Source organism: Coenobita brevimanus, unplaced genomic scaffold, assembly GCF_032717465.1.
Source record: "Coenobita brevimanus isolate Jiangsu-jjx unplaced genomic scaffold, ASM3271746v2 jjx.HiC_scaffold_2773, whole genome shotgun sequence".
NCBI lineage: Eukaryota > Metazoa > Arthropoda > Malacostraca > Decapoda > Coenobitidae > Coenobita > Coenobita brevimanus.
In genome coordinates this window covers 216,429-288,517 of record NW_027643734.1, presented here as the reverse complement: position 1 = coordinate 288,517, position 72,089 = coordinate 216,429, and the positions used below count along the sequence as shown (strand labels likewise).

The 72,089-nt window shown below is 43.5% G+C and overlaps 1 long non-coding RNA gene across 1 annotated transcript; it reads right to left on the bottom strand.

Annotated features, from left to right (window-relative positions):
* Positions 1 to 22,090: 22,090 nt before the first annotated feature.
* LOC145390048 (uncharacterized) lies at positions 22,091 to 41,885 on the bottom strand. Its single transcript, XR_013895565.1, has 4 exons — positions 41,735 to 41,885; positions 39,990 to 40,403; positions 33,075 to 33,123; positions 22,091 to 22,239 (listed from the first exon to the last, which is right to left on the bottom strand). It is a non-coding gene; the product is annotated as an uncharacterized LOC145390048 (long non-coding RNA).
* Between the last annotated feature and the right edge of the window lie 30,204 nt (positions 41,886 to 72,089).

The window sequence follows — 72,089 nt, the reverse complement described above, 5'->3', positions numbered from 1 at the left end:
ACTCTGCTGCCTCACGGATCCGATCGACGACGCTGATACACTGCCTCTCGTCTATCAGACTTTGTATCAGAAGATCCATGAGGCATACATTTCCAACTCCCTCTCTCCATCTGAGGAAGCCGCCATCCGTGAGGGCATCGAGTTAGATCCACCACGTGCTGCCCTCGTCAACTACATCGCCACCAGACTGCTCTCTTAACTGCTGAGCCACGCCTGATCCTGTCCTGCCTTGCTGCTTCGTCTTGCAGTTTTTTGTCACCGCTATGCTCTCGTTTGAGAGCTTTTTTTTGCCATTCCTCTGACGGGCTCTCTGTTTGCCCGTGTCCTCACCTTATTGTGAGGCAAATATCAAAAAAAAAAAAAGATCCACCTTAGATATAACCATATCTCCATACACACACACACACACACACACACACACACACACACACCTGCACATAGCTGCACTTCCACATATCCACACCTCACAATGTCTCCAAAGTCACATGCAGTAGAATATGGCATAGAAGACCCTGGTTGTGATATGATTACCCCAGTGAATCCTGGATCATACGTCTTTTGTTTTATTCTTACTATCTCAAGACGGTTTTATTTAATACGATAAATCAGTGGCAGTGACGGTTAACTAAGATATTAATCCATGCGCAGGGATGACGAACGGCCAGTAACAGGAGTAGCCAACAGAGAGCTATATGGCATTTCTTTACTGCAGTGTGTCACCATATCCCGCCCCACACCACCACACATCCCCGCCAGTCCCTCTCTACTCACCAGCCTTCGAAACTACCTAACATTGTCTTTCCAAAGCCACGAAGTGTAGATGTTGATATAAATAAACGTGAAATACAATTATGTCTGAGTTTCTCTCCTCATCTGAGCATGACATCAAATAACTGGTATTTTGTGTAATTACCCTTTTTAATATTAACTAACAGTAAACTCCCAGCCCAAAAGCAGTCAAGATAGAGAGTTCCCAGCTCCTACATCACTTCAAAATCTCTTTACCTAAAATCTCGTGGCCAGTGACATGCAAGATTTTCGCATAATACTCTGTACGTAGAGCGAATAACATGCTAGTTTATGGAATACAGGAGTCTGCCACAACTCTCCATTTGGGGAGAAGAATGGTTAAAGGAAAAAACGTAGACAGAGGCGAATGGGAGAAGGCTGTGGTATTAGACTTCGGGGGTACTATCGATGTTTTCATTGCCTTTTTTTCTCATATACAGAGTGAAACTAAAGCTTTATTAATCCTCAGATACGCACATCATTGTTAACTGACGTGATCTGGTACGAGTATGGCTGAAAACAAAATATGTAATCAGAAAAGCGGCCAGAAAAAAAAAAAAATCGTTCTTTCTGCTACTAGTGGATGTTATTAAAGTCAACCGAGAAAGCCCGATGAAGCTATGTGTTTGGCCAGGTTTATATATCTATCTATCAGTCTGTCTACCTGACCGCCTGCCTGTCTGCCTTTTCTGCCTCCCTGACTGCCAGCCTGTCTGCCTTTGTCTGCCAGCCTGTCTGTTAGCAAGATTATAAGGAAAAGTCAGCAGATTATCTTATTTCTTTATTTAGATTTTGAATTTACCATTCTAAACAAACCCTTACGAACTCGGGAACGTTGTCGCTGGAATCCAAGCAGGAAGAGTCAGCGGACAGTGACTAATTGTTCGCAGTTACCCATCCATTTTACTGCTTTCTCTGAATAGGAAGCCCACCCCGACTTAATCTGTTGCGTCACAAAACGTGCGCGGGGAAGTCAAGCGAGCAGATTATCGCTGTCATTAGACTTTGAGTTAGGTTTGGATGAAGTAATTTGTTTTTTTTTTAATAGCATTCAGTAAAAGGTCAGGGGTACAAGACAAAGATAAAGGTTCAGTCAGCCGTCATGTCCGAGCGAGAGGCTCATCAATTTCGAAGCATTGTGATGAGCAAGTAATAAACAGTAGCTCAGAGATAGACTCCGTGGAGAGAGTGCATCAGTACAACACGTCTACACGATTATTTGATTTTCTCTTACAATACTCTAGAATCACAGGTGTTTATTGATTAAGTGGACTGGCGTTTGAACCAACTGTGAGGCACGAGAGTTGCTGGCGTCACTTCATAAGCTGGTGGATAGATTTTGCTGGATTTTCTCGCCATTGTCCTCATGCCTGTGATCTCGCCTTGTTCCCGCTGCACCCTCCAAAGGTATGCTGTTTGGCTTTTTCTATACTCGCGGCTCACGACCCTGAGGTTGTCATTATCGTACCCTGGCAACTTACCATTCATAAGCGCGACCGATTTCGTATCATATTATGCACGAATCAATATAATAAGCACGAATATATTATACACGAATGTTATTATACACGAACATATTATACACGAATCACATGCGTCTCATATAATATCAACCTCAGAGGCGTGCCCCACGACTATAATTCTGTACTCGTTTTACTCTAACTTGGCTCAAATTTTCCATCCCTCCAACTTGAATGCTGAGTTGTAGCAATAGATTAATGCTAGAAAACGTAAGTCACAAAAAAGTGGTATGGAAAGGAAGCCGTAGCGTTGTCCGTCTCTTCCAATGATCCATGTGAAGTAAGCTGCAAAAGGACGAAAATTTGGGCCGCTTAACAATGAAAAAATAATATACTACGTGTTACAATGATAATCTAGGACGTTGTGGACAGTTGAGAAGTTTGCGGTTTGCAATAGAGGGACAGGAAGACAGAGAGACAGACAGGCAGAAGACAGACAGATACAAGGCAAGGAGACACAAAGGGGAGACGAAGCGTGGCATTATTATTAATGTAGATGACTACACAGCACATTGCATTTGTGCCCTAACTTTAAAAGCATGTCTTCTCATGCAGAGGTTCTTTGACGAGTAGTGAACTAACAGACAGACAGAAACACACACACACACACACACACACACAAATACTCTCTAATGGAACATATTGGTTGGGAAATGTGTTTATGTAACTTTGGTGTGGGACGTTGCCATCGGAACACACAGGCACCTCCTGCCAGACAAGCAAAGATTTTCTTAACGAAATATATTTGCATAAAGCTAGTTAATATCCTTTTGTACACACACACACACACACACACACACACACACACACACACACACACACAAATACTCTCTAATGGATCATGTTGGTTGGGAAATGTGTTATGTAACTTTGACGTGGGAGGTTGCCATGGTAACACACAGGCACCTCACACCAGTCATGCAAAGATTTTCTTAACGATATATTTTTGCATAAAGCTGGTTAATGTCCTTTTGTACACACACACACACACACACACACACACACACACACACACACACATTTACTAATATGCATACCCAAACCACCATTCACACAGGCTCGATATGAACTCGGCCATCCTTCCACACGCAGTATGCCTCCCTGACGGACACACAGGGGCCCGGATTCACAAACGGTCGCACGCTCTTCGCGCCTCCCTTACCGGTCGCGCCGCTCCCTTTCGGCGTTACACCGGCATGCACGAACTGTGTCGGCCGCCATTTTTTGTCGTAGCATCTCCCTTTCGCTAAGGGTCCTCCAGACCACCCTTACAGGATCGTGATTCGGAAATAGAGGCACATTGTATCGATTACATGACCCCCGACCAAAACAACTGAGATGTGCGACATGGAGGGAATGTACACGTACCTATGTACGTACTTACATACGCACCTGTGTACATACGTCTGGATCTACGTACGTACTTACGAACACATCCACGTACGTAATTACGTACGCATGTATTTATCTGTGAATGTGCGTGCCTACCTATGCACCCGTATACGTACCTACGTACACGCCCCATGCACGTATTTACATGGCACCTATGTACAGTACGTACTAACGCATCTATGTACTTACCTATGTACATACATACGTACGCCCTTATGTACGTGCTTATGGAAGTACGTACATACGTACGTCGTTGCGTATGTATTCACGTACGTAAGTACGTACGCATGTATTTAGGTATGAACGTGTGTACACGCCTACGTATTCACCCATGTACGTACGTACATGTATACGTACTTATGTACACAACTATGCAAGTATTTACGTACGGGCCTATGTATGTACTAACGCATTCATGTACGTACTCACGTACGCAAGCATGTACGTACTTACGGAAGTATGTACACACGTAAGTACTTGCGTAAGCATTCACGTACGTACTTCCTTAAGTATTCGTGTACGTCCTTACATGAGTTTGCGTACGTACATAATACGTACTTATGTAAGTATTCATGTACGTACGTATGTAGGTGAATACCTATATTCATATGTATCTAAATATCTTAGTCCGCCTTGGGATACATTTGTCCTTAAGTACGTACGTGATTACGTGCATAAATGCATATGTACGTATTTGTGTACAGTATGTACTTGTTTTGGGGGGAGAGGGAGGGAGAGAAGGAGGGGAAAGGGAGGAGAAAAAAGGAGGGTGTGGTCTGTTTAAATTCAGTCACGTGATAGATCGGTGGCTGCTCATTGGTCGAGTAAATTTTCCCCAGAAATATCCCTGCTCGCTACGGAAGAGACTTGGAAGGGAGCCAAATACAGCGTTTGTGAATCGCCCTTGAGGGGTGATCGTTGACCCTCGTACGACGTCGTGCGGCGCTGTTGCCCAGCAGCCGTTTGTGAATCCCGGGCAGGATCTCCTCCGTACAGACAACTCAACACACACACACACACACACACACACACACACACACACAGTAAGTAAGTATTTATTGACCACAATATCCAGTTACACATACATTTCAAGCAACAATAAACCTTAACATGATAAACAGTACATCAGATATTAGCAAACAATTATGGTCCACAAAACAAGCGAAGTATTAAAGGGTTGATCAGTGCATCTATATAGCCTTAATGAAAGATGGAAATCATTACACTTCTGATTAGAAATGTAACTACAATTTCACCAATCACGTTTTTTACGAAAAAAATTTCCCAGTGATATATCATGGTTAGAATAAGAGCATACAAAATGAATTAAATACACTTTAAATAACAAAGGTTATGGTAAACATTATAGTACACACTAGCCAAAACAGGGAAGGACCTTATACACTATCTCCTCAATAGGAAACTGAGCATCGTCACCAATGATTTGACTCCAGGAAGTAAAGTTATATCTTGTACGTATGTGCTGAGTCAGTGGACACACCTCCAGTACATGCAACTCTGCACAGCACCACATGGACAGAGCCGCTCTGCTACCGGGAGACGTCCCCGTCCACGCCGATTCCAACGGCCCGTCTCAATAGCCAGATTATGACTACCCGCAGCCGACTAAATGCCATTCTGTGTACCTCACTAGTTTTACCACGACATTTATAAATCTCGTGAACTGTTAAGGTAGGGTTCAACACATTATAAATTAGGCTTCTAGAAGATGTAGAGTTAGAAATTGATTGCTTGAAAGATTCAATGCCGACTTTAACATCATCAACAGAATTATTAATTAAACTCTTAATGTGTTTACTTGTTGGTGTGTTAGCCGCCATGGTCAGCCTGACGGCGTGCACCCACGGATCATCAGGCATACTGCGCCTCTACCCCCACAGTCGCTGGCAAAGCTTCCTCTGCCTTGCTAGTACTAAAGATATCAGTGGCGGGCACCCGAGTTCCACGTAACAAACGTCCGTGCACGCCGTCATACGAGCTCCCAGCAACTGTTTAATACCCCAATACAATTTTTCCACTGGCCTCAAGTTCCCATTGAACCAGGACTCACAGCCATATAGGATGGTTGACATTAAGGCTGCTTCAAACATTTTCTTTTTAACATAAAATGATATGTCTATATTCTTTTCCAAAAATGACACAAATTTCAGAATGTGGCACATTTTTGCTTGTGCGTGGGCGGTAATGGCGGACGACAGGGTCCCGTCGCTTGTGAACAGACTGCCTAGATACACATACCTGTCACACCACTGCACGACCATATCACCAACGCAGAATGGCCCACGATCGCTCACTGACGCATGGATTGCAAAGAACTTGGTCTTAATATTATTCACAACCATGCCATTATTTACATAAAACTGATTCAGAAATGTAAGTTTATGTTCCGTCCCGCGTCGCGTTGTCGAGAGAAGAACAGTATCGTCCATAAGGACAAGGAGATAAAGCCACTGTAAAAAACCATCTGGCCCACAATTGGGACTTTATCAACATAATCATGCTGTTTACAAAAATGATGAACAATAAACAAGATGCTGGGGACCCCTGTCTGACGCCGACCCTGGATGTTACAATGGCTGTCCCAGTAATGCTCACACACACACACACACACACACACACACACACACACACACACACACATGCACTGCAACCACATCAAACTATACCCCCCACTCCCCTCACACAGACAACACAGCCACCTTCACACACACACACACACACACACACACACACACATATACACTGCAACCACATCAAACCGTACACCCCCACCCCTAACACACACACACACACACACACACACACACACACACACACACACACACACACACACACACACACACACACACACACACACACACACACACACACACACTGCAACCACATCAAACCCTACACCCCCACCCCTAACACACACACACACACACACACACACACACACACACACACACACACATACACTGCAACCACATCAAACCGTACACCCCCACCCCTAACACACACACACACACACACACACACACACACACACACACATACACTGCAACCACATCAAACCGTACACCCCCACCCCTAACACACACACACACACACACACAAACGCACACTGCAACCACATCAAACCATACACCCCCACCCACCACACACACACACACACACACAAAACACATCCACATACGTACAAACACAAACACACACACACACACACACACACAGCAACCATATCAAACCATTCACCCCCCCCCACACTCCACACACAACACATCCATCCCCCCCCCCACACACACATAGTACTCTCTCTAGTGGAACTTGCTGGTGAGGAAATGTGTGTATGTAACTGTGATGGTGGCGGGAGGTTGCCATGGTAACACACAGGCACCTCGCACCACACACACACAACACATCCACACACACACACACACACACACACACACACACACACACACACACACAATTTATTTTTGGGTAGGGCTGGTAAAGAGACCTGTATGATCATGAGAGTTAATAGAGACAGTATTAACACTCTTATGACTCACTATCAGCTGAATGCTATCGCCCAGCAGTACCTGGAATAAAATACTAGAGTTGCCCCTACTATGAGAGGGCCCGGGTACCATCTAGTGGTTGTGAAAGTAGCTGGACACGTTTCTCGTCTTGGTAGGCGTCGCTACTTGGCTACTTTTGCTAGTGGCCGTATGACAGTGGAAGGACGAGGGTGTGTGTGTGTTGCTGTAGCATCAGTCCCCTGAGGTAAGTGTTGGATATTTGCTGTTCTTAGCCATTAAGGTGACTACATTAGGACACAAGGATATCGCACTGACAGCCAGGAAGTATCATGGCCCAAAGAAATATTACCTATGAGGCTACTAGACGTAATTCTGATGAGACAAGGGGGCTGTTGGTGTGAGAGAGATGAGGAGGCCTTGTACCGCCTCAATCTCGGTGTCTCGGCACGAGTGGAATAGCAGTGTGAGTGTCGTTATGTAGATTTTCGTGCCGATCAGACTGATGGACTAGGCTTGCCTGCCTCCTTGTCCCTGTCCACCCAACAGTATAGTTTGGGACCTGAATGTATACTGATAAGTGCGATTCAGATATGAGAGGGACAATGTGATGGAAAAAATTATTGTATGTAAATTATTTTGTCCTGAAGCGCATGCACACACACACACACACACACACACACACAGACACAGACACACACACACACACACACACACACACACACACACACACACACACACACACACACACACACACACAAAGTATATTATGGTGCTGTTCCTTCATTTGCCTAGGCCGAGATCGTCGTTTTTTTGCAGCTGATTTCCCGTAGTGCAGTGGTAAATTTGGACAAATATACAGCTCTGCATCATTTCCACGTCCCTTCTTCGTGACTAGCATCAATCTAGTGTTAACCCCTTGTCACAACACAAAATTTAAGAAAGAGATTGCAATTTTACGCCAAGTTAGATTGAACAGGGGTCCTTATCCTGCAGCGGTGTGTCACAGGCTGATGATGATGATAATAGGGTTGTCGGAGATGATGTTGATAATGATGATAGTGATGCTGCTGATGATAGTGATGTTGAAACTCCTGAACCAACTAACTGGACCGAGATTATGGTGATTGTAATGATGATGAAGCAGTTGGGATAATGATGATGATGATGATGACGGTGATGGAACTTATGTAGTAACTCTTTAACAGGGTTGTGATGATTGCTGTGCTTGACGCTGTTGCTCCTGGCGATGATGATGATGATGATGACGATGATAATGATGATGATGATGATGACGGTGATGGAACTTATGTAGTAACTCTTTAACAGGGTTGTGATGATTGCTGTGCTTGACGCTGTTGCTCCTGGCGATGATGATGATGATGATGACGATGATGATGATGATGATGACGACTACGACAACGATGATGATGGTGATGACGATGATGATGGTGACGGCGACGATCTTCGTGTCTATGGCTGAGTCACCTCTTGTTTTTCGTTTCTCTTCAAATGTAGTCGGTGACTGTGTGTAGGAGGGAGAGAGAGAGAGAGACAGAGAGAATGTGTTTGTGTGTGTGTGTGTGTGTGTGTGTGTGTGTGTGTCCGCGCATGCTTGTGTGTATTTGCGTGCGTGCGTGCTTGTGTACAGCATTTCCCTCACACTCGAACTATTTATATCATAAGAGTGCAAATGAGGTCAGGGATATTGCTCTTCTTGGCCATACAAATACTAAACATTTACACTATATTCTGAAAAAACATACTGGATTCCTAAGGTCACTCAATGGGTTTCAAAAATCATTGTTCACTGTCTCTTTATTTATCGCAAGGAAAGGGATGGATGTGTGTCCGAAATAGTAGCTCAGTTTTGGTCTTTCTCTGGACCGTGAATGATTTAAATGGAATAATTATCCTTATTTACATTGGTTTAGTTGTGAGGATGCAACACACGTTTTGTTTACGTTTTATCAGGGCACATCAAAGAGCGGCCATGTCCATCTGCTTCTCACTAATGATTTTCGAACGAGGTTCTACATTCCTCTAGATTTTAGGGACAGTGAAGCCGCACAGCACCACAACACGCCATACCATACCATACCATACCATACCATACCATACCACACCACAAAACCCAACACCACAAAACCCCACACCACAAAACCCAACACCACACAACCCCACACCACACAACCCCACACCACACAACCCCACACCACACAACCCCACACCACACAACCCCACACCACACCACCCAACACCACACCACCCAACACCACACCACCCACACCACACCACCCCAAACTTTACCACACCAACCACCCTTCCACACCACACCACACCAAGGGGATTAACCAAAGGGGCTTGAAGCTCCCGCATCTAGTAATTCTGAGCTTGTTTCCAGGTAACTCCACACACACACCTCAGGTCACGTCTTTCACAGAAGAGACAACAGAAGGACAGCGAGCGTAACTGAATGGCAAGCCAGAGATGGAGTGAGAAGAAGAGGTGCACAGAGAACAAGATGGAGAGATCATGTGATGCAGATCTACCGAGCAAGGACGGAACAGGCTAAGAATCAATGGATCAGAGTGGAGAGAGGTGAGAGGGTCCTTATCATGCAGTGGTGTGTCACAGGCTGATGGTGATGATATTGATGGTGATAATGATGTAGATGCTGATGGTGGTGATGCTTTAACATCTCAACGTATGAGGTTACAGAATGCACAGTGAGGCTGCATAGTCAGGAAATGGAAGAATATGAGTGCATTTAAGTATTTATGTAATGTGATGAATAAGGATGGAAGATTAGAGGATGAAGTGACTGAAATGACACGTCAGGGAAGGAGGGTTGCTTGTTCTCTAAAAAGCAGTGATTAGGAAGAGGGAACTGAGGATGAAAGTATGAAAAAAAAGGGCACTGCATGCTGTGATTCCCACTTTAAAGTATGGAAGTGAAGCTTGGATCTTGCTGGAAGGACACAAGTCAAGAGTGAGAGCGGTGGAAATGAGCTACTTGAAAGGAGCATGTGGAATTTCATAGAGAGACAGACAGACAAATGGGCAGATGAAGGAGCGTTGTGATGCTGATGTGGATGAGACTGAAAGCGCTAAGAGAAATACTTCGAGGTGGTTTGGCCATGTGGAGAGGATGGCGTATAAGAAAATGACTAGAAGAGTGCACATGAGTTAGCTGGAAGGATAGAGGGGGAGGGGGAAACCGACGATGAGATGGAGGGAAAGAGAAGAAACATATGACTGGGATACTTGAGCTAAATGGTAGAGGACAGTACATCATGAAGGCGATTTGCTTGTGGTCACCCCTTACGGGATTAAGGCGTCTGGCTATAGATAAACAGATATAGATAAATAGATAGATAGGTAGGTGATGATGATAATATGATATTGATGATAATGATGATGATGAGAATGGTAATGATAATGAGAATGACGGTGTAAATAATGATGATGATGATGGTGGTAATGAGGACGACAACTACGATGATGATGATGATGATGATGATTATGATGATGATTATATTGATGATGATATTGATGATGATTTTTGTCGGCAGGTGGAAGGACGAAACAGCAGGAACTCTACCATCGGTCCAAGTATCCACGATTCCACATCCACCCATCCGTCCATCCATCCATCCATCTCGCTTGATGTTAACTCTCTCGCACACGATAAGTTTTAGTAAGTTATCTGGCTCACGATTTTATACGACCAAGCCGCCCGGCCGGGGAGCGCGTGCGCGGCAAATTTGAGCGAATGAAACACATTCTTGCCTTATTTTCGCCACCCAAAAATCCATGTACTCCCATGAAACCTTTCTCAAGGTAGGCATCGATGTTTGTTCTATCTGATAAACAGGACCAAAACACAGGAAAACACCAGCAAAAAAAGTTATTAGCCCTGGAAGCATGGTCGAGTAAACTGTTTTCACTTCCCAACATTGCCGTTTGAATGTTTTCCATCAAACAGGAAAATGATCTAATAAGTTTTTATAGAGAATTTCATCAGCTTTCTAACGAAACAAATCCGGTTGAGATATGATGTATACTTTTCGAGAAAATGGCCAAAAACTGAAAGCCATTTTCGGAAAAAATTCACTGACCTCTGATAGCTAAATTTTCCTAGACACCTTATGTTTTTATTACATAATAATATGCCCAAATTCACCAGCTTTCCCCATCCCAAAGAAGAACCCCATACGCCTCATGGTTCTCGAGTAAATCGAAAGAAAGTACTAGGCAGTCCGTCCGTGATTGACTTTCGTGATGCGCGCACGGCGTACGCAATGTTCCCGCCTACGTAACAACGAATTCTTATCATAAATATTACATAGTTATGTATTGTACATACGTAGAATTTACTGCTCTTTATCATGGTTCAAACGTGAAATCGATACGTCCAATAGTTTTCGAGTAATTGGCCGACAAAGTGAGAGTATTACTACGAGCGTTAATCAATGGTAACAGCCGCGAAGAGACACTCATTTCCATCGCCTTTTCTCGCACAAAACGTAACATAATGCTTACATTTTGGTATTGATCATACGTAGAATTTAATGGTATCGATCATGGTTGTTACAGAAAATCGATAAGTCTAATAGTTTTCGAGTAATTGGCCGACAAAGTGAGGTTAGTACTCCGAGCGAATGTCACTGATAACAAACGCGAGGAAAAGAAAAAAAAAAAAAACTCGCCTTTTACCCCCCAAAACGCTACCAAAGGCTTACATTCTGGTATTAATTATACGTAGAATTTAGTGGTATTGATGATGGTTGTAACAGAAAATCGATGTCTAATAGTTTTCGAGTAACTGGCCGACAAAATGATGTTATTACTCCGAGCGCTTGTCACACAACAACCGCTAGGAACAAAAACATTTCTCTCGCCTTTTACCCCCCAAAACGCTACCAAAGGCTTACATTCTGGTATTGATCTTACGTAGAATTTAGTGGTATTGATGATGGTTGTAACAGGAAATCGATAAGTCTAATAGTTTTCGAGTAATTGACCGACAAAGTGAGGTTACTCTTCCGATCGCTACCAACTTTTACACACACAGTTTTTTCCTTGCACACCTGCCTGAAGACTATGCTACCAACTTTTGTCCCCCTATCTGTACAGACTGTTACATCTTCCATGGATGTTTTCCTATTGTTATAACCTACTACACATAAACATAACTCTTCTGTAGTTACTGCTGTGGAGATTTACTTTCATATGTGTAATCTGTAGGAGAAAATGGTTATTTGTCTGAAAGTTGGAGAGGTAATGGTAATAGATTATTATATATATATATATCAACAAAATTTGCAGAACTCGCTTCCTCCAGGGGTGTTGTCCAGTTAGACCAGGGATTTGAAGATGAGGAGTTATGTAGTGTGTGTGTGAGTCAGCTTCTCCCTGAGAGTATGAGGCAACGCTATTTTTAGCACACACCACACTCGTTCACGGAAACTCGCAGCTTGTTTGTCGTATATTTCATACAATTCCATACGCATTTACACTATCAGAATCACAATAATTCCAGCCCTAAAACACCGGTAATTCTCCCCTCCCGACTTCAGGTTTGCCTCTTCACAACACTCTGTTTCATGCCGTACGTAACGCTTGCTGGCTCCATAATTTCACCAAGCCATCCACAGTATCTTTCACACAATATATATTTATGCCTTGGCTTCATTTATATACGTATTTCCACTCATGCCATACGGCCTAGGGGGGGGGGCGGATCGGCGAAACCCCGCTACACTGACCATGCGTCTATTTAACTTTAGTACCAATTGCTTCTTCATATGCTTTCCAGCTGTCTGAACAGATCTGCAGTAGCTTTTAACTTCTAGAATAACTCGGTTCTGGTGCTCAGTTTGGTACTTTTATTTTCCTTTTATCAGAACTGCCACGGCAGATTTTGAGAAAAGTCCCTCAAGTAACTCCTATTATTTTTTTACTAGGTTTCTAATGCTGTCCATAGATCCGTTGTTGCTTTAATAGTTTCCTAGACAACGCAGTCTTGGCGCATTTCTCTGCCACCCTATTATACCATGTCATATAGTGTTCTCGCTTGCTTGCTCCCTACGCTCGCTCGGTTGAACAATAAATCACTGAAGAAAAGGTGGTATAAAGCCCCCTAAGCCGCCGTAGTATTACACCCTCGGTATGCAGTTCGTTCCCTGTGGCCTTGTAACTTTGTGTACCGGAAGCGCTTACAAAATAACTTGAAATAATTTTCCTTTCGTAACTATACTCGTTTCGCTTTAACTTGGCCTGAGTTGTTGTTGTTCTTGTTACATCTTAGGCTCCACTGGATGTGAACCCAGTGCTATGTTGAAGGACTGTCTGTGTTGTGGTGGTGTGGTGCAGGAAGTGAGTGGGTGTGCTGTGGTGTGGGGGTGCCACTTTGCAGTATGAGCACAGGGGATTGTATGTGTGTTATATTTTGTGTTAGTATTGTAGCAGGGAAGGTTGGTGTACTCGTGTCTCTGGGTTCGGTAGTGTCTGAAGGGTGTATGGCTGGTGGTGGCACATGAAGGATGCTGTTTGGTAGAATGTTTTGGCTGGCTGGGGTGTCTGTGTGTTTATGTATGTGTTTGGTATAGAAAGTTTTGTCTGGCTGGGGTGTCTGTGTGTTTATGTATGTGTTTGGTATAGAAAGTTTTGTCTGGCTGGGGTGTCTGTGTGTTTATGTATGTGTTTGGTATAGAAAGTTTTGTCTGGCTGGGGTGTCTGTGTGTTTATGTATGTGTTTGGCAGAAAGTTTTGGCTGACTGGGGTGGTTGTGAGTTTATGTATGTGTCTGGGAAGTGTAGGGTCGGGTGGAGGAGGGGATATGTTGCTAAGATAATCTGTGTAGTGTTGGGCGGTTGTTCGATTTTGTTTCTTTGTGGAGAGGATGATGCAACATAAGGTTACAAAGGTGGGACGGATCTTGAGCTGAAGTGATGAACTGTGTGCCTCTCATATTCACTTGGTCTCTGACTGAAATTAGTTATGTTTCTTGGTGTAGGCTGTCAGTACTTGTGGTCTTAGTGTCTTCTGCTATCAAGGTATTGTTTTCTGTTCTTTAAAGCTCCTTCGTGTTTGTGTTGGATATAATTACGGCTCAGCTTGTGCGGCAGTAATTCACGGTTGTTTTAATGTATTACTTATAAGTGGAGGATGGAGTTGGGATGTATATGAGAGAGGGTGTGAATTAGGGGGAGTGATGCATAATGACGGGGGACAGGGTGGCATAGAGGCGACTTGTTTCTGGCCACCTCTTATTAAGTCGTCTGGCTATAGATAGATGGATAGACAGATAGCTTATAGTTTCCATACAGTTTGCCGAGTAGTAGCGATAGTTATCACTAGAATATGATATTAGTCGCGAATGAGTGCTGTGGAAAGAATGTAGGGCTGTAGTATTGTCTACTTCTGCTACTGATCTGCCTGACATTCTGGTATGCTTTAAATAAAACTCTGTGTCAAGTTAAAGTGAAAGGCGTGTATGTTTGTGTAGGAGGAACAAGAGACAAGGAGGTATTCTGTGGCCTGTTTTCTTTGTGCTTCCTACAAGACACAGTAATAGTTATGACGGGACATTGATGGCAAGTTTGTGGATCAGCCACACTTACGGCCTCTCATTATACAAGGTGGTCCATATATTACGCCACCCAGTTCTTGTGTGTTGCGGTCACGGCTCAGTGAACATTACCAGTGTCTACCCTGCATCATTATCTATTTCCCACAACCCTCTTCAGGCTTAGCTTTATAATATAGGCTTTAATTTAGGTCCATTGATTGCATGGTGGAGAATTCCCATAACCTTTTTTATGCTTAGCTGTATATCATCGTATTGTATAATCTTTTATGTCCACGATCACACGGCTGAGTAGTAATTTGGTGAAGCGATCAGAATGTCTTAGCTCATCACAAAAGCCGTCCCCAGAACACACAAGACTGCAGAGCGCAATATACTTATCACCTATATTAAGTCAAAGCCACAGTTAAAAAGGTAATGAAACAAGACAGAAAATTTAAGTTTTCATTATTAACACTTCAGTATAGAATACATTAACAGAGACAGCAATATAAAATATGCATTCAAAAGTAGCATTTGTCCACAGAACATCCTGGACTTGCAAGGCAGATCACACCATCACCACCAGGCTTCTCTCGGCAGGTCAGGGCAGATCACCAGCAGCAGCAGCAAGTCATCTCACGGCTGGGGAAGACACGACACCCTGCCGCCGCCGCCGCCGCCACCACCACCACCACCACCACCACCACACCACCAGGCATCTCAGAGTAGGGGAAGACACCACACCACCGTCAGGCTTCTCACGGCAGGGCAGACCAAACTTCAGCAGGGTATGACCAGTGTGGCAAGGAAGCAGCAACAAGGCAGCAGACTCCAGCACGACATGTGGACCAGATGTGTATTAGTTCAAATCAGTGTTAGCTTTAGTTATTTAATCTTCTATCTATCTCTGTCTATTACCAGACGCCTCAATCCCGTTTGGGGTAGCCACAAACAAATCGCCTCCAAGTCGCCCTGTCCCCCGCCATTTCACTGCCCTGCTCCCAACTCACACACCCCTCTCTCATATACCTCTCCACCCCATCCCTTCATCTCATCCTCGGCCTCCCCCTCCCTCTTCCCCCCTCCACCTCACTCACATACATTCTCTTCGTCAGTCTTTCACCCTCCATCCTCTCCACATAGCCAAACCACCTCAGTGTGTTCTCATAACGCTTCCTATCACATCCACATCCACACCACAACGCTCCTTTATATCCTCATTCGTCAGCCTGTCTCTCCATGTGACTCCACAGGCTCCTCTTAAATAACTTATTTCCACTGCTCTCACTCTTGACTTGTGTCCTTCCAACAACATCCAAGCTTCACTTGCATACGTTAGAGGTGGTATCACAATACTGGCATGTAGTAACTTTTTCACCTCCATGCTCACTTCCCTGTTTCTTATCACTGCTTTCAAAGAACCAGCAACCTTTCTTCCCTGCTGTACCCTTTCAAGCACTTCACCCTCCAAACCTCCATCCTTACTCATCACACTACCCAAGTACTTAAACGTACTCACATTTTCCAATTCCTCACCATCTAACCTCGCTGTACATTCACTGACTTCACCTCTCTCAAAGACCATCACTTTACTCTTCCCTACATTCACCTTTAGATTCCGTTTCTTACACACTCTCCCAGACTCATCCACCAAGCCTTGCAGCTCCCCTTCGTCTTCACCCAACAACACAGTATCTTCTGCAAACAACAGTACAGGGAGTTTCCAGACACTATCCTCTTTCACCAGGGCCACTCCAACATCCACTACCCTACCTTGTACCTCTTTTATTACCCCATCCATGTACAGATTGAACAACCATGGAGACATGACACATCCCTGTTTCAACCCAACTTTCAAAGAGAAAAATTCACTTAGTTCACCATCCACACGCACTGCAGCCTTTGCACCATCGTACATGCTCTTCACAGCATTCAACAACTTCCCATCTACTCCATATATTCTTAACACTTTCCACAATCCTTGTCTATCCACCCTGTCATATGCTTTCTCCAAATCTATGAAAGCCGCATACAACTTCTTTCCCTTCTCTAGAAACTTTTCCACTAAAGATCTAAGAATGAATATCTGATCTACACAACCTCTTCCCATCCTAAAGCCTCCCTGTTCTTCTCCAACTAATTTCTCTGTTCTTTCTCTAACTCTGTCAATAAGTATCCTACCATACTCTTTTCCTATTATACTAAGAAGACAAATGCCCCTATGATTACCACACACTTCTTTTTCCCCTTTTCCTTTGTACAAGGGAATAATTATACCTGACTTCCAATCCTCCGGGACTCTACCTTCCTCCCAGGCCAATCTGAACATCTTCCACATCCATTCTACTACTATCTCTCCCCCATGCTTCAGCATTTCACCACACACTCCATCAATTCCTGGGGCTTTCCCCGATTTAACTTTCTTCATTGCTTCCACAACTTCTATACTACTGATTTCTTCCTGTCTTCTCACCTCCCTCCTTCTCCCAGCCATTCCCCAGCCACTTATACTCTCATTACTTCCATCCTCTACGTTCAACAATTCCTTAAAGTGTTCTCTCCATCTGCTCACTTTTTCTCCCTTCTCCACTAGTAATCTACCATTTTTATCTTTCACTCCCCTGCTAACTTAACTTCCACCCTGTCTTACTCTTTTTACCTCTCTCCAGAACATTTTCTTACGGTCCCTCCACTTTACACTCAGATTCCTTCCAAATTCCTCATCCACTCTCTTCTTCCTCTCTTGTACTAATCTTTTCACCTCTCTCTTCCTTTCTACATATAACTCCCTCTTCCGCCTCTCAACTTCTTCCACGCCCCTATTTCTCATCCATTCATTGTATGCTTTCTTCCCAGATGACGATGTAGGGAATTGTAGCTTTGGCCAGGCAACTGAGTTGGTAGGGTGTGCTGTGGGTAACCCAGGGATTCAGGTTCAGACAGGCCCAAAATGGGCACAAAACAGGAGGGTTTGGCTCTTCTGTCAGTGTTCAGGTTTGGAATTTTCATCATTTTGTTCCCTCTCCAAATAATTGCAGCCAAACCTAGATCTAGGTATAGCATGGTTAAGGATAGCATAAAATTTCTGAGTGCTAGTGATATCCATGCTGCTAGATCTTTGGCAACTTCCCTATGCAGTCCCCTATCCCTGAGGTCACACTCTTTGACCTCATCCCAGCTCTTCTTTGGTCTGCCTCTCGCAACCCTACCCCCAACGTTTACACATCCCTTTCTGCGCCCAGTTGTCAGCTCCTATCCTTTCCACATGTCCAGACAATCTCAGTCAGCACCTCCTCATCACAACAACACACTCCAGTCCCATCCTTGCTCTCAACTCTTCAGTCATAAACCTAGCCCCCCAAGGCCTCGCGTTCAAGGACGCACTGCACATCCACCCACTCATTGTCATTTCTGTATGTTTAAGCCTGCAAATATCCTCTTCCTTTGCTGCCGAAGTGTCACTACCATACAGTATTGCACTCCTGGCACATGACACATACAGAGGTCCTTAGCACAGAGGGAAAGCTCTCTCAGTGTCAGGAGAGGCAACAGCTCACTGAATTTCTTCCAACAACTCCTCACTCTAGCCACAGAGCTAGCTTCAGCCCCACCTCCAGCACATAACATGTCTTCCAAATAACAAAACTCTTCCACATACTCGAGAGACTCACCAACAAGGTCAGTCCTTCCATGCCTGACAATCTTCACCTGCTCTCCCTGACACGTGGCACACATGAAATCAGCATTATCTTGCAGTCTACCTCTAGTACCACTACATATCTTATGCACTCACTTATCACAGACTGCACAAGATGGAATTACTTTCCACGCCCTTGTGGCAGATCTCACATGGCCACTCTCCCTCTTCTTTGACAGTACTGCCACCAGCCCTATACACCATCACTTTAGTAATATCTGCATTTACTTTGAGCCCTTGTGTTTCATACCATCTCTGCACTTCCCAAATCTTTCCTCCGCCTTCCTTTCATTCTCTGTAATCAACACCAGATCATTAGCATACATCATCTCCCACGGGATGGCCATAACCACCCTAACCAGCCACTCCTTGATCCCAAGCTTTCTCATTGCCCACTTCACCACCTCTCTAGGGACTCTGTCAAAGGTCTTCTCCAAATCAACAAAAACAAAGTACAATTCCCTTTTCTTTCCTATATATTTTTTCCTGAAACTGTCGAACAATGAATATGGCATCTGTGGTCCCTTTGCCTGACATAAACCCAAACTGTATCTCATCAATATTCACATTTTCTCTTAACATACCTTCTAGAATTAGGAGAGAGGTTTCATAAGTTGATTGGAAGTCAGGAGACAGCAGGAATATACCATTACTGTTGAGGGGGATGAATTTGTGTGTAGGCTATGATATAGGAAGCATATCTCAGAATATGGATGTACAAGGTTAATCATATCTTGTATAGTACTTACACTTTCAGATTTGATAGCTTTTCCTTTTGTAATCTTTACTGAATGATGCAATCAGTTCATGATTACACATTATATAATCTCAGACTTCATCTGTGTCATTGTAGTTGGCTCACCTTGACAAATTTTAGTCCTTCTGCTGCTTAGTTCCTGTATCTAAGTGGCAGAATAAGACAGTATTATGGTTTTGCATCCTCCCCATAGATCTTCATTGTGATTTGCATGATAATCTAGTCTTCATCTCTAGAAACAGCTCAGCATTCAAGGTGGAGAGATGCCAGGTTTTTGTCAGTTTAGGGTGGACATGTAGTCTATATGGTTTGTCTTTATTGTTTTATGTATTCATTATTATTATTATTATTATTATTATTATTTTTTACTGTGGATCAAATTTAGCGATTCATCTCTTCCGTTTATAAATCGGTACAACAGATAGGCTTTCATTCTCAAGGTATGACCACTGAGTACTGTACTGTCTTCCTGTGCAGTGTATATTTTGTCATTTGTACTCTCATTATACGTTTCATTAAAGAATTTGTATCATATGTTTAGTTTCTGTGTCACTCAGTGTGTTAAGTTTATGTAATATATGGTTAATCGTTTAAGTCCTGCCGTTGGATAGCAGACGTAAGTTCCAGTTTTTACTTTCTCCCTTTATATAAGTAGCAACTGCTCTATATTCTTTCCATAGCACTTGTTCATGATTAGCATTAAACTGCAGGCTTAGGTATTCCAAGTAGCTCAGGAAATTTCGAGATATCTCCTCCTAAAGCGACATTAATAGGTACATGACAATTTAGTTTAGTCTGTGCATGATAGTCCAATTTCCCATTTTTTTGTAACATGTAAAGAAATAAAATACAGTGGAAGTTTTAGCCGCTACCCTAATGGGGGCGCGGTAGCATGGTCAGTATAGTACTGGCCTGCTGATCAGGAGGACCCGGGTTCAAGTCCCGGTGTGATAGAGGTTTCTTTAAAATGTGGCTGAGGGAAGTTTGCGTAGCAGGCTTTCCTTAAAACCACAAGGCCCCCTTACACTTCACCTCACACACACCAAGACACACACACTACTACATACATACACACACACACACACACTACTACATAGATACACACATCAAGACTCACACACACACACTACTACATACATACATACACACATCAAGACACACACACACGACACGTACACAGCCACCTTCACACAGTAGACACACCACACACACACAAGACACGTACACAGCCACCTTCACACAGTAGACACACCACACACACACAAGACACGTACACAGCCACCTTCACACAGTAGACACACCACACACACACAAGACACGTACACAGCCACCTTCACACAGTAGACACACCACACACACACACAGGGTGGGACAGACACACCACAGGCAGACAGAGAGGGACATATACAAAACACAGGGAGTGAGAGAGGAGGGGGTTTTATTAAAAAGTCCAATTTTGGTATACCTCCTGTGGCAAAAATTGATATAGCCCCCCCTTCAATATTTTTTGGATATTTTCATTTAGTGCCCCCCAGGCCCCAGACCCACTCGGCTGAACCAAATTCTCTGGCGTCAGCTGGAACATGATATACCAGAGTTATGCCGGTCATGTGGGGGTTAATGGTGACAGTGTAGTAACTGTCAGGCTCCTATGACTCACTCAGCCGAACAAAATCGTCTGTCAGCTGGAATGGAATACTAGAGTTGTCCCAAGCACCAGAGGGTTAAGAATCTTAACCCTCTGGTGCTTGGGACAACTCTAGTACCCCATTTCAGCTGACTCAGACGATTTTATTCGACTGAGTGAGTCATAGGAGCCTGACAGACAGTGTCAATACCGTCACCATTAACCCACTCACGACCGACATAACTCTAGCATCATGTTCCAGCTGACGCCAGACAATTTGGTTCAGCCGAGAGAGGATCCTAGGATCCTGAGAGACACTATAACATCACAAACAAAATACAAAATGCCTTCCCTCCATCTTGAACGTACTATAATTCATTTACATTAAGTAAGCTCGTATTTTCGTATTTTTGCAGCTTATTTCATGTATCTTAGTTAAAAGAAAAAATACTACGAGCCGGTGAATAAAACCAACACTTGTAGACGAAGACTATAATTACCAAACCGTTTCGGTGGACACTGCCACCATCTTCAGTGGTCAAGATAGTGAGAGGGAGTGACATAATGACCATACAAGGGTTCCTTTTTATGCGTGTGTGTGTGAAAGGGTTGGGTAAAGGTGAGGTGGGGTGGGGTAGATTGTAAGCGGGGATTAACCCAAGGGGGATTTTGGGGGGGACATTACCGGACAGGTCAGGTGTAATTCCTATCTGACCTTACCTGTGTCGTAGCAGGAGTCTCTTCCTGCTACGACACAGGTAAGGTCAGATAGGAATTACATCTGACCTGTCCGGTAATGTCCCCCCCAAAATCCCCCTTGGGTTAATCCCCGCTTACAATCTACCCCACCCCACCTCACCTTTACCCCACCCTTCCACACACACACGCATAAAAAGGAACCCTCGTATAGTCATTATGTCACTCCCTCTCACTATCTTGACCACTGAAGATGGTGGCAGTGTCCACCGAAACTGTTTGGTAATTATATTCTTCGTCTACAAGTGTGGGTTTTATTCACCGTCTTTGATTATCACGCAAGAGTGATTCATCCAGCCAATACTACGAGCTCTGTATCTTTTCATAGCCCTTCTTCGTGACTAGCATCGTATTCTAGTTATCTATAGTTACAACTGAGCATTCAAGTTGGAGGGATCACAACTTTAAGCAATTACAGTAAACAAACAAACAAAAAGCAAGTGTCGTCCTCTTGACCTCTCGTCTTCGCAGGAATGCAGCGGTGGCGCCATCTTGTGCGTGGAATGCGTGAAGTGCAGGCTCTTGAGTGGAAGGAGCACGGAGCCACGGGAGACTTAATAATATTCGCTAGTCAGCCAGTCTAGAAGCCTGGGACATTTGCCTGAAATAATAATAATAATAGTAATAATAATAATAATAAAAATAACAACAAAACCACTCATATACATAATTCAATACCTTAGTCACTCGATCTGTCCATTCCGCCTCTTCTGTACGAGGACGCATTTCTGTAAGCTATTTTTTCTAACATGGGAGGTTCGATACGTTTGACTGAGCCTATCCATAAGACTCCTAAAGCTGAGTAAATGCCTCTGAAAGTTGCAAAATATAAAATATAAAACGTCTATATGATATAAAAACCTTTGTTCACCTTTGCGACTCGATCTGTGGCGCCTAGAACAAGTGCTGACGTCATATTTACACTTTCCTACCTTTAGACGATTTCCTGGAGCTTAAAGAAACCCTCTCGGGATGATGGGACAGACACAATAACCCCTTCAGACAGAGAATGACTTAGTTACTTTGTTCTAGGTAACCGGACGATTTTATTCAGCTTAGGAGATCCCCTCGTAGTGAAGGGATTGATGGTGACTGTATCTAACCCCTCCAGTACGAAATTTCTCTCCAGAGTTGAAGAAAATCGTCTGGAGGAAGAAAGATGAATATGGAAAAAAGAGTTAATGTGGACAATGAGTTAGATAAGACTGATTTAGTTAAGGTAGGGTAGGGATGGGACGGTTGTGGCAGGGTGGGGTAAGGTTGGGTTAGTTTTGGCAGGACGGCGTAGGGGTGGGCCGATTTTGGCAGGGTGGGGTAGGACTGGGTCGGTTTTGGCAGGGTGGGGTAGGATTGGGTCAGTTTTGGCAGGGTGGGGAAGGGTTGGTCGGGTTTGGCAGGGTGGAGTAGGACAGGGTTGGTTTTGGCAGGGTGGGGTAGGATCGGGTCGGTTTTGACAGAGTGAGGTTAGATTGGGCTGATTATGCCGAGGTAGGGTAGGGATGGGTCGGTTATGGCAGGGTTGAATAGAGGTGGGTCGATTAGGGCAGGCGAGGGTAAGCATGGGTAGGTTATGGTTGCATTGGGGAGGGTAGGATAGGTTATGGCAGCGTAGGATAGGGCTGGGTGGTGGTGGGCTCGGTAGGGTAGGGCTGGGTAGGGTAAGGTAGGCTGAATCAGGGTAGTGTAGGGTACAGAAGAGAGGTGGGTATAACTGCCGTTTAGTTCCGTCATATCCAACGCCTATTTCACTCAGTTATACTACAGTGTCTCATCAAATTTGGGGCGATCTTCTCTAAGATTTTTGTTCTTCTCCGCTTAGTTCAGTCCTTTAGTTCATTCATGACCCTTGGCTTTCCTTTTTATTTATCTTTTTTTTATGAGGTGGAGCGCAGGGGCACGAGGCTAGACCACCATTAGTCCAGAATGTTAAAGGGTAGGCCACCAAGCTACGCCCTGGTAACGTCTACACGTCAAAACATCTGTCCACCTCTGGGACTTGAACCGCGGAGCGCTGGACGCAGAGCTCTCGGTTTGCGGATGTCACTTTTACTCTTTGCTAGCTTCTGACGATATCCTACAGCTTCAGAAAACCCTCTTAGGATGACGGGACAGAATCATTTAATCTTTCAAGCCGAGAACAACTTATTTACATTGTCCTAGCTGACCGCATGATTTTATTCAGCTTAGGAGATCCCCTGATAGAGATGGGGTTGATGATGGCAGTATTTAACCCTTCCAGTTCGAAATTTCTCTCTACTGTAGAGGTGAAGAAAATCATCCGAAGGTAGAGAGAAGAAAACAGGAAAAGTAATGTAGTGGTGAAAGGGCTGTACAGGGGAGGGTAGGTTAAAGTAGGGTAGAGTTGGGTCGGCAATGGCAGGGTAGGGTAGGGTAGGCTGAGGTAGGCTAGTGTAGGGTTGAGAAGAGTAGGGTAGGGTAAATTGAACTGAATAAGTATATACAATAAAATCTGGCGATACAACAACCAGGGTCATATGCCGCCGGACGACAACGAGAATAAAAGCACTCGAAAAGATGAACTACACACACACACACACACACACGCACACGCACACACACACACACACACACACACACACACAATACAATTCATAATTAAAACAAGAAAAACACTAAAACACTAAGAACACTAAAACCACTGTATACTAAATTTTACACGGTAGTGCAGCTGCCTACACCAAGCAAAGGTTTCCCTCTCCACCACAACAAGCATCCTCTCCAAGTACCAACAGAAGACTACAATCCCTCTCCTGCCCGGTGCTCAGAGAGGTAACGAGAATCGAGACACTGTGAGAGGAAGCATGTTCTAAAAAAATAGCAAAGAGCCGCCTGTGAGGACAGAAAGGCCCCTCTCTCAGGAAAGTAAACACACGGTTGCACCCCTGAGAGGAGCCAGGGAGCCATCCTTGGTACACGCACAGGACAAACAAGAAAGGTTGGAAAATCCACATCCCCCATGGCAGCCTTCACCCTGTACCCAAACGGATGTGGATAGCGAGGATACGGCGAGGCAGACACTCCCTCCGGAACAGAGCCAACAAAATCTTCCTGAACTTTAGCAAAGACGGTGACACTAAGGACACTAGTTTGAGGCACTCCCTCCTCTTGAGGATATGAGGGAAACAAGGTGGCACCAATACGGAAAAATTCCATAATCAGTAAAGGCAACCTACCACGCAAACCAAGATGGTGACCTGCAATACCTGGCTTGTGAAACGGTAGGACAACAGCCCCGCGCCAAGAAGCAGGAGTGGACGAATCTCTCCAAATTCTATTTATAAGACTCAGGAGGAAGGACACTGCTTCATCATCCAGGTACCTCAGCACTGCATGGGGAATATTATCGACTCCGGAGAAGTGTCATGACAGGGAAAGGGTAGACCAAAGTTTACAACAAGACAAAGGGATGTTGTAAGTCTCTCCGCCCCCAGAACGGATGTCCAACACCTTAATCTCCTCCACCTCCCTAAGCCTGGCAAAAACCGAAGAACGAGTATCCCTACAGGAGACCTCAGCGGTAGGATAGGGTAGGGAACGCTAGGGAAGGGTAGGCTGGGGTAGGGTAGTGTAGGGCAGAGAAAAGTAGGTTAGGATGGGTTGGTTTAGGCTAAAGTAGGACAGAATAGGAGAGGGGTAAAATGTGCCTAGTCCAGGAACGAAAAATATATCAGTTATCCATGTAACTAGCGTTTTCTATTTCGGTAGATTATTTTCTTGTCTGCCTAAAGTATCGTGATGTACGAACAATGAGATTAGATATCGAAACTGTAAGATGCGAATTAGTTACAAAGACGGTATTTTGTTTTGGCTAAAGTTACATCGATACGTTCAGCTAAGAGCAACTCGGCAGAACTGAACAGTATATGACGTGCTAGATGAACGCTGTGACCGGAAAATAAATATATATGTATAAATACTTCAGCATACAGTAAGCGATTTTATGTTAACTGAAGAGAAGCCACCACAGCTAATGGGTTAAGTTTACACACACACACACACACACACACACACACACACACACACACACACACACACACACACGTTGCGAAAAGTTTCACTGACGAAGTGGGTGGTTACTGTCCCCCTCGAGCAAGGGGACTGGTGTGTGCGTGTGTGGTCACAGCCTTGCCCTTAGATCGGACTATATGAGCTCTCAGCTCCCTTCCGGGAGGGTAAAAGCTGACGATCACGACCATCAAGTGATCCTGACCGACCCGGTGAATTACACACACACACACACACACACACACACACACACACACCATTACTTGCAACTGGCTGGCCTATCATACAGCCATATCCTATATTCATGAAGTACAACACATCTTACATTTATGTCAATCAATCAATCAATCGACTCCAGTTAATCTAGTTTCTGTCAGAGCACAAATATCAAGTCCGTAATTTTGAAAAACCTTCACTAACTCATCGATTTTACCGTCATGATTTAGCGTTCTCACATTCCAGTTACCAATTTTAATTGTATTTTTTGCATTAACAAAGGAATTAGATTGTAATTGGGGCAACCGTGAGATTCTTAGCACCCCCTGCCCATTTAAGGGCTGCACGGGACTGGGGGCCATTATTGTTCTTTCAGAGTCCATCAAGGTTTCTTTGGCTAACTTCCTGAACACCTCGCCACTGTGTTGCAGTCGCAGTAGGCAGCTAACTTGCCTGATTGCCCACACCCGAAAGACCCAGCCAGTCACGTGCCGGCATGCTTCCCAGCCATTTCACTCTCAAGGAGTTCCTCTGCCTGGATGTGAGAGGGATGTTTGTAGAGCAAGGAAGAGTGGCTGTGCGTGATAGAAATGAATGGAGAGAAATTGTGAATGAATAAATGATTACGCAGCCTTGGGGGGATATTCTCCTACATTTGTCTGATCAGCTGATCAGGCAGATGAGGGTAAAGGGATGGGTCTATTATGATGTGGCAGGTGTAAACCAGCTCTGCTGTAGGGCCTTGCTGTGGATGTCACTGATTGCACGGCGCAATTGTCCCTCGTGCGGTCAGGAATTGTCCCTTCTCCCCCTTGGGGCTAAGATGCGAATGACCGTGTTAGAGTGGATGAGTAAGTGTCGACCTGTCTCGGCTACCCCACTTTCCTTGGGGGAAGCATCCTGGGTATATATATATATATATATATATATATATATATATATGTGTGTGTGTGTGTGTGCCCTAGTCAAAATGACCTGAGTAGGTAATTCCTTGGGGATTGGGAGCCATTCCTCACCTCACCTGTCCTCACTCCCTACATCCACCCCTCCCCTTCTTTCTCTCTCTCTCTATGTCTATTTGCCTCTCTCATATACAGTATATATATATATATATATATATATATATATATATATAGATAGATAGATAGATAGATATAGATGGATAGATAGATAGATAGAGATATAGATAGATAGACAGAGAGATAGATAGATAAATCGATCTACAGAAAAACAGCCAGATAGATATAGGTAGAAACAGACAAGTAGACGGATAGATAGTTTTGTGTGTGTGTGTGTGTGTGTGTGTGTGTGTGTGTGTGTGTTCTAATACAGTCTCCCCATTCCTCTTATTTTTTTTTACGTCAATATTATCCACACAAAAGAAACCTACTGTAACTTATAAAAGATACTGTACCCACACAGTGAAATTGTGGGAAGTGCCATAATAGAACGAATTAAGCCCGACCAGAATCGTATTCTTCCATATGAATAGTTATCGACACAGTGAAATCAAGACCTACTGTAACATCTTACACTGCGATGGTTATATCGTGAACATGGGCCTCGTCTAGTTCCTATGTTGGTATGTAAACCCATATGCTTAACATCTATCTATCTATCGCCCGACGCCCTAATCCCGCAAAGGGTGGCCGCAGAGAAAACGCCTCCAAGTCGCTCTGTCACCCACCATTTGACTACCCTCCTCCCAACTCACCCCCCCCCCTCCCTCATATACCTCTCAACTCCATCCCTCCACCTCATCCTCGGTCTACCCCTCCCTCTCCCTCCCTCCACCTCACCTACATACACCCTCTTAGTTAGTCTTTCATTCTCCATACTCTTCACATGTCCAAACCACCTCAGTGCATTTCTCCTAATCTTCTCAATCACATTCACATCCACCCCACAACGTTCCTTCACTTCTTCATTCGTCAACCTGTCCCTCCACGTCACTCCACATGCTCCTCTCAAGTAACTCATTTCCACTGCTCTCACTCTTGACGTGTTCCCCTCTTGCAAAGTCCACGCCGCGCTTCCATACGTCAGGGTAGGGATCACAATACTATCATGCAGTGACTTCTTAACTTCCATACTCACCTCCCTATTTCTCATCATTGCTTTCAGTGCACAAACAACCTTCCTTCCCTGCTGTACCCTTTCACGCACTTCATCCCCCAAAGTTCCATCCTTACTCATCACACTACCCAAGTACTTGAATGCACTCACATTCTCCGTATCCTCACCAACTAACCTCACTGCACACTCTGTGACTTCATTCCCCTCGAATACCACAACTTTACTTTTGTGATGAGTAAGGATGGAGGTTTGGAGGGTGAAGTGCTTGAAAGGGTACAGCAGGGAAGAAAGGTTGCTGGTTCTTTGAAAGCAGTGAAAAGAAACAGGGAAGTGAGCATGGAAGTGAAAAAGTTACTACATGACAGCAGTGGCGGCGCCAAGGGAGGGCTTGGGGGGGCTTCAGCCCCCCCAATAATGAGCCAAGCCCCCCCATCAGCCCCCCCAATATTGCCAGATTCCAAAGGCGAATTTAGGCAGGACGTCCCTTATTTGAACTTTCAATTTTGTATTACTATTTACAAATAATACACAAAAGTTGACGAAACGAAGTGTTATAAGTTTAGGAAAAGATTCAAGACAATAGATTAAATCGTGATTATTATTTTTAGCTGTTAGCATTTAGCAGATTCTGAATGATAGTAATTTCACGGAAATTACGGAAAATTTATCAGTTGACTCAACTTCTAAGGAAAACTTCCAGCCTAGTTCTAATACTAAGGGTAACTTATGTTATAATATATTCTGTGAAATTCTTGTAATTCAGATGGTTAGTTTACATATCCTATAATGAAAATGATAAGTGAAAGTAAAATACAGCATTATTTTATTAAACTACATTAGCCATTCTTTTAGTGTATTACGACTGTACGAGTATTATCTCGTCTTCAGAAATATAACTGAATGTCGATTATGTCATAATTCGAGGCAGGAAGTTAATAAATTTGAATATATTTGATTAAAATGAAGTAAAGGATTCACACTGCTATAGGGCCTACATGGTCCTAGGCTCCTAGCCTAGCCCAGCATTAACGAATCGAGTGCACGATGAGCCATTCCTGTTCGATTCCTGTCAGCTACCAGACCAGTCTACCACGCGACGCGGTTGTGTGTAGATCTCCGAGTCTGTTGGCTGTTAATTGCTTAGTGCAGTAGACACTGAATTACTGAGCAGCTGAGCTTATTAGTTGTGGTTTTTGTCTTGCACTGATTTACAGGTATGGTGTAAGTTGATTTTTTTCTACTTAAAAATGTATATAGGCTACTATAAGATTATAAGAAGCTGTGGAAGGAAGAATAAAATAGTGTGAAAATATCTGGTCTGTTGTAATGCTAATATGCAGTTTTATGCTTCTGTGATCTGTGTGCTTGTTTATGCTGTTTTCCCTGTTTATGAAAGTAACTGATGGTGGTTTATCATATTTGATCACATAGGCCGGGTTGATCATGGAACGCTACCTGTTACCCAAGATTCCCAAGAAGAGGCTGCGAGATGATGATCCTCCTACAGACACACCTGCTGTTAATGAGGACCTGGACAGTGGTGATCGTGATTGTGAGTCTGCAGCCTTACTAGGTGAGGCTAGTGCAGAACCCCAGCCACAAGAGGGCACTTCTCACACCCATGGTGAGAAACTACTACCTGGACCCAAGGACCTGAGCCAGCTTCCAGATAGTGGTCCCACCTGTCCAGACTTGAAGAGATACCCAGCCACAGAATACAGTGGCCAGTCAAGGTCATTCAACAAGAACTGGCGTGATCATCATTCGTGGCTGGAGTACTCCACGACCCTAGATGCTGCATTCTGCTTTGCATGTCGTCATTTCGGTCATGTACACTTAAGCAAATGTGAGAAGTCCTTCACCCATGACGGCTTTTGGAACTGGAAGAAGGCAACCTCATCTCTGAAGTCTCATGATAATTCAGCAGGACACAAGTTTTCTATGCAAGCTTGGGCAGAGTTTAAGATGCAGAAAACAACAGGTTCTAGGATCCTACATGCTTTTAATACCAACCATGAAAAAACTGTAAAGGAAAACAGACATTACATTAGAGCAGTAATAGACGTACTGCTCTACACAGCCTGCCAAAATGTTGCCCAAAGAGGTCACAAGGAAGACACTGATTCTGGCAACAAAGGTAACTTCCTGGAACTGCTGGACCTGATTTCCAGGTATGATGACATTGTCAAAAAGAAACTGAGTGGTGGTCCTGGCAATGCTAAATATACGCACCACGATATCCAAAATGAACTGCTCGCCATCATAGCTTCAATACTCAGAGAGGACATCAGCAACGAGGTCCTAAGAGCAGAGCATTTTGCCCTAATGGTGGATGAGACCAAGGATGTCAGCAAACAAGAACAGCTGTTCATTGTGGTGACGTATCTCCACAAACAGAGCCTTCATGAGGTGTTCCTTGACTTCACAGCAGCCGAGGGTCTGGATGCAGACTCATTGCTCAACAAGATCTTGGAGACCCTGGCCAAATGTGGTATTGACCACAACGCCTGCATTGGCCAGTGCTACGATGGAGCTGCAGTCATGTCAGGGCACATCAGTGGTATACAGGAGAGGTTTAGGAGAAAGGTACCACAGGCTGTGTATGTCCACTGTTATGCTCACAGGCTCAACCTTGTGCTCGTTGATTATGTACACAATATCCAGGCTGCAGCAGAGTTTTTTGTGGCTATACAGAGCTTGTACAAGTTCTTCTCTATGTCAGTAGTACATGAAGAATTTATAAAGGTGCAAAAAGAATTAAATCCCACAAGGCAGCACATAGAGTTGAAGCAACTGTCTGACACAAGATGGACCTTCCAACATGCTGTTTGTCTGGCAGTGAAAAGAACCCTACCTGCCATAGTGACAACCTTGAAACGTCTCATGGAGGGAGACAATGCACACAGAGCCACTGAGGCAAAGGGCCTGTGCATCCTGCTAGATCAGCAATTTGTGACAATTCTGATGGCCATGGAAAAAGTGTTACTGATGACCAAACAACTGTCAAACCACCTCCAGTCACATGACCTTCAGCTGGCCTCTGCAGAGGACTTGATGCAGTCTGTCATGTCTGGACTGACAGAAATGAGGACTGAAGCTGCCTGGAAGGAGTTAGAGGAGGCTGCTGAGGATTTGTGCAAGGTAGTTGGGATACGCACTGAGACTGAGCGTCCAGGTAGACAACGATCTGCTCCCAGACACCTGGATGAATTCATCATAACATCCAGTACAGGTCAGAGGGATGGAGCTATACCAGATGCCAGGAGAAGGACCTTCTATGCCATCATAGATAGAATGCTCAATGAGCTGAGCAGGCGATTTTCATCTGATGCCTGTAATGTTCTGATGGGTGCTGCTGCCTTGAATCCTAAGCACATTACATTTCTGGACAAAAAAGTGCTGTCAGGAATGGCAGCCAATTATGGAGTGGCAGAGGGTGATCTTGCAGTGGAGGTCCACCAATTGACAAGACTAATAGCTAGGAAGAGAGACAATGGCCTGGAAGTGTCCACACCACTTGAGCTCGCAGCCATGCTGGAGCCATACAAGGACGCCTTTATAGATCTGTATAAACTTGTATGCATTGCAGTGACCCTCCCTGTCACCTCAGCTGCCTGTGAGAGGAGCTTCTCATGTCTGAAACTCCTCAAGACATACTTGAGGAACAGCAGTGGCAACAACCGCACCAGCAACCTTGCTGTAATATCAATTAATTCTAGGAGGGCCAAACAGCTGAACATTGATGCCATTATAGACACATTTGCTGCCAATCACCAGAACAGGCGCATAGTTTTAAAGTAATGTGACAGTCGTTACACCTTGATTTAAAAATTCTTCTGATTCTTCAGACTGTATTAACTTCATAACATAGAATTTTTTTCTGTCATGTTAACTGCTTGCTTACACATGATGTCTAAATTAATTGAGTTAAACTTCAATCTTATGGAATAAACTGGAAATAATAAATGTTATTATGTTGCGTATACATTAATCTGAATTTCCTTGCTAGTTTTATGTATTTCATTTGGCGGAATTTTTGATGAGATAAGAAATGTTATACATTAACACCGCAGTTTCAAAGAGTACAGGTGTCTAAAATGAACCTCAGTACATTCGGATATTATGAATATGTACATATCAATTTTCCATCAACACTTCAGTTTGATGACATTTTGTGAAGGCCCCCCACATTTTACCCCAGCCCCTCCTCAGCCCCCCCAATGAAAATTTCCTGGCGCCGCCACTGCATGACAGTATTGTGATACCAACTCTAACGTATGGAAGTGAAGCTTGGATGTTGTTGGAAGGACACAAGTCAAGAGTGAGAGCAGTGGAAATGAGTTATTTAAGAGAAGCCTGTGGAGTCAAATGGAGAGACAGGCTGACGAATGAGGATATAAAGGAGCGTTGTGGTGTTGATGTGGATGTGATAGGAAGCGTTATGAGGAACACACTGAGGTGGTTTGGCCATGTGGAGAGGATGGACGGTGAAAGACTGACGAAGAGAGTGTATGTGAGTGAGGTGGAGGGGGGAAGAGAGAGGGGGAGGCCGAGGATGAGATGGAGGGATGGGGTGGAGAGGTATATGAGAGAGGGGGGTGTGAGTTGGGAGCAGGGCAGTGAAATGGCGGGGGACAGGGCGACTTGGAGGCGATTTGTTTGTGGCCACCCCAAACGGGATTGAGGCGTCTGGCAATGGATAGATAGATAGAACTTTCAGATTCCTCCTCCTACACACTGTCCCAAATTCATTCACCAAACCTTGCAACTCTCATTCATCTTCACTCAACAATACTGTATCATCAGCAAACAGCAACACCGGAAGCTTCCAAATGCTTAACATAATGTCTGAATTAATGGCATATCTGTCACACTGATCAGAATTAAGACGTACTGTAACGATATCTTATACATGTACTTTATGGGTTATAACCAGGACAACACGACTCTCATCTAGTTCCTATGTTGATATGTAAACCCAAATATCTAAGTATGTATGTACGAACTAATGGCATACTCATCATATTTATCAGAATTAACTTATTATAAATCAATTACTTACTTACTAGGTACTGTGCTATATAATGGAGTAGTTTTCTCAATATTCATTGTACTCACCAAAGATCCTGCGATGGGTGAAAACAGAGGAGGACGGTACACACTGTCCCTGCAAGGAAAATGGAATGATTACTATAACTGCACATTATATGGCTACATAAAACTAATATTATAAATGTGGATTTCTCTCAGAATAAGGCATAAAAAATTGTCATTCCAATTTGCGAATATCTCTGCACGTACATGTTATCTCATGCATGGTGTACACTAACATTTTTTTTTATATATATGCTTGCCTGGTGCACGTGTGAGTGAATGTGTGAATATTTTATGTATACATGTGTGTGTGTGTGTGTGTGTGTGTGTGTGTGTGTGTGTGTGTTTGCTTCGTGCTCCATGTGTTTTCTGTAACTGTTGCTGTGTTTTTCGTCTGTTTTACATATTTTGTTTGTGCTTTGTGTTACTGCAGCTTTATATGCTTGTATGTCTCGTGTGACTAAAGGTGAACTGCTTAAGAACAGTTCCTTTTATGGATACGATTGCTTCTTCCGGAATACAGCAAATGTTTTCAGTTTATTTCGCTCTGTGGACGATTGTATAAGAGCGTCGTGGAAAATACTGGAATTAGAAAAACTGCAGTAGATACAGCCTTGTTTACCAGATATCCTGCCCAAGTTTCATTAGCAGATACGTTGTCCAAGTTGAATAAAATCGTCTGAAGTAAGAATAAGCTTGAAGAGACGTTGCTGTACTGAAAGTCATTGGATATGCCTTGTTTTATGTCTGTTCGTATGTGGCTGCGAGATAACAGACTCAGGTTCAGTCTTTTATGGCAAGCGTTAATAGATATCTCAGTGCTTTCTTTAATATGGATGTTAATATATCACTGGAATGTTTCTAAAGCTTTCCGCCTCCTCTCAAGTAAAGATGTTTACTGTCTATTACACTCTTCCAATTGGTAACATCACTGGTGTGTTTACAGATCCCCATCTCTCAGGCAAGGGTGTTTACTCGTCTCTGTTACATGGGTGTCTATTACACACCTCCTATTGGTAATCTGTTGATGGTATGTTTTTCAAAGCCTCCCACCTGTCTCTCGTGCAACGGTGTTTATTATCTATTACACTCCTCTTATTAGTGATGTGTCAAGAGCATGTTTTTAGATTCCGACCACCCTCGTGCAAGGCTTTTTACTGATGATTACACGGAAGTGAAGCTTGGACATTGTTGGAAGGACACAAGTCAAGAGTGAGAGCAGTGGAAATGAGTTATTTAAGAGGAGCCTGTGGAGTCACGTGGAGAGACAGGCTGACGAATGAAGATATAAAGGAGCGTTGTGGTCTTGATGTGGATGTGATAGGAAGCGTTATGAGGAACACACTGAGGTGGTTTGGCTATGTGGAGAGGATGGAGTGTGAAAGACTGACGAAGAGAGTGTATGTGAGTGAGGTGGAGGGGGGAAGAGGGAGAGGGAGGCCGAGGATGAGATGGAGTGATGGGGTGGAGAGGTATATGAGAGAGGGGGTGTGAGTTGGGAGCAGGGCAGTGAAATGGCGGGGGACAGGGCGACTTAGAGGCGATTTGTTTGTGGCCACCCCAAACGGGATTGAGGCGCCTGGCAATAGATAGATAGATAGACATACACCATATTGGGAGTCGTACACGTCCTCTCTGATTATACGATGACAACTCTCTCAAATCATGCATGGTCTTCTCATAGCCTTCATCAGCCTCTGAACCACGTAGTCTCGTCTGCTTATGCGTGCACTCCTCATAGTCCTAATCAGACATCAGAGCTACCTATCCAAGCCGTATATTACTGTTATCCTGTGTTCTTTTTATCGTTCTTCTTTTTTTCACTTTTTCTGGCCCCATTCATGCTTTTCTGCGTTTTGTTTCAGTCATTTGCTCTCTTTATCTCATACTCTGTTCCATTTGTTTTTACTCTCTGCTCTTTATCTCTTATCCCACCTCTTTTTCTCTCGTATTCCTGCCACGGTCCGCCAGTTACAATATTTCACGGTTTATGATGCAGATACGAGGCTGTAAGTAATGACCAGGCAAGATGATATATTGAAGCCGTTGCGAATCAAACAGACATATGGTAAAAGGTCAGACACAGACTTACACATGCACTTCTAAACTGAACTGGAGTAAATATAGAGAGAGAGAGAGAGAGAGAGAGAGAGAGAGAGACAGACAGACAGACAGACAGAGTATAAATTTTTCTTTACAGAACACAACTCACACACCGTAAACACACACAGACACAGACATACACACACACACACACACACACACAGATACACACACACATAGACAGACACACACACACCATCTTCTACTTGTACACAGAACCGGCGAAACTTGGACTGTTACACCCGTAGACTTTCAGAGAGCATAATTTCTTATATAGCGATTTTATGGGCGACCGAAAGTTAGGTTAGGTCACTTTGGGCAGGGTTTGGTCTGATTAGATAATTTTTGGTTGGGTTGGGTTCAGATCGACTAGATATAGACGGATTAGGTTAGATTGCTTTAGAATACGTCGGTTTTGATATATTTTGGGTCGGGTTCTATTGGGTTGGGTTAGGCTGGGTTAGGTTCGGTTGGATTTGGTCATTTGAGGCTTGACTGGGTTGGGTTAGGTCGGGTATGGTATGGTTAAGTGAGACTGGGTAGGATTAGGCAAGGTTAGATGCGGTTAGGCTGCATCAGAATTAGTTAGTTTAGGTATGGGGAGGTTACGTGAGATAGTGAGGTTAAATACAATTAGACTGGGTTAGGTGAGGTTAAGTTAGATTAGTTTGGGTTATTTTAGGTTGAATTAGGTCACTCCAGGTTAGGCCAGGTTCAGTTCCAGCAAATATGGATAGGTTAGGCGCAACTGGCCTAAAATAAGACTCAGAAAACGTTATAAACACAACCCCCTCCTCCCATCTGATTCTGTGACCTACGTCTTGGCTTCAGTCTTTCTCTCCCTATTTCACTCTCTCGTAAAAGTCTTGGTCCCTGTCGAAACGCCTAAATTTACTGCATTGTCAAAGTGGTTTATGCATTGCGGTCTTTTGTTGGTCGGTCCTTCCAAAGCCAAGTATCGCACGAGGTGGACGTGGTTTTGTGTGTGTGTGTGTGTGTGTGTGTGTGTGTGTGTGTGTGTGTGTGTTCGTGTGCGCTTGAAGCTGTGTGTACTTGAGTAATGCCCACATGCACACACAAAGGCCAGGACAGTAGTGTGTGTGTGTGTGTGTGTGTGTGTGTGTGTGTGTGTGTGTGTGTGTGTGTGTGTGCAAACGTGTGTACTTGACTGATATCCACATGCATACACACAAAGGCCAGGACACACAGAGTAGTTGTTTATGTGTGTGGGTTTATGAATAGACTACACTTACACTCAGGCCAGGACAGACATAGGGTAGTGTGTGTGTGCGTATGTGTTTGTATGTGTTAACAGAATACACATACAGAGTACCATGTGTGTGAACAGAATATGTAGAGTAGCATGTGTGTGTGTACGTGTGAATAGAATACACATGTAGACGTGTGTGCTACCCACACTGACACCCTCTAATTCTTTCAGCCAGGATTGGAGACGTAGCGTGTATATGTCAGGACTCCATATTATAATTACAAATCATAATAGATAGCATGATGGATAGATAGATAGATAGACAGATAGACAGATAGATAGAAGCAGCAAGTACGTGTGGACATTCAAGTGCATAAACATACATACCAGTTCTCACAAACCACTTACTAAAGTCAGTCAATAATATCTTTACAAACACTCCCGACGCAGTGCCAAGCGACATAGGTTTCATAGCACCCTTTTTTTTTTTTTTTTTAGGGATTTATGTGTATTAAACCTTAAGGATTCTTTAGTATGTTGCGTTTATTGTTTTGATATAGACAATTTCCATCAGTAACCTTCAGAATGACACCAAGGTGTAATGTACAAAATAATTCGCTATGGAAAACGTGTTAGCAAATCTCAAGAGTCACATATAATATGGGCCAAAACCTTATGACATCTAACCTTCAATCCGATGACCTAACAGTAATGAGGGGGAAGTGAAGACTAAAGCTCACCATTTCAAGTAGGAAAGTCTGCTTCCTAAATGAATAAAATTGCTTGTCGGTATCCACACTATAATGAACCCCTTCAATACGATGTCTACTAGATTTAATTATTGCAACTACCAGGAGATTTTATTCAACTTATGACATCTCAAAACACTTCACCTTAAGTGGAACTGCGGAGACAGACAAAAAGAGACAGACAGAAGCAGAGACTAACAGAGAGACAGAGGCATAGGCAGAGGAAGATTTAGAGAGAGAGAGATTGGATCAGTTACAAGGACAGGGAAAACTGAGGAGAGGAAATCAGGTAAGGAGAAGGGTAGAAAGACCGAGAGAGAGACTGAGACAGAGAGAAGGAGGCAGAGACAGAGAACATGATGCAGAGGTGAGTGCATGCAACTGAATGACGTAAACGTGAGAGGATGCGGGGTTTGGAAGTGGAGGAAATGGAACGATTCTTTCAGTCCAAAATGGAAGAGGCTGAAAGAGTGCGCACATATTCATTCACGCAAACACTGATACAAGCACTGATCAGCACATGCACGCACACTAATACACGCAGGCACTAATAAGCACTGATACACACAGGCACTGATACACTATCTATCTATCCATCTATATACCTAGGCTGCTTCCCCCAAGGAAAGGGAGGTAGCCGAGACAGGACGACACACTCCCCATTTACTCATCCATTCAAACACGTTCATTCGCATCTTAGCCCCAAAGGGGAGAACGGACAGATCCTCACCGCACCACACTGCACAAGGGTCAATTGCGCAATGCAATCAGTGACATCCGCAGCAGGGCCCGACAGCAGAGCTGCTTTACCCCTGCCACATCATAACAGACTCATCCCCTTACCCGCAGCTGACCTAAAATAGCTGATCAGACCAAATGGGGGAGAATATCCCCTCAGGGCTGCATCATCACTTATTCATTCACAATTTCTCTCCACCCATTTCTGTCACGCACAGCCACACTTCCTTGCTCAACAGACGTCCCTCTTGCATCTAGCGCTCTCTTCACACTGTCCATCCATCCTATTTGTGGTCTTCCTCTCAGCCTTACACCTCTCACATCAGATCTAGTTATCTTTTTCACCAATCGCTCATTATCCATTCTCTCCATATGCCCAAACCATCGCAACACCCTCTGCTCAACTCTACCAGCCATCTCCCGAACAACTCCAGTTCTCCTTCGCACTTCATCATTCCGCACTCGATCCATACGCATCACTCCACACATACTCCTCAGACACCTCATCTCCATTACATTCAAACTTTTCCTCTCTGCTACACCCATATTCCATGTTTCAGCCCCATACAATGCAGTCGGTACCACAACACCCTCATACAGCCTTCTCTTTACATCCATTCTAAGCAAACGACATCTAAACACTTTTTTCATTCCTCCCAGCACCTTTCCTACTTCATTTATTCTAAACTTCACTTCTGCATCTATTCTTCCATCCACAGAAACATGTGACCCTAGATATTTAAAACACTCTACCTCCTCAAGCAACTCCCCATTCAAAACTATATTCATCCCCCTACCATCTACCAACCTCGTACACTTCATCACTTTACTCTTTTCCCCATTTACTTTCAATTTCCTCCTTTCACACACCCTTCCAAACTCCTCTACCAACTGTCTCAATATCTCCTCTGAATCAGCCACCAGTGCAGTATCATCTGCAAACAGCAGCTGCTTCAGATTCCACTCTCCACCATCAACATTCACCAGACTCAGACCTCCACCTAAAACTCTTGCATTCACCTCCCTTACAACACCATCCATGTAAATATTAAACAACCAAGGCGACATCACACATCCCTGTTGCAGCCCCACTCTCACAGGAAACCAATCACTCACAGCATTTCCCACTCTTACACATGCTCTACTATTTACATAAAAACTTTTCAACCCTTTTAGTAACCTACCATCAAGTCCATACAATCTTAAAACAGTCCACAAAGCCTCCCTATCAATTCTATCATACGCTTTCTCTAAATCCATAAATGCCCAAAACACATCCTTACCTTTCGCTAAATACTTTTCACACACTTGTCTCACAGCAAACACCTCATCAACGCATCCCCTCCCTCTCCTAAAGCCACACTGCTCATCACCAATCACTCCCTCTGTACCCTCTCTAACTCTCATAATTAACACTATACCATACACCTTACCTACAACACTCAACAGACTTATACCCCTAAAGCTAGTACATTCATACTTATCACCCTTGCCTTTATACAACGGGACCACACAAGCACTTGCCCAGTCAATTGGCACCATACCTTTCTCAAAGCACACATTCAACAATCTTACTAACCAGTCAACAGTAGTCACTCCACCACCCTTCAGGCTTGAGATTTTATTACGTCTTGTGGTATTATTCTTACAAAGCTCATGGCCTCATAGTGCCAGGGATTGATTCCTGGCACTGCAGCATCCTATCCTATCATCATCAGCATCATCATCATCATCATCATTGTCGCTGTTGTCAATGAGCAAGTAATATGAGTACCTAGATTAAGTTAACTGGCACTGTATACTCTAGTGGTGGAAAGATCTACTTAGCCTACTCAGCCTGGCACTGCCACTAATCCTAATTATCATCATTAGCTCTCATCATTAGGCATTATCATTATCAACAGCTCTGCCTCCTTCTCCCACCCAAGGATGGGGTGAGGAATTCTCAATTAAAATTTCATAAGTAGGGGAGCAACTGTAATACTCTGTACATCTCAACTTGGCTAAGAGTGATTTAGAAAGGATGTCTCAGTATTGCCATCCTTGTCTTACTCTGGTTCAGGGCTTTGGGGATTGGCCTGCAAATGACACAAATCTTTGCCAAGTCAAGATGGACAAACCAAAAATTTTCTAACTCACTTTTCAGAAGGGCGGTAATAGCCGTAGTTGTAGTGGTAGGTGTAGTAGTAGCAGTAGATAAGATTTGAAGACAGATGGCCTAGGGTAACCTCTTCTGACCAGTTAATTTCCTCACAGGTTAAAGGCCACTGTGTTACAAGGAGCCTGCAGCACCAACCCCAATGTAGCATTGTCGCCCATCGCAGCATCGACATCGATTGCTGCACTGCTAACCCCATCACAGCAATGACATCGATTGCAGCATCACTAATCCCACTGCAGCATCGACATCAATCACAGGATCACTAACCCCATCGCAGCATCGACATCAATCGCAGCATCACTAACCCCATCGCAGCATCACTAACCCCGTCGGCAGTGGTAACACCAACACAGCAACAACGGAAACATCAACACGAGTTTCACAGGCAGCCCCTGAAAATGTGGCAGGTTTTTAGGAGATAATCTCAGCTCTGTTGATAATTTAACTCTTTGTCTGTGGAGGTGTTCAATACAGATCTTAGTTAACTCTTAATGTATTGGTGCTGGAGTGGCACTACTAGGATGAAAGGGGGGAGATTGCCTTCCCTATCCCCCAACAGGAGAAAGGTGCACTACAGAAGGGTAACTCAGCCTGCCATCCACTGAATTCATATTCTGATGGGCCTGGGGTTGCAACTACTACAGCTACTAGTACACGAGAACAAATATGAACAAATCCATTTTACATCATTTGTCTGGCTCAATTCCCTGGTAATAGTCCCTCATGTACTTCCTTATTCCCAGAAAGGAAGATTGTGGACTGCAGCAGAACATGACAATCCTATGGTTCTGCATTATTTACATAATTCTTAATGACTAGTATTATTCTTGTGTTACTCTTTTGTTACTACTCAAGACTGAATATGAAAAGATAGCAGTTTAGATAAATAGGTAGTAGGAAACGGGGTTGTAGATAGACTTAATTTCTTCACAGAGAGGGCTGTCTCCTAATATGAATAAAACAGTCTGGTGGTAGCAAGTATAAACTATATGACATCAGCAGAAGGCCCCATACTACAGGTCCCTTTGGCAAAATAAAAGATGTCACAGCCAAAAGAAAAAAAAAAATCCTGCACTTTTCCCCCCATGTAAGATGAGGTACTTTAACTGGTTATAATAATAATAATAATGATAATAATAAATCATCCATCATCCAATCCTATCGGCCAATGAGGCAAGTTGATCCTAACATTTAAGATGAGAGTGACCAGCCTCACTCATCCCTGAATGGCATTACGTGAGCAATAAACTCCAACCACCCCTTGGATATAAACCTTCACCAGCTCAATCCAACTGGAACATCACAATTACCCACTAAGTCACCAGGCACAAAAATTTGGTTATATGATTACCATCCAGCACGGTAAATGTTTCCCTGGTGTACAGGAAACCATTTGGCTTGTCACTCAGTGTAAAGTCACCCACAGGCAGAAGGAAGGGGAAAGAATGAAGGAAAGAAAGACAGAAGAGGGGGTGTAAAGTCACCTGTAAGCAGAAGGATGAGGAAAGAATTAAGGAAAGAAAGAGAGAAGAGGATGGAAGGAAAGAAGGATGGAGGAGAGGAAAGGGCAGACCCCCGAGAGCAGCTCTACATCGAGTGAGTGGATGGTGAGCGCTCCCACCTACCACAAATAATAATAATAGTAATAATAATAAGTACTTTAATAACCCTGTCTCCTGCCATTTCACTGATCCCCCCCTCTCATATACTTCTCCATTCCTACCTTATCCTCAGTCTCCCCTTCCTTCTACCTCAACTCCCTATTCCAAATAAGGAGGATGGTGGACCGTAGGCGAAAGGGAACTTCTGGTTTCCTGTCCAGGCAGCTGGCTGGTATTTATGTGGCAGCTGGTTGGTATTAATTTGAATTTCTTCTCCCCCCCTGCTCCCTCTCTGTAGGCGGTTTCCATGGCTCAGTCAACTCACAACACCTGAAAATATACTACACATTAGTTCTTTCCTTTCAAACCTTGATTAACAAAGTAGCTTGTTGGCAGCAAGAACATTATCATCTGGAGACAACATGAGTTAAATAACTTGTCAATACCAAATGCAAGATGTTTTCAATAATAATTCATCCATCCATCCATCATCCAATCCGTCATTGCCCCATGTGGAGCATAGGAGCCCGGGGCTAGGTAATTGGTCCCGACAATTATGATGAGAGTGACCAGCCTCACTCATCCCTGAGTGGCATTACATAAGCAATCAACCCCAACCACCCCTTGGATATAAACCTTCACCGGCTCAATCCAATTGGAACATCACAATTACCCACTAAATCACCAGGCGCCAAAATTTGGTTATATGGTTACAACCCAGCATAGTAAATGGTTTCCTGGTGCACAGGAAACCATTTGACTTGTCACTCAGTGTAGTCACCCATAGGCTGAAGGAAGGGGAAAGAATGAAGGAAAGACAGAAGAGGGAATGTAAAGTCACCGTAGGCAGAAGGACAAGGAAAGAATGAAGGAAAAAAAGACAGAAGAGAATAGAAGGAAAGAAGGATGGAGGAGAGGAAAGGGCAGACACCCGAGAACAGTGCTACATCGAGTGAGTGGATGGTGAGCGCCCCCACCTACCACAAATAATAATAATAGTAATAATAATAACTACTTTAAGAATAACGAGAACTACTCTAAGTCTCAATGGCATGCCTAATGGGCCACATCCCCACACATCATTCAAGGCCCTGAAATCCTGATACCACAACACAGGCATAACTATCCACACACAGGAGGAGGCCGTAGCACGGGCCGAACAGGGTAGTACTCCCGAGGGGAATGGGAATGCTGGTGATAGGGAGAGCTGGAGCTCCTGTTTCACTAGCTATCTAACCATCCCCCTTTGCTGACCTTTTCAGTGTGACAGTAACATGGAGAGTAGACCAGCATACTCTTCCAAACATTTCCTCTAACTATCTATGCACTACACCACATGCACTTTACATTTCACACAACGTATCCTACTACGTTACAGGGGTTGGCGCCAGCAAGGGCATGCGGCCAGAAAACTTCGCCCCCGTTACCTAGTGGCGGACTTCTGGGGGGAGGCGTGGCGGGGGTTCCGCCGGCATAGATCATGGGTCCAGGGCGAGATGGGGCTCGGGCCTGTGCTAGAGGGTACAGGGCATTGCGGTTCCCAGGCTGCCGCTTACGCCCAATAGAGAGGAGCCCGAACCTGGGAGTAGCGCCCCAGGAGGCTGCCCTATCAGTGGGTGTATAATGGCGGGATAGTTGCAGTGCCAAGACGCGCTTGGAGGGTGTCCCTGCAGCTGTCCTGGCAGGGTGCCCCGAGGCCACTACCACAGCCACTGGTAAGCTGGTGGGCTAGGGGTCCCAAATCCATTGCCTGGACCTGGGACTGTGCAGTGAGTGGGACCTGTGCTGTGTCTGTCCCCCTTTATTAACACTGAAGATGACAAAACAAAATAAGTTTCAAAGCAAGCCTGAGGACAGTAAATCATCCATGGGGATGAGGGTGGGTTCATGGAATGTGGAAAGTTTGAGGGGAAGAGCAGGGGAAGTCGTTGAGGCATTCAGTAGGAGGTGGGTGGATGTGGCGTGTTGGCAGGAAGTCCGGTACAGGGGTGGATCAGCCAGAAAGATTGTTGGGAAGGACTGTTGCTATAAGTTGTTTTGGCAGGGGGGGACAGACGGATATGGAGGTGTTGGTGTGATGGTTGCGGAGAAATGGGTGGAATATGTTATGAATGTTTTGAGTAAGCGATAGGATATTGGTAGTGAAAATTCCGTTGGGAAGAAAGATAGCTGCGATTATATCGGCATATGCTCCACAGGTATTGTCATTATTGTATGTTTAAGCCTATGAACATCCTCATCCTTCACTGCCCAGGTCTCACATGCCACATACAAAGATCTCTTAGCACTGAGGGAGAGCCCTCTCAATGTCAGGAGGCAACAGCTCCCTGAACTTCCTCCAGCCACTCCTTATCCTAGCCACACAGCTAACACCAGCTCCACCTCCAGCACATAACATGTCCTTAAAAAAAAAAAAAAAAAAAAAAAAAAAAAAAAAATCCTCTACACACTCAACAGCAAGACTAATCCTTTCATGCCTGAAATCTCCATATGCTCCCCCCCACACACTGCACACACCATGTCAGCATTTTTCACAGTCTACCTCTAACACCACATACACAGCCTCTCACCAACACTGAACAAGTTGTAATTCCTTCCCACACCCTAGTGGTAATCCACACATGGCCACACTCCCTCAGCTTTGACAGTACCACCACCAGCCCTAGATACCATCACCCTTGGTTACTAGTCGTATCAACCCTCCAATCACACAACACACTGCCATCAACTGAGACAAAAGGGAACAGGGATCTGTCAGGTTTGATAACATGCTATAACAAATTTAACAGACAATGGAGAAAGTTGCCTTCATGAGGTGGCAGTCTCCTTGGTTATGGCTACTAGTCATATCAATGTGCTATAGCAATACACTGCACAGGTACAGGAGGCTTGCTTTCATGTGTCTCCTTGGTTACTAGTCCTGCAGGTGGTAGGTGACTGTGATCATCCACTCACTTGATATACAGTGCAACCTCTTAAATTCGAAGTTCTTGTGTCCTTTTGGAAGTTTTGATAAATTTGAACTTTTAATAAAGCATTTCTGTGGCAGTCTTAATTCTCATGGTTTAGACATGCTTTTGACACAAGCTTTGTTGTCTGGGCTAACTAGCTGGCTTCAGGCATCCTATTTTCCATTGTTAACACTACCATTTATCTCATCTCTTAACTCAAGGATCAGTACAATAATCGCTACTAACCATGATGTGTTTCTTTCACATTTCCTTTCCTCATCTTGTGTATGTCCCCTTGTTCTAAAACACTTAGCAGTTCTATTCATATTTAACATCAATCAGTAAGTTGCAAGGGACAGTAATTATGCATTCATTTATTTACGTAAAAACTACAGTACTGAACATGAATATTTACATCTTTCAGCAACCACCATCCACTCCTTGATGTAGCACTGCCCACTATCTCCATTACTTTTGTTTCTGTCCTCCTCTCTCCCTATTTCTCACATCTTTCCTGTCAATTTTTATTACTCCCTCCTTTTCAGGTGGCTTTACATTGAGTAACATGCCTAATGGTTTCCTGTAAGCCAGAAAACCATTTACAATGCTGGGTGGTAACCATATAACCAACCCATACGTGATGCTACACTTCACATATTGTGCACTGATTACACAGTTTATTTTATGACATTTTATGATACGTACAATTACTGCCAGTCTGCATTACTATAATCTTGCAGAAATATTGCAATCTCAGTGATGAAATACTTAAGTACGTGTGTGTGTGTGAAAAAAATGGACGATGATGGTGGTGGTTTATATCTGCTCAAAAATAGATTGCACAGTGGTTTAACACTGATGCAAATGATCTATTAGAATTACACTAAGACTGCTGCCTACCAACAATCATGCTTCAGTCAAAAGTGAATAAAATCAGTTGACGTCTGACAAGTGGTGTTGCATGGTGTTGTGTGATAAAGGAATATTTACCATAATTCCACTCCAAAACTTAAAAACCTTATCACACTGCTTTGTAATGTCATACACTGTCAGGTTTAACACCACCGCTATCTTTGACAACACCTGCAATGAGTTATTTACTCTAGTTTCAGTTGGTACAGCACTGAGAACTGTCAAATTTGTCATACATGGTAGTTTCCATCACCAATCATTTCACAACACACACACTAAGTACTTGTGGCTGCATTCTTATACTGCATCATTTTGGTTCCCAGCACTGCACTAATTGGTAAAGCCAGGACACCCGTTTGAAGCCACAATTATGGTCAAATTTGGATATGATAAAACTGACTCAAATAAGAAAGAGCTTACCCAAGAGGAGGAAAGGAAATTATTATTATTATACACACTTCATGGTGAGGTCATCAGTACCAGATGGGTGTAGCTAGGTATTTTTTTTTTTTTTTACTAGTCTCCGGTTATTTCTGAGCAAGTTTGGGAAATAAAAATGACATTTTTCATAAATTATGGGAATTGAACTTTAGAGGATGAAAATTTTTGAGGTTGCATTGTAGTACTACCTATTCTTCCTTCAACTTTATCATTCTGCTTGTCCTCACTCCCTACTTCTCCCTTTCCTTCCTGTCACTTTTTCTCTTCTTTCCACTTCATGTGGTTTTACACCAGGTGACAGGCCTAACGGTTTCCTGCAGCCCAGGAAACCATTTACGATGTTGGGTGGTAACCATATCACCAAATAATGGGGTGATGAGGGGCTTGCTATGGTGCTCACGTTAACTGGATTATGCAAATGCAGCATCCATCCAGGAACCAAACCTCCACACTATTCAACGCACCTTGCCGTTGCAGGGCTCTGTCTGCCACAGGGGAACACTGATTCACTAAATGAGGTGGCAAGGCTGTTGCTTGCCTGTGGTTGATGGGTCTGCTTGGCCAGGCAGACTGGGGTTGATCAACAACGTACTTCAATTCACAATGCCATCAAACAAAACATGCCCCAATGCCCTCCCATATCCTCCAAGGATGGTGGAGTACACGAGTCTCCTTGGTTACTAGTCTAATACCTCCCTATCATCCCATAAAGGAAAATGGTGGACAACAGGATAAGGGCCAATGCAGCCAGCAGACCAACATGTTCCTGTTCTCCTGGCCACAAAATACATCACTTCAGCACTACCATATAAACCAGCCAGGGAACACAGTGACAATTACTTGGATTTAACGTACATGAAAACAGCACTTCTTCATGACTAGCATAAACGAGGACTTGCTGTACACACAACTACAGTTCTTTCACTTAAACTTGGCCAAGACATATCCTTTGACAGCTGACTTAACTTAGTTCAGTAGCAAAGACACAATCACTGGCTCTACAACCTTTCCACCACACTGCATGACTAAGATCACTAATTTTGATCTAATACAGTATAGCTAAACACGATTCAAAGATGGTAATTTTAGGTCGTTGAAACCTTTCCACAGCACTTCTTCGTGACTAGCAAGGTATTTTAAGGCCAAGTTAAAGCAAAATGATTGAGATGCAGTTTTAACACATTACCAATAACATATTCTTCTACCCAGCTGGCTTCTTTACCCAGCTGGCTTCATCTTGCCATCTTGATATCTTCATAGATCTTGTTGGACACCATCTGTTTCCTGCAAATACAACAACACATTAGCTATGTTTTTATCTACACCAACACCCACTGACCTAACCTACAACACCCACTAACCTACTCTACACCTACACCCACTGACCTAATCACACACACACACACACACACCTAACCTTCAAACACCAGCCAACTGGATTACCTAAACTCAAGATCACAAGTTTAAATTCTGTACCTAAACAACAAGAGCCTATCTGCACAGACTGCAGTCAATATTTAAGTTTCTCTTTCAAACTCAGAATGTGAAACTTGTATTAAAATGCCTCCTTATGGCCAAAACTGACAACTGTTTAATAATCAGCTGATGCAACAGCTGACCTATCAAATCAAATCAAAATTTCAAGCTGAGCAACTTTGTATTTCATAAGCCACTACAATGCTTCCTTAAAGTCAACCTGAAATGCACCCAATAGTCAGCTTAGGCAATGGCTGACATGATAAACCAACAAAAGTTCAGGCTGAGCAGCTTTGTATTTCATAAAATCACTCAAAGCTCTCCAAGAGCAGATATTTACACTTTCGTTGGAGAGGGAAAAAAAAGTACCACTTCTAGACCTGTTAGCTTTGCCACAGATGAACAGACCCATTAATATTCCAAAGCACATCTGGCTGGACCACCTTAACCCACTACACCACCAGGCACCTACAGTAAACACAGCAGCACAACCACCTGACATTCCATCAGCCAGCATCACCTTAACCCACTACACCACCAGGCACCTACAGTAAACACAGCAGCACAACCACCTGACACATTCAAAGCATCAGCCAACACCACCTTAACCCACTACACCACCAGGCACCTACAGTAAACACAGCAGCACAACCACCTGACACATTCAAAGCATCAGCCAACACCACCTTAACCCACTACACCACCAGGCACCTACAGTAAACACAGCAGCACAACCACCTGACACATTCAAAGCATCAGCCAACACCACCTTAACCCACTACACCACCAGGCACCTACAGTAAACACAGCAACACAACCACCTGACACATTCAAAGCATCAGCCAACACCACCTTAACCCACTACACCACCAGGCACCTACAGTAAACACAGCAGCACAACCACCTGACACATTCAAAGCATCAGCCAACACCACCTTAACCCACTACACCACCAGGCACCTACAGTAAACACAGCAGCACAACCACCTGACACATTCAAAGCATCAGCCAACACCACCTTAACCCACTGAACGACTTAGACGATGGCCAGATTTAGAAAAATGGCAGAAACTGTAACCACTGCTAATACACCTAAAGATAATTCACCATACTCCCTGAGTGCTTTATCCATCTACATATATCTATTTATCTATATCTACTAAAGTAATTCTGGAGACTATTTCAAAGTCTGCATTACATGAGGAAGCTACTACAGTTCAAAAAAATCTTCCCAAACAAGAAATGAACAAAGTAAGGGAACCATTCAGTGCAAGATGCCTGGCCACTGCATTTAAGAGCATGTCACAGTAGGAAGCACCAATGAACCAGCACCAGGGAACCAGCACCAAGTCACACTGGCTACCAAGACTGGCATGGAAGCAGCTTTGGCCATGAAACAGTTTGGTGTTAATGCACAAGGAGGAAGGCAGGATAGGGAGGAAGGAAGGATAGGGAGGAAGGGGAGGATAGGGAGGAAGGGGAGGATAGGGAGGAAGGGGAGGATAGGGAGGAAGGGGAGGATGGGGCAGTGTTAATGGCAGGGCCTTAAACAATCCATGGCATAATACCAAATGTCTAGCCTGATAGTAGGGGGGAAATGTAGGGCCAAAAGAATTATGGAACTATCAAGAAAAGGTGGACCAGTAGAGAGAGGACAGGAAGGGGAGAGAAAGGAGATACAGTCACTGGTAAAAGGAAAAGAAGTCACAGGCAGAAGGAGAAAGTCACAGGCAGAAGGAGAAAGACACAGGCAGAAGGAGAAAGACACAGGCAGAAGGAGAAAGACGCAGGCAGAAGGAGATACAGTCACAGGCAGAAGGAGAAAGTCACAGGCAGAAGGAGAAAGTCACAGGCAGAAGGAGAAAGACACAGGCAGAAGGAGAAAGACACAGGCAGAAGGAGAAAGACACAGGCAGAAGGAGAAAGACACAGGCAGAAGGAGAAAGACACAGGCAGAAGGAGAAAGACACAGGCAGAAGGAGAAAGACACAGGCAGAAGGAGAAAGACACAGGCAGAAGGAGAAAGACGCAGGCAGAAGGAGAAAGACGCAGGCAGAAGGAGAAAGACGCAGGCAGAAGGAGAAAGACACAGGCAGAAGGAGAAAGACACAGGCAGAAGGAGAAAGACGCAGGCAGAAGGAGAAAGATGCAGGCATTTTGTAAAAAAAAATGTCAGATTAATTCAAACTTACACAGTACTTCCAATTCCCTGACTCCCCCAACATCTCTTCCTTAGTGATATATTTTTGGTTTTATTCTTGCTACTACTTGGCAATTTTTACAACTCAGGGGCTGGTACTCTTGAAGCACCTCCCCTAACACCTCTTCCTTGTTGATTTATTGTTTTATTGTTGCCACCACCAGGCATTTTAAAACTCAGGGAGGACTTACAGCTCTGATGGGGTTAATAAGGCTACATCTTCAGTTAAAAAAATACAGGATTAATAGACTCTGGAAATATTGCTATCGTATCATTTATATAGACTCTGGAAATATTGCTATTGTATCGTTTATACAGACTCTGGAAATACAGCTATCGTATCGTTTATATACTCTGGAAATACAGCTATCGTATCGATTATATAGACTCTGGAAATACAGCTATCGTATCGTTTATACAGACTCTGGAAATACAGCTATCGTATCATTTATATAGACTCTGGAAATATTGCTATCGTATCGTTTAGACTCTGGAAATACAGCTATCGTATCGTTTATATACACTCTGGAAATACAGGTATCGTATCATTTATATAGACTCTGGAAATATTGCTATCTTATCATTTATACAGACTCTGGAAATATTGCTATCGTATCATTTATAATATAGACTCTGAAAATATTGCTATCGTATTGTTTATATAGACTAAAATATTGTTATCGTGTTGTTTATATACAGCAGACTCTGGAAATATTGCTATCGTATCATTTATATTCACTCTAGAAATATTGCTCTCGTATCATTTATATAGACTGGAAATACAGCTATCGTATCGTTTATATAGACTCTGGAAATATTGCTATCGTATAGTTTATAGAGAGACTGGAAATACACCTATTGTATCGTTTATATAGACTGGAAATACAGCTATCGTATCATTTATATAGACTGGAAATACAGCTACCGTATCATTTATATAGACGAAATACAGCTATCGTATCATTTATATAGACTCTGGAAATACAGCTATCGTATCGTTTATATAGACTCTGGAAATACAGCTATCGTATCGTTTATATAGACTGGAAATACTGCTCTTGTATCGTTTATGTAGACTCTGGAAATATTGCTCTCGTATCATTTATATAGACTCTGGAAATACTGCTATCATATCGTTTATAAAGGCTCCAACATGCTTGAATGCGTCGGTTTTCACAACTTAATAGCAGCTCTCCACACTGCTCAATCTCTGGCAGCCTCCCTATTCAGTCCTAGCCCTGAGGTCACACCCTATGGCCTCTTCCCAGGTCTTTTTCAGTCTGCCTCTCACCCCTACCCTCAACCTTGCCACTTATCACCTTCCGCACCCAACTGTTACTCTCCATTAAAAATAAAATCAAGGCATCTGAGAGAAGACCAAGTACCAATGGAACTTAGAAATCTTAATATAAGACAAGGCTTTACTATCACACCACTGATTTCCCTAGATAAATAGCTAAGGAAGAGGTGTTAGGGAGCTTCCTTTTGAATGCAGGGGTCTCCAACTGACTTAAGTTTAACCCCTAAAATAAATCATTACAGAAGAGATGTCAGGGAGCTTCCTGTTGTGTGTTAATTCACTCCTGCCACAGCCAATGGTTTTATCCAGCTCTGGGGATATTTTATTTACTGATGGGGTAACAATGGCTATCTGTCTTCTGTTGCAAGTCTCCAAAGACTTAAAACTATATGGAAAAGTTAAGAATGAAACCTAAGGCACAAGGGGTGGCAGTGATCATTTCCTGGGATATAGTTGTCAGCACTGCCAATTTAACTGCAGCACACTTACTGCAAATAATTCCACTTAGCAAAATTGAGTTTTTAATGTTCTGCATGATTCTTGCAACTTTAGCTTCCTCAGCTATTTAAGCACAAGTTGCAGTGCATTTTGACTAACACCTACTGAGGCCAGTTCTGCAACCAACTGGCAATTAACAAAAGCAGCACCACAGCAAGATTTATAGAAAACTATACGTTATGTATGAAACACTCCACTGGCCCATCAATGGTTATTTCAACAGACTGGCACCTAAGTGAATATGTATAACATATTTAAATATACTCATCTTGTAGTATCCAGCCAAGTTGCTCCCCTTCATCACTGGTGGTGGTGGTGGTGATGGTGGTGATGGTGATGGTGGTTGATGTCTTACCACCAGACACCCACCACAGCAGGGGTGGCCTCCTCTGCCATCGAGCTGCCCTCGTCATACTGCCCTAAAGTACAAACATGCTTTACAACTCCACCTTTGAACTACAATGCCAGTGCTACCTCAACTATCAACACTAGTTAAATCTTAGGCTGAAGAACATACTGAAGGCTGTATCAAACCAGCCATTTCAAGGATGCCAGTGCTACCTCAACTATCAACACTAGTTAAATCTTAGGCTGAAGAACATACTGAAGGCTGTATCAAACCAGCCCATTCAAGGAGTCTATCAGTTAATATTCTTGCCATACACATATGTACCTATCTCTCAGGAGGAGGATGGTGGACTGCAGAAGGGGAATTTTAGCATGAAGTCTCCTAGATTCATATCCAGATAAGCATGAACCCACAACTGAGTTAAGGGCTCTAGTAAGTAAGTTTCTCAGTGAAATATGTTAACACCCAAATATGCCTAGTAACCAATGCATTTATTCCTATACAGTATAATGCTACTTCCCTATTCAAGTTAGGTAAATGCAAACAGCAAACTAGCTAGGAACAATCATCATTTTCCTTCATCCTGATCTTTTCCACCTAATGCTGGAGTGAGGAAGGGTGCAGAAAGGAAGGACAGGGAAAGAAATAATAGAGGAAGCACTTACATTTATACCTCAACATTTTTACCTGCCTAATGGAGCAGGAAAAGGGAACTTATTTCCTTCATTCATTCATTTATAAAAACTCCAAGATGCTTCCATACATCAGCCTTGATCACCTAATGGCAGTTCTCCATGCTGCTTGATCTCTAGCAGCTTCTCTGTCCAGCCCTTTATCCCTGAGGACACTGACTTCATACCAGGTCTTTCAGTCTGCCTCTCAACTTTACCCTCCATGCTCACACCTCTCACCCTCCGCACCCAAATGTCATCCCCCATCCTCTCCACATGCCCAAACCATCTCACTCTACCCCTCCTAATCACAACACCACTACACTCCAGTCCCATCCTTCTTCCCAAACCATCTCAGTCTACCCCCTTCACATCACAACACCAATACACTCCAGCCCCATCCTGCCTCCCAAAACTATCTCAATCTACCCCTTAACTCTACCCTCAACACTCACACCTCTCCCCCGCTGCAGCCAGTTGCCATCCTTCATTCTCTCCACATGCCCAATGCAATGGACAGTAAATTTCTATGACTGCACCTCTGTAGATATATACTTTACCAATGCCTTCACCCACACTGGATAAAACTTAGGTCATAATGTACCAACTGTTCCCTAATCTTTCTTGCATAGTCTACTGTATAGTCTATTAACTGCTCTAACACCTGTATCTAAATGACTTGTTAATTATGCTAAAGAAGGGCTATGGCAGAGGTCGGCAACCTGCGGCTCAGAAGCCGCACGCGGCTCTTAGGACACTTTTGTGGCTCCAGGAGCTTCATAAATAACCATTTATTCTTTCAGACCAAAGGCATCATATTACACATGCAAGGCAACATTAGATTTTTCATTCAGCTTTGATAAGATCTATACTATAAGCAGATCAAACAATATCACCGTAATGTTTTGTTTAGATTTAGCATACTGCAGATTTCTGTTTATGAGAATTTTCTGTATTGCGACTCCAAGAGTACTACATTTTTATGAAACAAAAGATCTATACTACAAGTAGATCAAATAGTATCACCGTAATGTTTTGTTTAGAATACTGCAGATTTCAGTTTCAGAATTTTTTGTATTGTGGCTCCAAGAGTACTTCATTTTTATGAAACTTTAAAACAAATGGCTCTTGTAGCTTTAAGGGTTGCTGACCTCTGGGCTATGGGAAAGGTGTACAGGCAAGGTAATGTCAATCTGGCATTAAGCTGTATCCCTCCACAAAAGGACAAAACGCTATACCAATTTATGGGCTAAAATCGGTGCTTCCATCTCAGATTTCTTAACCAAGGAAAAAATAATCTTGCCACTTAGCTATACTGTAGTCTGTCCTTCACCTGATGGAACTGGCCCACTCACAAATTTAGTACTTAATTGATTACAGTTTCATTAATTTTATAGTTATGGAGGTAGGAATGAGTCTCCTTGGTTACTATATGTTTTCACTGGACATTACCACTCCCACATCAATACAGTGTGCTTGATGGAAATTCAGTTATATATCTATCTAATCTATCTATTGCCAGACATCTTAATCCTGTAAGGTGTGGCCACAAATATCCTCCACACTGTCCTGTCCTCTGACATCCCTCCAACTCACACCACCCCTCTCATCTCCATCCCTCCAACTCACACCCTCCCTCCACCATATCTACCCACACTCCTCCCTCTTACACACATTCTCTCCCATATCTACTTGTATCTACTCTCCATCCCTCCAACTAACACCCCCTCCCATCTCTCCACTCCATCCCTCCATCTCATCCTTGGCTATAATGTAAGAATGAGTGTCCTTGCTCAATTCAACCCTCCATAGTTACCTGCCTACACTAACAGACAAACAGGAGTGACAGAAAAGAGAAAGACAGAAAAGAGACAGATAAGACAGACAGACAGACAAGAGAGACAGACAAGAGGGACAAAGACAAGAGACAGGAAAAACAGACGGGAGAGACAGGAGACAGTACTATACCCACCACAACAGATTTCAACCTCTCCAAGCAGTCATGGCCCCTCTGCTACTCTGAGTTCTCCAGGCAGTCTCCCTTCACTCCTCTTGAACCGCCATCACGCTGCCATCTCTCTGGAACCCTGCTTTCTTGTACCACTTCACTTACACCCACACAAACCCAAGGCCGCCACAGGAACACCACTGCAATGATTGTAGGAACATAATACAAATTATTCACATTTAGAGTAGACAGTTATACAGTATATAGCACAACTTCTACCTTCTACTTGGCCTATATTTTGCCTTACGCAGTCCATCTCACACAGTTCAGTGGCAGAACAAGGTAATGCTACAGACTACCCTTTCCACAGCACTTCTCCATGACTACCAACATTCTACTCATCTACAGTTACAATTCAAAATTCATGATGCTATGATATTTTAAACCAAAAAAGAAGGGCATAGCATCATATTCTAATAAAATTTTGTTACAGCCAGGTATTCAAAGTGAAAGTTGTTTTTATACCTATAGCCACTTCTGAATCAGTCACTCCTGCAAAAGAATACCACGATGTGTTTGCATTTGACGAGCTGTAGTTATAAGTTAGGAATGAGTCTCCTTGGTTACTATTCCAATTTACAACTACTAAAATCTGACTGGTCACTCCCACACAAAATATGAAGATGTGGTTGCATCTGACGAGCTGTAGTTGAGTAGATGAGTGCCACGCCTCCTCCCGGATAGTCAGCAGTAGGCTTGGGAATACTAATGATAGAATGTGTCTTAGGCAAGGCATTACGAATAATATCGATATCAGACTCATACAACTAGGTTTCAGTCAAGCACAAAATGGCAAGCTCGTGCAGATTTAGAGTTTCATTAATACAGTCTATCTTTTTACGGATAGAACGAATATTTAAAAGACCCATCCTTAACTGGTTCAAGAGAGATGTAGTCAGTTTTTTGAATGGTCAAAATTGGTGTTTTCAATCAATCTATTCCTATGAGAAATCATGAATGGACAGTCTCTACTTGATGCAAAATGGACAACCGACTTTTCAAGTTAAATAAGTGCTGTCAACCCTCATCATGTACTCCCCCATACAAATGTCATCCAATCATCATCTATCTGCTCAGCAAAAAATCTAACACACACCAAAATGAGATACTGGTCTCTGGTTTGAATAAATCTACACTATCAGTCTACATATGGCCGGACGCCTTAATCCTGTAAGGGGTGGCCACAAACAAATTGCCTCCAAGTCACCCTGTCTCCTGCCATTTCACTGATCCCCCCCTCTCATATACCTCTCCATTCCTACCTTATCCTCAGTCTCCCCTTCCTTCTCCCTCAACTCCCTATTCCAAATGAGGAGGATGGTGGACCGTAGGAGAAAGAGAACTTCTGGTTTCCTGTCCAGGCAGCTGGCTGGTATTAACGTGGCAGCTGGTTGGTATTAATTTGGCTTTCTTCTCCCCCCCTGCTCCCTCTCTGTAGGCGGTTTCCATGGCTCAGTCAACTCACACACCTGAAAATATACTATACATTAGTTCTTTCCTTTCAAACCTTGATTAACAAAAGTAGCTTGTTGGCAGCAAGAACATTATCATCTGGAGACAACATGAGTTAAATAACTTGGCAATACCAAATGCAAGATGTTTTTAATAATAATTCATCCATCCATCCATCATCCAATCCTACATTGCCCCATGTGGAGCATAGGAGCCCAGGGCTAGGCAACTGGTCCCGACATTTAAGATGAGAGTGACCAGCCTCACTCATTCCTGAGTGGCATTACATAAGCAATCAACCCCAACCACCCCTTGGATATAAACCTTCACCAGCTCAATCCAATTGGAACATCACAATTACCCACTAACCCACCAGGCGCCAAAATCTGGTTGTATGGTTACAACCCAGCATAGTAAATGGTTTCCTGGTGCACAGGAAACCATTTGACTTGTCACTCAGTGAAGTCACCCACAGGCTGAAGGAAGGGGAAAGAATGAAGGAAAGAAAGACAGAAGAGGGAGTGTAGTCACCCATAAGCAGAAGGACAAGGAAAGAATGAAGGAAAGAAAGACAGAAGAGAATAGAAGGAAAGAAGGATGGAGAGGAAAGGGCAGACACCCGAGAACAGCACTACATCGAGTGAGTGGATGGTGAGCGCCCCCACCTACCACAAATAATAATAATAGTAATAATAATAACTACTTTAAGAATAACGAGAACTACTCTAAGTCTCAATGGCATGCCTAATGGGCCACATCCCCACACATCATTCAAGCCCCTGAAATCCTGATACCACAACACAGGCATAACTATCCACACACATGCATTTCATAAAAACCATCCAATAATCCATCCAACTTTTCAATTTAAATAAGTGCTGTCAACCCTCATCATGTACTCCCCCATACAAATGTCATCCAATCATCATCTATCTGCTCAGCAAAAAATCAAACACACACCAAAATGAGATACTGGTCTCTGGTTTGAATAAATCTACACTACCTGTCTACCTATAGCAGGACGCCTTAATCCTGTAAGGGGTGGCCACAAACAAATTGCCTCCAAGTCACCCTGTCTCCTGCCATTTCACTGATCCCCCCCTCTCATATACCTCTCCATTCCTACCTTATCCTCAGTCTCCCCTTCCTTCTCCCTCAACTCCCTATGCCAAATGAGGAGGATGGTGGACCGTAGGAGAAAGGGAACTTCTGGTTTCCTGTCCAGGCAGCTGGCTGGTATTAACGTGGCAGCTGGTTGGTATTAATTTGGCTTTCTTCTCCCCCTCTGTAGGCGGTTTCCATGGCTCAGTCAACTCACACACCTGAAAATATACTATACATTAGTTCTTTCCTTTCAAACCTTGATTAACAAAAGTAGCTTGTTGGCAGCAAGAACATTATCATCTGGAGACAACATGAGTTAAATAACTTGGCAATACCAAATGCAAGATGTTTTTAATAATAATTCATCCATCTATCCATCATCCAATCCTACATTGCCCCATGTGGAGCATAGGAGCCCAGGGCTAGGCAACTGGTCCCGACATTTAAGATGAGAGTGACCAGCCTCACTCATTCCTGAGTGGCATTACATAAGCAATCAACCCCAACCACCCCTTGGATATAAACCTTCACCGGCTCAATCCAATTGGAACATCACAATTACCCACTAACCCACCAGGCGCCAAAATCTGGTTATATGGTTACAACCCAGCATAGTAAATGGTTTCCTGATATAGACATAATTTCCATCAGTAACCTTTCAGAATGACACCAAGGTGTAATGTACAAAATAATTCGCTATGGAAAAGGTGTTAGGAAATCTCAAGTCACATATAATATGGCCCAAAAGCTTATGACATCTAACCTTCAATCCGATGACCTAACAGTAATGAGGGGGATATGAAGACTAAAGCTCACCCTTTCAATTAGGAAAGGTTGCTTCCTAAATGAATAAAATTGCTTGTCGGTATCCACACTATAATGAACCCCTTCAATACGATGTCTACTAGATTTAATTATTGCAACTACCAGGAGATTTTATTCAACTTATGACATCTCAAAACTCTTCACCTTAAGTGGAACTGCCGAGACAGACAAAGAAAGAGACAGACGGAAGCAGAGACTAACAGAGAGACAGAGGCACAGGCAGAGGAAGATTTAGAGGAAGAGAGATTGGATCAGTTACAAGGACAGGGAAAACTGAGGAGAGGAAATCAGGTAAGGAGAAGGGTAGAAGGACAGAGAGAGAGACTGAGACAGAGAGCAGGAGGCAGAGACAGAGAACATGATGCAGAGGTGAGTGCATGCAACTGAATGAGGTAAACGTGAGAGGATGCGGGGTTTGGAAGTGGACGAAATGGAACGATTCTTTCAGTCCAAAATGGAAGAGGCTGAAAGAGTGCGTAGGATGGGAGCAAGAAAGAGGAAGGAGAAAATAAGTTACTTAATGACCAAGTGTAAGATGGTGAATTGAAGTAGGAAATGCAAATGTGGAAGACAGGAAGACAAAAGATTATTAATGAGAAGCAGTGGAAAATAGTGATTTGAAAGCAGGAAATGCATACATGGAAGGCAAGACAATGCTTGATAGTGTCCTGGTACCAACACAGACGTCAGGCATTGAAATCTGAACAGTGATAGCGAGGTAAACAAAGAATATTTACACTCCCACTATATTTTGCATTCTGAAGTAAGGCGAAGAGCTGTGAAATACAACACTTTCTGTTTAAATTTTAACAACTGAACAGAAGACAGAGCTGTGAAATAACTATGCACCTCACATTTCAAGAAATATATTATATTTTAACTTTTTTTTTAGCATAAACATATATTTTGGCTACTCAGAACTATCATACACGCTGAAATGTATGGGGAAATATTGTTTGGTTTCAGTTTCATGGATGGGAGAGAGTTCGTTACCTTTCTGTTTGATTTAGTTCAGGAAGACAGCTGTTCAGGAGAGGAGCATAAACACCCCAAAGAGAGAGAGAGAGAGAGAGAGAGAGAGAGAGAGAGAGAGAGAGAGAGAGAGAGAGAGAGAGTATATATTTTTCCTTATAGAAAACATCTCACACACCCGAAACACACACACATACACACTCAAACAGACACACACACACACAAACTTACACTTCCACACAGAACCGGCGAAACTTGGACTGTTACACCCGTAGACTTTCAGAGAGCATAATTTCTTATAAAGCGATTTTATGGGCGACCGAAAGTTAGGTTAGGTCACTTTGGGCAGGGTTTGGTCTGATTAGATAATTTTTGGTTGGGTTGGGTTCAGATCGACTAGATATAGACGGATTAGGTTAGATTGCTTTAGAATAGCTCGGTTTTGATATATTTTGGGTTGGGTTCTATTGGGTTGGGTTAGGCTGGGTTAGGTTCGGTTGGATTTGGTTATTTGATGCTTGACTGGGTTTCGTTAGGTCGGGTATGGTATGGTTAAGTGAGACTGGATAGGATTACGTAGGGTTAGATGCGGTTAGGCTGCGTCAGAATTGGTTAGGTTAGGTATGGGGAAGTTACGTGAGATAGAGAGGTTAAATACAATTAGACTGGGTTAGGTGAGGTTAAGTTAGATTAGTTTGGGTTATTTAAGGTTGAATTACGTCATTCGAGGTTAGGCAGGGTTCAGTTCCAGCAAATATCGATAAGTTAGGCAAGACTGGCTTAAAATAAGACTCAGAAAGCGTTATAAACACAACCCCCTCCTCCCATCTGATTCTGTGACCTACGTCTTGGCTTCAGTCTTTCTCTCCCTATTTCACTCTCTCGTAAAAGTCTTGGTCCCTGTCGAAACGCCTAAATTTACTGCATTGTCAAAGTGGTTTATGCATTGCGGTCTTTTGTTGGTCGGTCCATCCAAAGTCAAGTATCGCGGAGGTGGACGTGGTTTTGTGTGTGTGTGTGTGTGTGTGTGTGTGTGTGTGTGTGTGTGTGTGTGTGTGTGTGTGTGTGTGTGTACGCTTGAAGCTGTGTGTACTTGAGTAATGCCCACATGCACACACAAATGCCTGGACAGTAGTGTGTGTGTGTATTAAAAAAAAAAAAAAATGGATAGACAGAGAGGGAGGCGGGGTGAGTCAGCATCCATGTTCTTGAGTATCCCAAGCGTTTTAAGCCAAATTACATGCGCTGGGGAGACAGTTGGACTTTGCACCTTACGTCAGGGATCCATAAGGCCTATTTTCCCTCATCCAGGTCGGCGTTGGTATAGGGAAAAATTACCCTTCAGTCACCGACCCTTAAGGATCGGGATTGGGCCACAGGGGGTAGTTCCACTCTATAAACTTTATCCAAAAACAAGCACCTTTTCCATGCTCTCTTTCTTCTTTCCTTATCCATCCGTTCCTTCCTTTCCCCCCTTCCTTCCTAACCTCCTTTCCTCGCTACCTCCGCCCTTCCTTCCTTCTTTTCGTCTCCACCTTCCCTTTCCTTCCTTCCTACCTTCCTTCCTTTCTTCTCTACCATCTCCTTCCTTCCTTCATTCATTCACTCATTCATATCCTACTTCCTCCCTCCCACCCTCCCTTTTTCCCTTCCTTCCTCGCCACCACGGCAGGATGCAAGAGGCAGCCACTTTTCCCTGCGTGTGGTTGTAAACGTGGGCGATAATCTGTATTTATAAGGTAAGTCTTCCCCTGAGGCGGCTTATAGGGACTCACCGATATTGGAAGGAGAGGGACTGGAGGCAAAGTGATGGACGAGATGCGTGTGAAGGAAGAGACGGAGAGAAAAAGTGACCAACAAGATGAGGGGAAGAAGAAAGGAGTGTTGGAGGAAAGAGGGAAGAAAGGACGGGGGGGGGGGAAGTGGGTGAGGAGATGAAATAAAGTGAGGAAGGATAAACGAAGTGAAGAGAAAAAGAGATGAAACTATAGCCTGCAAGACAAAGTGCTGGGAGGTGGGGTTGCCATGCCCGTACAAAAAAAAGTTTCATTTCCAGTCCTCCACTCCTATCAGTTTCAGTTGCATTATCTGACAGGCGGGGAACTAGGGGTCAAAAACCAATCTTCCTCTTCCCCATGGATAGCATTATATTCCTACAGGTATATATCTTCATACTTAAGTCTTTCTATTAATTTAAGGTCTGGCCACAGTAAAAAGAAAGCAAAGTCTAACCAGATTGTAAATTTATATGACCAATCTCTCTCTCTCTCTCTCTCCTGTTTTGTAAGGCAACCATCAACTAATTTCCTCTCCTCCTCTTCCTCCTGCTTCTCTGCCGTCCATCATCGGCTTATCTCTCTCCCCTCTCTCTCTCCCTTTCTGTCACCCATTATTTTCTCCTTCATCCATTTGCATCCCTCGCATTATCCCCTCATTTGTTCCCCTAATCTCTCTCTTCTCTAATCTCTGTCTCTGTCTGTTTGCCCGTCTGTCTTTCTGTCTATTTATCTACATTGTTACTCTCCCCCACCTCCTACTCTTACATCCCTCCCACCTCTCTCTCTCTCTCTCTCTCTCTCTCTAACACGTCTATATTTTGAATTAGGGAAGCAAATGGCTAAACTGAGGGTTGTACTTTGTAGGCAAACCTAATCCTCTTACATACACATCTCTCTCTCTCTCTCTCTCTCTCTCTCTCTCTCTTAACTGCCTTAACAGAAACGAACTGTAATATTCCTCATACTAATGACGGACTGATATAGACAGATAAATACTGAGAGAGAGAGAGAGAGAGAGAGAGAGAGAGAGGAACAGAAGCACAGCCGGCAAAAGAGCAAGAAGATGAAAGGCCTTGGAAAAGACTATGAATTATGGATACCTGGAATGAATACCGCGATGATGAATGAATGTGATATGAATGTTGTGGAAATTTATGATGTTGAAGGAATGTTAAGTCAATGTTGCAATGTTGTGATGTGGAGGGAATGTTGTGATGTGGAGGGAATGTTGTGATGTGGAGGGAATGTTGTGATGTGGAGGGAATGTTGTGATGTGGAGGGAATGTTGTGATGTGGAGGGAATGTTGTGATGTGGAGGGAATGTTGTGATGTGGAGGGAATGTTATGATGTGGAGGCAATGTTATGATGTGGAGGGAATGTTGTGATGTGGAGGGAATGTTGTGATGTGGAGGGAATGTTGTGATGTGGAGGGAATGTTATGATGTGGAGGCAATGTTATGATGTGGAGGGAATGTTGTGATGTGGAGGGAATGTTGTGATGTGGAGGGAATGTTGTGAGGGAATGTTGTGATGTGGAGGTAATGTTGTGATGTGGAGAGATTTCAACTTAATGCCATTCCCTTATTCCCCTCTTTTTCACATGCTTGCCTTCTATACACATCCTCTCTCTCTCTCTCTCTCTCTAATCCCTCCACCCCCGTGTCTTTCCTCCACTCAGCACAAGTCCATTACGACATCTTTAACGGAGTAATTGTGATCCACTATGATTCTCTCTCTCAGACCACGGAGCTGAGCAGACGTGCTGACCTACCACTCTGTCTAGTACTCACACTCACGAGTTTGAGCAATGGATATTTATGTGCTTCAAACACTGATATCTACTCAAGATAAGGCATATCAAGGCGCACTGGAAATTTTCATGAAGCAAGTAAATGAAAAACTGCAAGCATTCCAAGTAACGGTGAATGAACTCACTAAAAGCTTGGAGTTCAAGCAAGGAGAAGTAGCGGACTTGCAACACCAAACAAAGCAGTTGGAAAATGATAAGAAAGGCAAAGAAACCTTGATCAAGAAATTGACAGATGATCTAAATGCAAGTGAGAAAGTAATTCAAGAACTAGAAGAACGCTGCAATTACCAAGAGGATTATAGTCGCCGAAATAATATCAAAATAACTGGCCTAGAGGAAAGTCAAGAAGGTGAAACCTGGGAACAGTCCACCGTTCATGTCTGGAAGTTGTTGGAAGAAAGGCTTCAATTACCCAAGATCAACCTGGAGCGGGTTCACCGAGTTGGACGACGACATGACAACAAGCCTCGGCCAATTATAGCCCGCTTCTTAAGATTCAGTGATCGTGAGGCGGTGCTCCGGAAGGCAGCAAAACTACGAGGTACAGGAATTTACATAAATGAAGATCTATGTCCAGCCTCGCAAGAAATAAGAAGAACGAAGTTATCCTTACTCAAGCAGGCCAGGAGTGAAGGAAAAATAGCATATTTCAATCACACTAAACTAGTCATCAAGGAAAGACCGGTAACGAGCAGGAACGATGGTCCGAATGGTGGTGCTGTTGCTCGCCGTAGTCTTGGTGCTGGCGTTGGTGCAGAGGGAATCATCACTGGTGCCTCGCTTAGTGCAGGTGGCAGTAGAAGTGCTGGTGATCCTGGTGCTGGTGCAGGCTCCTTCATTGCTGATGGAGCAGTCGCTGGTGGTAGCACTGGTGTTGGTGAACGGACTGGTGGTGTTGGTGAGGCAGTTGCCACTCGCACAACCAGTATGGAGGGAGCAAAAGGCGCCACCGGTACTGCTGATGCTACTGATATACCAGGTGTTGATGGACGTGCCACGGCTGGATTAAGCATGTGGGAGGCCCGGGGCCCGCTTGGAAGGGAGGCCCCCTTTCCAACTCCCCCAATGGCATACACCACAGACTGGTAACCTAAATCCTAATATATAAATAGGACACTTTTAGTTAGGAAATACTGAACGGGGACTATTCATCCAATGCTGTAATATGTAATGCATAAACACGAAATGAAATGAACACAAGTTGCTCTGGTGGGAGGCCCCTTCTTGGTGGGTGGCCCAGGGCCCGGGCCCCTTGGGCTCCCCCCCTTAATCCGGCGGTGGGACGTGCTCCTTCGGGCAAGGAGTATGCTACCAGAAAGAATAGAAGAGTATCTAAGAAATAAGTAGCTAAGTAACAGTTACCTGGACATTTTTTTTTCCTTTAATTTTTTTTTTTTTTGCATGTTAGATAACAGTAATTTTTTTTTCATTTTATAGTCTTAATGATGCAGAGCTTGTTAGGCTGTCGACATAATTACCATAACTATCCTCTAACAGTCATCGATAAAATGATGTTTAATCCATTTCAGTACAACGAAAGTGACAAAGTAGACAATAACTTGACTGATTATGAATCAGATGAACTTACATGTAACTACTACTTTTCTGATTCTGATTTAAGGTTAAAACTTACTGATACCAGCCTCAAGTTGCTGTCATATAATATCAACAGTGTTCCACTACATTTGGAATCATTATTTGACCAATGCTTACATTCTCTAGAGATTAAATTTGACATTATTGGATTATGTGAAACAAGATTAACTGGTGTTTTATATGTTATGTATTTGTGTGTGTGTGTGTGTGTGTGTGTGTGTGTGTGTGTGTATATTTATATATATATATATATATATATATATATATATATATATATATATGTATGTATTTTTTTTTTTTAGCTCAGTCACGAATGCTCCTTACTTAACTATTGCATAAGGTCCGTAAGAGAGTCTCGACTCATCGGACCTATATGTGCGTATATGTAAAGTTTTCCAATATTGTACTATCTGTTGTGGACAACAAAAAAATATTAATAAAATCTCTCTCTCTCTCTCTCTCTCTCTCTCTCTCTCAATTCTTCTTCATTTCTTGAATCCTTCTCTCCCTCACTCCATCTAACCAATCCTTCCTCCCTCTCCTTCCCATCTCTTCAGATATCTTCCCTCCCTCCACTTCACTCTCCTTTCCTCCACTCTACTTCTCTGCACTTCTTCTCCCTCTCTCACTTCTCCTTTCTTTCCTTCCTTCTTCTTCATTCTACTTATTCTTTCCAACTCTTCATCTTTCCCTCCCACACGTTCCTTCCCTCCATTCCTCTTTCCTTTCCCCCTTCTCCCTCCTTCTCTCCTTCCCAACCTTCTCCTTCCTTCCCTCCTCTTCAGCCTTCTCCATCCTTCCTTCCCTCCTCTTCAACCTTCTCCTCCTTCCTTCCCTCCATCTTCCTCCAACCTCCCTCCACTTCCTCTCCCTCCTCCACCCCGCCTCAGTGAACCAGCTGGAGCAACAATACGTGAGGAATAAATTTCTGGCGCTGTCACCCCAACACTCCAGATTACAGTCCAGAGAGCCAACACCCCCGTTACACAGGCCAGGCGTCACCCAGGCTGGCAAGTATATAGGCCAGGAATCATATAAGGTGCCAGGTATATAGGGCAGCAGCGTCATGAGGTCAAGTTACGTTACAGGATGGAGCTGCAGGGCATGGTACTGCAGGTGTGTATAGGGCAGAGGGTTGATGCTATATAGGGCAGGAGTATCACACGGTTGGGTTATGCAGGGTCAAGTTACGGCTAGTGCTGTTACGTATGGTCCAGTTACGCGGGTGTTGTTACAAAGGACTGAATTACATAGGGTACGAGGTACAAAGGGTGTGAGGGATACCCTGTACAGGAGGCGTGACATAGGATATAACAATATGACACGTCACATAGGGTAGAATCATACAGGGCAGTATTACATACATTAGAATCATATAGGACAAGGTTTCATAGGGTGGAATTATACAGGACAGAGTTATATATGGCAAACGTAGGGCACGGTAATATAAACCCGTTACAAAGACGCATCGCGACAAACGGGCCTGTAAAATGTGCAACGGATATTTTAGAATACCAAGTGGCGGTCAGCCACACCAAGTCGTAAGTTTAAAAGGGGAGAAAATAGTGATAAAGTGAAAAATATATACCAATGACGAAAAGGGGAATGAAATTAACACTAACTTAAACCTACAAGAACAAAATCAAGCAAGTTCGAACAGGATTGTCAAACTAGCTCTTGCAGAAGTTATCCTAAAGTTCCAAATGTTAATAATAAAGAAAAGCCAGAACATAAACTAGCCCTTGGGTTGTAAAGCCTCTGGGGGCTTGCAGTAAAGACCTGGCATAAAAATAAAGACAGACTCTTGACACTAATATAACATGTGACATTAGCTAGGGCAATAACAGTGATTCTAAATCAACAATTCTTATAAACAAAAGCAATCTCAAAATAATCTAATAAACCTATCATGTGCTGACAATAAACATTAACTCACGTGTGGCAGATAAACTACTATATTATACCAATATCCCCAGAACAGAGCAGTCCAACACACCGGTCTAGCTCAAGCGGTTAACTAACTCGAGGGTTGTTGGTTGGTTGGTTAGGGCTTTATGGCCATCACCCAAACCTTGGTCATTAGGCCAAACAATATACTATGTAGAAAGACAAAAACAAAACTAACAAAACTCGAGGGAGTCCCAGCCCGGCTTAAATAGACAAACTCAAAGAAGCGCAACTCAATGAAGCTAGAAGGGCAGAACAGAAACTCAGGGTCGAAACCGTGAGTCTCTCTCGCAGCTACCAACCACGTGGGTGTAGCCTACGATGAAGTTTTGAACTTGCCCGATATTTACCAGGATTATTCGATGTTACATTAAGTGAGAGTAACAGTGATAGAAACCAGAATTATACGGTGTTAAAGTGAGTAATAACAGCAGTGACTGTGAATAGGGTTTTGCAGTGTTACAATGAGTGGTGGTAACAGTAACCAGAAAATGCTTGGTTGCTCTTGCAATGGATATCTGACCCATCTTTGTGACAGCGTATGATAGGCAGAAGACATAACGTCTGTTAAGAGTTGTTAACTGGACGATAAAAGATGCGTCTGAACGATATATGATTGACTCAGCATGCTGTTTCCTGCAGTCTCATATTTATAAACTCGATTCACAGAATGCTACGCATGGTACTAATAAATGAATATTAAAGATTCTGAATATTACATATGAATATAAGCATTGTGTATCGGCCACACGTAACAAACCATATTGAAGGGGTTCACCTGAGAGAAACAGTGGCGGCAACAACACAAACAAATTAAGCTGAACGTCATCGTACCGAAAGGATTTAATGTCAGGGAAATGTAATAATGCACTTAGAATATTAGGACTACGCGTCACAATATATCCTCAATCAAGTGGATTACACATGGAATACTAACACACAGTACCGTGAAAGGCCTTAATCCCGTCACTACGATGATCTCTATTCATTTTATGCTGGCTAACTCCGGATAATTTTATTCAGAAGAGTTCTCATATTCAGGGTGTTGTATTCTACCTCAATTACCCCATTACCTACGATGGCAATATATACATCAGCCTCTAATGGAGGTGACGTCTCGTGTTTATCTTACCTACGCTACTGACTGATATTCTTCGGCTTAGGGAGGCAATTTCCATAACCTCTTCCCAATGATGACGTCCTTCATATTTTACTTGTTATTCACACATGATTATACTTTAGGTTTGGGGAGCTCTCACGTAGAAAAGGTGTTAAATTCGGTCTGGCTCTCTCCTGTCGACTTTATTCGGCTTGCTAAGAACTAGTTGATTCCAAGAACTTAACCGCACTCCCTGCTCCTCAAGTGCTCCTTCCCCTCCTCAGCAAACTCCTTGGCATCACTTCTTCCCTTCCCTCAGTTCACCTCCCATTCCTCCTAACTCCCCTTTCCTCTCTCCACTAGCTCTTCTTTCCTCCTTCCACTCAAACCATTTCCCTTCCTCCTCCTACCATCACCAAAGACGACTGTGAATCCAACCAAAAGGGCCGAAGTAAGTTAATAAAGGGGAGTGAGTGTTAACTGACAGAATTACCATCATATTAGGCTAACTCTCTTGCCCAAATACATGGGACGGGAGGGATCCAGAGACAGGAACAGGATAGTAAAAGTTAGGAAATCTATCAACAGAGTCCCTTCAAAATCTGCCTATTTTCAGGAAACATTTCGTTTGGTATTTTTCTTTCGATGGGGAGTGAAATGGATGAGGAGGAGGAGGAGGAGGAGGAGGAGGAGGAGGAGGAGGAAAACAGAAACGAAAATAAAGAAGATGAAAGGAAACAAAAAGGGACAAAGAAGGAGAAGAAATTAGAACGAAGAAAGAGCAAAGGCGAAGAAAAAAAGAGGAAATGAGAAATAAGGAAAACAAAGGAAAAGGAAGAAAGACGAAAGAAAAAAGAAAGAATGAAGAATATAGGAGAAAGATGAACGAAGAAATGAGAGAAGAAAGGAGAGAAGAATGAAGAATGGAGAGAAAAGAGAAGAAAGAGAAGGTAAGGAAGATGAATGAAGGAAAAGGAAGAAAGGACGACGAAAGGAGAGAAAAAAGAAGAAAGGAGGGAAGAAAGAAGAAAGGAGAGAAGGAAGACTGGAGGGAAAAAAGAATGGAAAGAAGGAAAAGAAAGGAGTGAAGAAAGGGGAGGTAAGGAAGAAGAATGATGGAGCAGGAAGAAAAAGGAAAGAACATGAGAGAGAAGAAAGGAGAGAAGAAATAAATGAGAGAAGGAAGGAGACAACGGAAGGAAGAAGAGAAGAAAAAAATGGAGAGAAGAGGAACGAAAGGAGAAAGAATGGAGAAGAAAAAGGGAGCCAAAGAGAAAGAGGAAAGAAGAGGAGAAGAAAGTAGGAGAAAATAAAAGGAAATGAGATGAATGAAAAAGAGAAAGGAAAAAAGAAATAAAAGACGGAAGGAGAGGAAGAGAAGGAAGGTCAGGAAGAGGAGGAAGATTAGGAAGAGGATGAGGAAGAACAGGAGGAAGAAGAGGAGGAAGGAGAGGCAGAAGGAGGAAGAAAAGAAGGAAGAATAGATGTAAGATGAGGTAGAATAGAAGGAAGACGTGGAGGAAGAGGAGGAAAAGGAACAGGATGAAGGAGAGGAAGAGGAAGAGGTAAAAGCAGAGGAGGAAGGAAAGGAAGAGGAGGAAGAGGATGACGAGAAACGAGAAGAGGAGGAGAAAAAAAATGGAAGAAGGGGAAGAGAAAGAGGAGGAGGAAGGACGAAATGAAGGAAGAGAAAAGGGAGAGGAAAAGGAAGAGGAAGAACAAGAGGAAGAGGAACAGGAAGACGAACAAATGGAAAGGGAAGAGAAAGATGGGGTAGAGGAAATGAAAGAGGAAGAGGAAAGGGAAGAGGAAGAAGAGGAAGGAGAAAGAGGAAGAAGAGGAACAGAAAGACCGAGGAAAAAATGGAAGCAGAAGAGGATGAGACAGAGGGAGAAGGGGAAGAGGGAGAAGAAAGATGAAGAGGAGGAAGAACAGGTAGAGGAAGAGGAAAAGGATGAAGAGGAAGAATTGGAAGAAGAGGAAGAAGAAGAGGAAGAGGAAGAAGAAGAGGAAGAGGGAGAAGAGGAAGAGAGGGAGGAGAAAGAGGAGAAGAGGAAGAAACAGGAAGAGATGGAAGAGGAAGATGAGGAAGAGGAAGACGAAGAAGAAGAGGAAGAAAGTGAATATAAGGGAGGGGGAAGAAAATATATAAAATCCAGCTAATCATTTCTAAATTGTCATTATCACATTTAGAAAATAACATGCACGACACAAGCCGGCAGGTAGGTAAGCGTTAACTATCGTAATTGATGATTTAACTGTACAGCAATAATAATAATAATACCTCCCCTATTCCATAGAACATCCAGATAATAACGACATGATGAATGCAATCAGTTTAAACCGGTAAGGAAGTTACAGTAAGAGGTAATTATCAAGAAGCCTGCGCTTACAAAATGTAGGACGATCAAAATGGCTGACCTTGCCGGTGGTGTCGGGGTGGCGGCCGGGCAGTTCACCTTAGAGTCTTCGGGACCTCAGTCAGGCCCCGTCTCTTCACACCAGAGCGAGGCTATCAGGTCCACAGTCACTCTTGTTCTCGGAGATCACGACAAGACGCATATCCCACACAAATTAAAGAATACTTTCTTCTGCGACGCCACCTGCGGGAAGAGACGGGAACTAGTGTTTTGGAGCAGGGCAGCTGGCACGTGGTGGGCAACGCAGGTGTGCCAACCGTCTCGTGTCACAAGTCAGTAACCTCACCTGCCACAATCCAACGTGCTACGTAATCCACAAGCATCAAACACAACCACACAGGCTACTGACTAATCTATCTGCATTTCGGGATTAATACAAAGTGGTTCTGAGAGTTTCACAAGCCTAGACAACTAATATTAGAAAATAAAATTAAATATCACCTCTCAATCACTGAGTGCATCGGAAGCATTGGTACACTTGATGCTACAGACATGCGCGATGCACAAGCTCAACTGAAGTTGCTACCGATCAGATTTACAGCAAGACTAATAACAGTCAATAAGCCACTTTTTACGGCTCAGTTATGTATAGTTTTTAGCTATATTTAATTATAACACGATGAGTTTGTTAAGAAAAGATGATAAGAATTACTGGAATACAATATTTAATCACACTAAGCAACAGCACTTGTTCATTCCGCCTTTGAAAGAATAGACAGGAGGAGGGGCAGGGGCGGGGGAGGTGGGGGGCTGTTGCAGGGGAGAGAGGTTGGGGATGTCTTCGTCTTGTTTCACTATTCATAGTACAAAAGATACACCCTTAGTTATCGGGGATGTGAATGATAGAAACAGCCTCAGGACAATATGATGGAAATGAATGACAAAGAGGAAGGCGAGCTGCAGAGGTGAACGATCAGTGTGCAGATCCGAACACTGTTTAAGATAAAGAACGTCTAATTTCTATCCCGTGTGTTATTTTCCATTACGGTTCGCACTCGGTGGAACTAGGTTTGAAAATAATGCGGTTATGGTTTACACCAATTTAACAAGACATTAATGTGTTCAAGTGATACATCGATTAATGTGTGTGTGTGTGTGTGTGTGTGTGTGTGTGTGAGGAGATGGAGGGAATATGAAGGAAGGAGGGATGACGGAGAGAGGGAGAGATGCCGGTGACAGCCCCTGGCCCCATCCCCTCCCCCTCTCCTACCAGTCCCCCTCCCCCTCAATCGTGTGCTCCGGTAATGTACAGAACATACTGACCCTCCTCCTCCTTTCCTCCCCTTCCCCCTCCTTCCCTTCCCCACTTTTATTCCTCCATGTTCTACAAACTCTCCCCCCAACCCCGTCGCCCCCTCTATGTTTCCTCTCTTTTTGCCCCCACTTTCCAGTCTACCCTTCTCCTTTCCTTCCTTCTTCTGTTCTCTTCTTCCTACCTTTCACCCCACCTTCCTTTCCCCAACCCCACTCCACAAACCGTCTCCCCAACCCCAAACCTTCCCCTCTCCCCCCGCCCCGCCAGGTTCATCTACATATACGCTCGATTGTCTCTGGCTGGGGTCGGGGTGGTCGTGAGTGAGTCGGGAGTTTTATGGCGAGAGAGAGAGAGAGAGGTACACACAAGTTATCGTACGTAGTTACACGGATACACCGAACACACAGACTTTACTACCCTTTTTTTTTTTTTCACATAACTTGGCCTTAAACTTAAATGAACAACTTACTTTTCAATTTAAGCTTAAGAATGGGAGAGAAAAGCAGATGAAAGGAGGAAAATGGAGCAAGGAGACGAGAAGAGAGAAGGGAAGAAGACAGGACAAAACATGAAAAGAAGAGGGAAAGACATGAAGGAAAAGAAGAGGAAGAGGGAGACGGAGGACAAGAAGAGAGACAGGAAGAAGAGAGGACAACAGAAGAAAGGAAGATGGAATGACAAAGAGGAAAAGAAAAGGAGGGAAACAGAAGAGAAACAGAGAAATAGCAAGGAGATAGGACAAAGGAAGAAGGAGGAGGCAGTAGAATGAGAAAGAAAGAGGAAGAAGAAGAGGGGACAAGGAGCAAGCAGAGGTGAGAGAGGACATGGCCAGTTCAAGTAGTTTATGGCGCAGTGAGGAGAGAGGAAGGACGAGGAAGTGGCGAAGAAGTGGATAAAAGGTGAAGGAAGAGAGAAAGAAAGAAGGACAAGAATTATGAAAGACGAAATAAAAGAGACAGAGAGAGAGAAGAAGATGAAAGATGAAGGAAGGGATGAGGATAAGACAGAAGAAGAGGGAAAGTGAAGGAAAAGAGACACAGGGAGTGAAATGAAGAGGATGAAAGGTGAGGGAAGGGTTGATGATAAAGGAGAGTAAGAGGACGGACGATGAAGGAAGATATGAGGATAAAGGAGAAGAGGGGAGGATAATGGGCGATACACTGGCTTGCATATCCAGCTCGAAATTACAAGAATCTCTCTCTCTCTCTCTCTCTCTCTCTCTCTCTCTCTCTCACACACACACACACACACACACACATACAATTTATATACTATTCTCGGCATAAAAGTTGCATATATCCTTCAGTATTTAATCAGTCAGCATTTCACAACACACATAACTTGGTGAATCAGGTATATAATGTCTGAGATGCACTTTTCCCAACCCTGTCCATTGCCAACACAATTAACAT